Source organism: Mauremys reevesii, unplaced genomic scaffold (genome assembly GCF_016161935.1).
Source record: "Mauremys reevesii isolate NIE-2019 unplaced genomic scaffold, ASM1616193v1 Contig143, whole genome shotgun sequence".
Classification (NCBI taxonomy): domain Eukaryota; kingdom Metazoa; phylum Chordata; order Testudines; family Geoemydidae; genus Mauremys; species Mauremys reevesii.
Window position 1 is genome coordinate 77192 of NW_024100764.1, and position 55504 is coordinate 132695.

Sequence of the window (55504 nt, forward strand, 5' to 3'; positions counted from 1 at the left end):
CTGCTGCACCCAAAACTCCTCATCCATGGCCCAGCCCCACGTCCCTTCCCACACCCCAACTCTCTGTCCCAGCCCAGAGCCCAAACCCAGCACCCAAACTCCCTCCCAGAGCCCACACCCAGAAGCCAGCACCCCAAACGCCCTCCTGCTCCCCAATCACCTTCCCCAGTCCAGAGCCTACACCCAGCACCCAAACTCCCTCCCAGGCTATGGCTACACTTAGCGCTGCACAGCGCTGCTGCGGGAGCACTCCCGCGGCAGCGCTTTGAAGCGCGAGTGTGGTCAGAGTGCCAGCGCTGGGAGAGAGCTCTCCCAGCACTGTCCGTACTCCACCTCCCTATGGAGATTAACGTACAGCGCTGGGACCCGCGCTCCCAGCGCTGGGGCTCTGATCACACTGGCGCTTTGCAGCGCTGCAACTTGCAGCGCTGAAGGGGGTGTTTTTTCACACCCTGCTGCAGCACTGCAAATCTGCAAGTGTAGCCAAGACCTCAGAGCCCACACCCAGTAGCTAGCACCCCAAGCCCCCTCCTGCATCCCAATCCCCTGCCCCAGCCCAGAGCCTACACCAGCACCCCAAACCCCCGCTCAGAGCCTGCACTCAGGACCCCAATCCCCCTCCCACACCCAGCACCCCAATCCCCCTCATGCACCTTCTTTTGCACCCCAATCCCCAGCCCAGGGCCCGCACCTAGTACCCAAACTCCCTCCCAGAGCCTCCACCCCTCCCACACCCAAACTCCCTCCCAGAGCCTTAGGCAGGTGGGGTGGGGGGTGGGAAATGGACCTATTGTGGGCATCACCAAAAATTATACAACCCTGCCTGGGGGAAAGAGGAGCTCCCCACTCCATTGAGCCCTTGGTTTCTCCCCTGAGACTGATGAGAAAGGAGCCAGTCAGCACAGAAGTTGCTGGTTATGTCTGTGTGTGACGGGGAGACCTGCCTCACTATGGACCAACCCGGCCCCTGAGCAACCACATATGGACTTTCAACCACTTCCCACATAGGTGCAATTTGGCTTATTAAACCTGAGCCAACCAGCTGTGGGAGCTGCTGGGGAGGAAGCACCTTCACCAGCTCAGAATCCAAACAGACTCTTTTTTAGTGTATTTCCCCACCAGACCAGGAGCAGGGACTGGCAGAGATTGTGGATGAGGGAGAGATGTTTGTTTCTCCGTTTCTCATCTCTTCCTCCCAAGGGGTCTGATTAGAAGCAGCGGTCACAGGTGGAGAAGTTTCTCTAGGGAACACAAACAGACCAGGAGAGGGGAAGGGCTGTGGTCAGCTGGGCCCTGAACACAGAACGTGACTGCGTTCAAAGGCAGCCTGAGCATTGTAGATCAGGCCTGAGAAAATAATCTGTTTTCAATCTCACCAGGTGCTCGATTCCTGTCCACTGTGATCACCCGACTCTGCACAGGGCTGGCCCAGTGATTGTGGGAGGGTCAGTCAGAGGTTTATTAGATAAACTTTACTGATGTATTTTCCCTGCATGTATCTTTGTCTTTATCCTCCTGTGATGGGCTGTGCATAGCCCACGCTAGGCAAGAAAGAGTTAACCCAACGCTATGGATGGTGGAAGTCGCGCCCCTCAGACCATGCTGGGTATGTGCCAAGTGGTGCCTCAGTATAAAAGGGAGCAGCCCAGCTCATTCCAGGCTGACCCCCGAGGAGGGAGGACATGGTGGCAGAGGATCCTGCCCAGGAGTGGACTCGGAAGCCTAGGGAGCGACCCTCACTGAAGATCTTGGAGACCCCAATGATGTACAGACCCCGGCTTCAGGGAACACGGTAGGAAGTGGCCCAGGGAGGTGGTGTGAGTGGTATCTCCCACCCGAGGAAGGTCAGCATGCTGTGGTAGGACCCCTGCTGACTGGGGGGCGACCACACTCACCACTGACTGGGCCTTGGACCGGGACCCGGGGGAGCAGGGAGGGCTCAGGGCCCCTTATCCCGGCTGGCAGTCACCCCCCGGCCACTGGGTCATGCAGCTCTCAGCCTAGGGATAGTTGAGTAGATTGTAACAGGGGTAGTATCACAACCCTGCCCTGCCCCAAAAGGGGATGGGGTTTGCATACACCATGACACCTCCTTTCCCAGGCTCCTAATGCAGACAAAAAGTCTGGTCTGGTGGTTTAACTCTTCACTTGGAAGACCCAGATTCAATTCCCTGCTCTGTAAGAGTCTTCCTGTGTGGCTTCAGGCAGCCACTTCTCTGCTCTGCGCTGGGTGTTCTCCTCTTTAAAATGGGGTCACAGCACTTCACCACCTCGTAGCAATGTTGTGAGGCTAAACACATGGTACAGGGATGGGAGGCAGACAAGGCCCTTCAATAGTCAGAAGTGCAGCTGTTTCTTTTCCACATCAAATCACGCTGGGGCTGCCACAAACTCATGATTTCAACTCAAGTCTTTCAGTACCCGGTGTGTTTCCTAAATCCCCAGCTCCTGGAATCCTGTGATGCCATGAGAATCTCAGCTCTCATTTGAATAAAATGGGAAGCGTCTTGGGCTCATGGCGTAGTAGAAAAGGTTGAGAACGTGACCAGAGTGAAACTTCATCACTCAGAAACCAAAGAAACCGTTTGTTTTCTGGCCTGAGTTCTCCAGCTAAGATCTAAGAACCTAAATATAAAAACAAACATTTTCCTTTATCTTTTTAGATAAAGATTAAGATCTTTTCCCTGCTTCTGCAGACTCAGCATCACAGGGGGACAGGGATGCCCCAGTCAAATCCCACTGACCCGCCACACAAGCTAAAGAGCTGATTGCAGGACCAGAGCCCTAGTGGTATTTTTTTCACTAAAGCCTCCAGGGCTGAAATTCACAACGGGCTTATTCCTGCTTAACCAACAGCACGAGTCAGTTCCAGGAAGGGAAACACCCATGTGTTGCTGCAGGTGGGGCATAGTGTGAACTCAGAAAATTGAAACATACATTGTTACCCTGTTCCACTGCCCAGAGGGGGCCATGGCTGCAGAGAACCCTGTGGAAAGTCTCCAGGAGGAAGCGACATGTCCCGTCTGTCTGGAGTATTTCACAGAACCTGTCACTCTGGAGTGTGGGCACAATTTCTGCCGAGCCTGCATCAGCCAGTGCTGGGAGGGATCCGATACAGCTGCCTCCTGCCCTCAGTGCAGAGAAACTGTGCAACAGAGAAACCTCAGGCCCAACAGGCAGCTGGCAAATGTTGTAGAAATCACCAAACGGCTGAGTTTACAGGCAGAAAAGGGGGCCAGAGGGGAAGGGGTGTGTGAAAGACACCAGGAGACACTGAAACTGTTCTGTGAAGAGGATCAAACCCCCATCTGTATGGTGTGCGACAGATCCCGGGCTCACCGCGCTCACACGGTGGTTCCCATAGAGGAAGCTGCCCAGGAGTACAAGGTACCGAGTTGCTGTCCAGTCTAATGGGTAATAATTACTCTTTTAATTACAGGTTACTGGCATCACAAGTTGCCCGAGACAGGTGCAACTGTGTCATTCAGTTGTGTGTAGCTTTCATTGCATGAAAGAGGCTGTACAAATTAATGATACTCCAGCCTGGCAAGAAAGGCAACAGAGCGATTTAAAAATTGTCTGATGTGGGAAAGTTTTCTCCGAGCAGCTGAATCTTTTCAAACCCAGCTCCCACCAGTGAACTCTGGGAGCCTCCTACAGAGTGGAAGTTGTTAAATGACCAGTGAGGTTTGACTCACAAGAGCTGCAGGCCAGTCTATGTGGGAGTGCTGCCTTCAGGCTGGAGAAGGGGGAGTTACAAGCTGTGGCTGTTATTACTGATTGGATCACAGTGTTTATTATTGTTATTGGCATCCCAGCAGCCCCTACAGACCCCAGCTGAGATCTGACCTCGATTGTGGGGGGCCCTGCACAAAACCCAGTGAGGGACAATCCCTGCCCTGAGCCATTCACAGTCTCATTGGACAAGAGAGACAAAGGATGGGAGGAGAAACCAAGGCAGAGTGAGGGAAGTGACTAGTCCAAAGTCACTTAGTGGGTCAATGGCAGAGCTGGGTATAAATCCTGCTTTTCCAAAGCCTCGTCCAGCGTCCTAACCACTAGGCTACGCTGCCCCCCTCAGCAGCACTGAGCAGTGATGAAGTGCGGACAGTAGGAGGAAAAGACTCCTTGATAAAGGTCCCAGGCTCAGCAGGGAGACGAGGTTTCCCACTGGATTCTGAACTCCTGTGTTGCTCCATGAGGGGTTAAACTCAGATGCTGCCGGCCTGCACTAGAGGAGATCACTGGGCTAAACGCCGTGTGGACCCCGAGCACCTTGAGCCCGCACACAAAAGGGCTCCAGACAGCTCAGGTCCATGCCAAGTACCACTGGGATTACACTGGATTGTAGCAAAACCAACCCCAGGCTGGAGCTGACCGGTGCCAGTCTGACCTGCTCTGTTGTGTACGTGGGCAAGGACCAGCCAGAGTGGTTCCACTCGTCCCACCAGGCAGCCTGTTGAAATCTCCCAGAATGCACTGCTTCCGGTACCTTTGCTGGGGACGGTGGGGGAGCTACCCTGAGGCCATTGCCCCGGAAAGGGGCTAGGACAGCACTAGGGCAAACCCCAGCTGTTCCTAACACAAACCAACACATCTAATGGGGTTTGCCCTAGGCCTTAGATCAGTGCTGTCCAACCCGTCCCATCCCCAGGGCGTACAGGGCTGAAAGTCAATGGAGTTGGATTCCTTTGAGCATCCTGGCCTATATGGCTGCCCCAGAGGCTTCTGGGATTGATATCACTGTTTCTGAAATCTGCTCAAAACCAGCTTTATAAATTCTCCACCATGTGACACCAGTTTCCTGCCCGTTTAAATCAATGGAGAAAGCGGACGTAATAACTCAACTCTGAATATAAAACGCTCCTAGTTTCCATAAATAAGGTTTCATTTCCTTGGTGTCTCTGATGTTCTACATCTAGAAGAACCCACTGTTGCACACAATGTTGTTGTAACTGCGTTGGTCCCGGGATATTAGAAAGACAAGGTAGGTGAAGTAATATCTGCTCATGGCCAACTTCTGTGGGTGAACGACAAGCTTTCAAGCTTACACGGAGCTCAGGTCTAGGAAAGAGTATGTTCCCCAGAGCTAAGCTCTGCGTAAGCTGGAAGGCTTGTCTCTGTCACCAACAGGAGTTGGGTCAGTAGAAGATGTTACCTTCCCCCACCTAGTCTATCTAGGAAGACTGACATATCTTGCATTTTAGGTGGAAAACCACCCCCTACAAACAGTCTCAAAATAAATCCATTAAATCATTTCTGCTTGTCAGGAAAAAATCCAGGCCCATTTGCAGACCCTGAGGGAAGAGAGAGAAAAGCTGCTGGGATTTAAAGAGGCTGTAACGAAGAGAAGCCAGGAGCATCTGGTAGGTGCCTGTTGTTCTTCACCTGGGGAAGGTGAAGGGATGGAAGGGTTGTTTGCTGGTAGATTTCTCTGTGGCCTTGGTGAATGTGGGCTTGTGTGTGTTTCTCCATGATCATGGGATACTCTCTGTGTGTGTGTGTGTGTGTGTGTGTGTGTGTGTGTGTGTGTACACAGATGTGTGTATCACAAATGTTCTCCCCCCTGGAGAAAGACAACAGCATCTTCCGCAGCATCTAAGATGTGTTTTAATTAATGAGTTAATTACTATGCCTTGTGGCGTTCACAAAACTCCTCCCAAACGGCACTGATTATATCCCAGTCGCTCCAGCCAGAGGCCCAATGGCTAAACAGCTGTTGTTGGTGCAGTAGCATGAGCTGCAAGAGCCTGAGTGTTGGAGGCTCGCTGCTGTGTGATGTACCTTCTGAGGCCACCAGACGCAGTGTCCGAACCATGTCAGACATGGAGACGTCCCTTTAAGAGACATTGGGGCCAAATGGGAAGCTGTAAGAAAACCCTCTCTCACGCGGTGAGAACGTAGAGTCCAGTGCTACGATGTGAAAGATCGCAGATTTTGAACCCCAGTCCATGGGTCCCAGAGGGTCACTACAACCCAGCAGCTCTCCACAGCCAGCAGGGGAGGGGCTAGTGGAACTCTGGCCCACCAGAGGATCTGCCTACAAAGCTCCTGATTGGAGCAGACGTTCGGATGCACGAGTTACACCAGCAGGAGTCACGGGAAGTTGTGAAAACAACTGAGTGAACTCCTGGTCTGCTGCTGGACTGGTCCCTGACTCTGGCTTGGCCTGGCCTTTGTTCCTGGCTCAGGTTTGACCTGCAGTACTGCTATCTTGACCCTTCATGTGGCTGACTGACTCCGACTCCAGTCCTGACCCCTAATGTGACTCCTGACACTGATTCTAACTCAGCCTTTGGCATGACTCCTGATCTTGACTCCATCCTCAGCCCTGGGTGAGATCCTAACTTTGACTCCAGCTCTGACTTTGGCGGTAGTTCCTGGCTTCCAACTGCAGCTCTGAGCACTAGGCCTGACGGCTCATGTCCTGGTCCCTACACCGATGTCTTCAGGATTGTAAATAAACTCTCTCTTGTAGGACTGTATGAAAGGCCTTCAGGCTTCATCCATGTTCCTGACCAGCCCTGTCCTTATTTATTCTAGAAACAGACAGAAACAAAGAGGCAGAAGATTGTGTCTGAATTTCAGCGACTGCGGCAGTTCCTGGAGGAACAAGAGCGACTCCTGCTGACCCAGCTGGACAAGCTGGATGAGGAGATTGTGAAGATACAGAATGAAAATGTCAGTAAACTCTCTGAGCAGATTTCCCATCTCAGTGAGCGGATCAGTGACATGGAGAGGAAGTGCCAGAAGCCAGCAAGTGAATTCCTGCAGGTGAGACTGAGTGAGAAACATCCCAGATCCCCACACAGGGAAGGGAGGGCTCCTGAATCACAAACACTGGGGTCCAGCAGTCGGAGATCTCAGTGTAACTCGGCGTGTGCATTGCTGACATGTGAGCGACTATTGTTCTTTGCAGAGTTACAGAGAACAGAGATATTAGAGATGGAAAAGGCCCATTAGCTCAGCGAATTCATGGCCCTGGGTCAGGGCAGGGGCTCTTTTGCTCGTACTTGCTAAATCCCTTCCCTAGGATCCCGTGTGTGTGTCAGATGGGACTGAGATTCTTTTCTCTCTCTCCTCTAGGATGTCAGAAGCACCTTGAGCAGGTATGTGACTCTCTCTCACTCCCCCTCACACTTCACAACCCTGGGAAAGAGCTTGGAGCTGGTTAGAGGTGCATGTCCGCAGGGCTATACAGCCAAATGTGTGGGGAAAGGTCATATTTCCTAGAAATGTCACATCCCTGGGGGACTGGCTGCCTCAGAATTGTGGGGATGGACTATGGGCCTGTCACTGCTAGAGCACTGGTCACCATTCAGCCCAGGGCTGCAGTGGTCAAGAAACTTTCCCTCCTGATATCTGTATGGAATGAGCTGGGGAGAGGGGAGTTGGTGTCTCACTCTAGTTCCTAGTGGACAGATTTCTACAGCACTTTGCATGGGAACCTCATGTCCCTCAGAGCATGGAGGCCAAAGAGTGAATTCACCCTGGAGACTCAATTCCCCTCTTATCTCCAGAGCTGGTCTCTCCAGGCGAGAGTTGAAGAATATTAATGGGACCTTAAGTGGGAATGTTTCAAAGCCATGGGCTGTGGTGCACCTGCTCTGAGGCTGGGAGATGTAGATGAATTGTAACTCCAGGCCCATTACAGCTGCAACTCAATAGTCAGAACTTATGAGTCACTGCATGAAATAAAACCATGTGACATTGTTTCTGTCTAGGTGTGAGAAGGGGACGTTCCAGCAGGCAGTGGAGATTTCTCCTGAACTGGAAGTGAGACTCGGTGGTTTCTCCCAGAAGACTATTGCTGTAATGGAGACTCTGAGGAATTTCAAAGGTACCAAGAAGGGATCTAGGAGGGGAAATTGGGATGAGCCTCTGAGACTCGGGGAGGAGAATGGGTCTGGCCAATTGGTTCATAATTAGATGATGGGTCTATTTAATTGTTGGGTGAGAATGCCACACAGTTGGGGTGCAAGACACTCAGGTTGATTAATTCAAACCTTTATTTCTATCAAAAGCATGCCTAGCAATTACAATTACTGTTAAAGTAAGAAATTACTCATAGACTTTAAGGCTAGAAGGGACCATCATGATCATCTAGTCTGACCTTCTGTTCATTGCAAGCCTCAGAACTTCGCCCACCCACTCCTGCAATTGACCCCTAACCTTTGGCTGAGTTACTGAAGTCCTCAGATCATGGTTTAACAACTTCAAGATACAGAGAATGCACCATTTATTCTAGGTTAATATCTGCTAACGAACCATGCTTCATACTGCAGAGGAAAGTGAAAAACTCATAGGTTCACTGCCAATCTGAGGTGGGGAAAAATTCCTTCCCAGCCCCAAATGTGCTGGTCAGTTGGACACTGAGCATTTTGGCAAGACCCAACAGCCAGACACCTGGCAAAGAATTCTCTATAACTCAGAGCCCTCCCCGTCTACTGCCCCATCACCAGCCATTGGGATATTTGCTGTTTGCCATCGCATATAGAAAGAAGTGTTGTCCAGTTCCCTTTACCTGGGGCATAGGCAGGTCGCAGGGGATTTCTCCTATGAAGCTCTGACTATCCCTTACAATGTCTAACATATTATACACATCCAAATTACATATTTATCAGTTCTTTTCCAATCACCTTTGAGTGTTATTTAATATTTATATCTTATATAACTCATACAATTCACATGCATGAACTTTTTTATTGGCAGGACTTTGTGCTCCAAGATATTTTCATGTTATTCTCTTTTCTCATCGATTTATTACCAGTAATTATGCGCAGCTCACTTTCACTCTTTCCTCCACACAGGGATTTTAGGACTTTGCTTTCCACTCCTGGGCAGTACGTTTTGGGTATCTGTTCTCCTTAAGCATATTCTGTGGTCAAAATACCTTTGTGTCCCATGTAGCAACTTAGGAACACATTACTTGATATGACAGTCATAACATTTCCCTTATGTCAAGCAAACTGCTCACCAGGCCAAAGCCAAGTCAGTCAGATGGTATGATGGGATAGCCTAATTTTGGCAATTAATTCATCTTTGATTATTAGCAGGTAAATATGCCCAATGGTCTGTGATGGGGTATTAGGTGGGGTGGGATCTGAGTTACTACAGAGAATTCTTTCCTGGGTGCTGGCTGGTGAGTCTTGCCCACATGCTCAGGGTTTAACTGATCGCCGTATTTGGGGTCAGGAAGGAATTTTCCTCCAGGGCAGATTGGCAGAGGCCCTGGGTTTTTTTTGCCTTCCTCTGCAGCATGGGGCACGGGTCACTTGCTGGAGGATTCTCTGCACCTTGAGGTCTTTAAACCATGATTTGAGGACTTTATTACAGGAGTGGGTGGGTGAGATTCTGTGGCCTGCATTGTGCAGGAGGTCAGACTAGATGATCATAATGGTCCCTTCTGACCTTAAAGTCTATGAATCTATGAGTCCGTATAAATGTACTGGGGTGAATCTGGCCCATGGAGCCAACCTTCCCCCTGCCTCAATGTCCACATGGATAAACTGATTTTATTATTATTCCTATTTCTGCCTATGGAGGACGAGGGCCAGTCGTGCTGCTCTCTGTAGAGACGCTGAATAAATAGACCCAACAGCTCACAATTAGAGCCAGGATTTTGCAAACTCTCAACATCCAATTAGTGGCAAAGGGACCAAAGTGGGCAAAGTTACTTTGATGTCAAAGTCTTTGTATGGTCTGGATCTAGGTTACGACAAAAGGCAGCGAGTGAATGAGACAAACCAGCTGGAATCTGAAAGGTGGGAGGGGTTGATGAGGAGAAAGTAAATCTGTTTTGTGGATTATGGTGTCCTGGGCAGGTTGTGAGGCAGCAAGGATGCTGGTTCCATTGCTGAGAGATACCTGAATGAGAGAGGCAGGAGAAGGTTTCAGATTAGTTTATATTAAATATGTGAGTGTGTTTCTGGGACTCTGTCTGTTTCTCTGTCATGATGAAGACTGTCTATGAGTTCAGAGTGGGGACGCTGTTATAAATATGAAAGTCTGAAATCTCGTCTCTTTTCTTCTTTCCATCGGCAGACACTCTGCCGTCTGCACTGGAGACACCAAGAGGGGAACCCATCGGAGCACACAGACAGGGTGAGGTTGGAGGTGGAGATTGTCTTTAAATCATGAGAAAATTCCGGTGAAAACATTTTCATGAGATTGTAGCTAAAGTTACCGACCAAACCAACACCGACCACGACACACACAGCCCCATAAATAAACACATTAAACAGGGAGGAGCTCCCAGGCTGAAGTCACACAAACACTCCTGACACCAACTTTGGTGCTGCGTTCATGCCCAAACAAATGAATTGAAACAGTGGCACTGAGCATTACCCGAACAGAGCTCTCTGCCCTGAGGGCTGACACATCCCTCTGCTCTACCCCGGTGCAAGAGGTCTCCATAGCTCTTCTCCAACATCCTGCCTTTCCTCTGGGCAGGGCTAGGCTCTCCTATTGGAGCTGCTCCCTGCTTCCTGGATTGGGGAGATACTTTCCCTGTGAGGCTGTCAGCTCCTCCCTTCTCTCTGGGATGGGGATGGGGCTCCCCCACCCAATGCCACCTCCTACTCTCTGCTCTTAAGCAGCTCTTCTCCAGTGCTGCATCTTCCTCTCTGTTCCCCAGCCTGGGAGTGGAGGCTGCATTAGGGGAGGGAGTTTCCTTATGCTGTGGGGCTTATAGCTGGTACCTGCCTCCTCTGCTCCTTTCTCACTAAAACCTTCCTGACACCTTCCTGGCTGTGTCTCTGATGCTGGGAATGGAGCAGCCTCAGCAAGGGGAGCTGAAGCCCCTGCAAGGAAATGAGAAACCAATAAAGTGGCTCCTATCAAACAGGCTGAAGAACTGCAGGAACATCTCTGCTCATACTCAGGTGCCCAGGGCAGAGGCAGCTCCCTGGGATCCAGGCCTGTCCCAGCCAAAACGGTGCTGCTGGGGAGTGTGAGAAATGGTCCCAGCCTACCCCAGGGCTGAGCTCTGCCCCTAATGCTCTGATTCTCTCTCCCCAGTGAATGTGACTCTGGATCCAGACACGGCTCATGCCCTCCTCATCCTGTCTGAGGATTGGAAAAGTGTGAGATGGGGAGACACGCGGCAGCGACTACAAGACAACCCTGAGAGATTTGACTCTGATCCCTGTGTGCTGGGCTGTGAGGGATTCACCTCGGGGAGACATTGCTGGGAGGTGGAGGTGGGGGATGGGCTATTCTGGGCAGTGGGGGTGGCCAGAGAGTCTGTGAGGAGGAAGGGAGAGATGAACTGTAGCCCTAAGGGGGGGATCTGGGCTGTGCGGCGGTGGTGGGGTCAGTTCCGGGCTCTCACATCCCCTGTGACCCCCCTGCCCCTGAGCCGGGCCCCCAGCAGGATCCGGGTTTGTCTGGACTGTGACCGGGGGCAGGTGACATTTAGCGATGCTGGTGACGGGGCCCCGATCTTCACTTTCCCGCCAGCCGCATTCAATAGGGAGAGAATCCGACCCTGGCTACAGGTCTGGGGTCCAGACACCCGGCTCAGACTGTGTCCCTGAGCTGGGGTGGGTGGGAAAGATAGTACTGTAAACCCTGAGATCAGCCTGTCTGCTCTCAGACAGCGCAGTCTCTGTGACCCTGGAGATTGCTTTGGGTCTCAGCCTTTGCAGTGTCAATCCATACAGAGCATTTATTGAGCGAGGTGGAGAAGCCAATCTCATCACTGCCCCAGGGACTATGCAGCCTGTTTGCCACTGTCCTCTAGAGCCAGGAGGACTCTGGGGATCCTGGGTCAGACAGTGTCACTGAGACATGGGGAAACAGCCCACTGGGAATAGAAAAACAGGCTTCTCTAGCCACAGTCCTCCTAGCCCCTATGACCTGGAGCACTCCCATCTACCCAGCGTTCTGGCTTATCTTTATAACCTGAGAAGACTCCTGTCTACCCAATCTTTGAGCTCTATGACCTCTGCAGGCCCCTCCCCCTCCCCTCTTGCAGCCCCAGAGATGAGAGGAGGGGTGTGAGCTGGAGCTGCAGGAGGAGCAGATTTCAGAAGGGCAGCCATGTTAGTCTGTATCAGCAAAAACAATGAGGAGTCCTTGTGGCACCGTGGAGACTAACAAATTTATATGAGGATAAGCTTTTGTGGGTTATGACCCACTTCATCAGATGCATGGAGTGAAAAATACAGTAGGCAGGTATAAATATTACAGCACATGAAAAGAGGGGAGTTGCCTTACCAAGTGGGGGGGGTCAGTGCTAACCAGGCCAATTCAATCAGGGAGGAGCGATGGGGACCTGAGGGGCAGGTGTGGGGGACTCCACCTTCTCCCCAAACACTAATTAATTTATTGTGTGTTCCTGCCATCCCACATCTGTCCCCCAGTGCAGCTGTTAATTTGTAACCAGAACATATGGTAAAAACATCCACACATTAGTGTTTCTATAACAAAGGCTGGTATTTCCTACCAGGACTGACAAAGGGTAACGCTGGCTAACTCTGATTTCAATCTTTGCTCTTTCACACTCACCGCACCAGCTGCAGCACAAAGGGGGCATTCACCCGCTGATTAAAGTCATTAGAGGTAAAATCACTGAGCACAGATGGACCTGGACACTCAGTTGAGACAATTTACAGCTCAGGATAAAAGTTGAAAAACAAGGTAACTTCTGGACCGACTTTATCTCCTAGGGCGCCTATAACTACTGAGGAGTTTCTAGCACATGCAGGCAGTACAGTACCTAACGAGTTCTCCCATCTCCCCTGCCCTTGGGCTTGTAAGCAGAGTCTGTGCTCTGTTCAGGAGGAATTGTGCTGTATCGACTTGAGCACAGGACGAAGGATCCCCTGGGTGCTAGTTTCTGCTCTGACCCCCTGGCTGAAACCCACCCACACCCTGGAGAGCCAGTGCATCCCCTACTCTGAGTTAACCTTGAACCTGGGGGGAAGCGGCCTCAGTGCACCATGGATGCAGGAACCCAGCACTGCCAACTAGTGCAAATGGGCTGCATTCAGCTTTCTAATGTTGCAGTCCTCTGGGAGTGTGTTTCATCTTCCTAACCCCCTGTGCTTTATCTGCAGAGAACCCAGTTGCTCGAGTGAAGTCAATTTCACTCTGGGTGACTGACCAAGTCACTTAGGGGTTGATCCAAAACCCTGTGAAGTGATTGGGAATCTTTCCATTTATTTCACAGGGGAACCAAATCAATTCATTAAGAACTATGCTTAGCTTCTGGCAAACAGAGGCTAGGGACTCCATCCCAGCCCATCCTGGCTAATAGCCATTGATGGACCTATTCTCCACATACTTATCTCGTTCTTTTCTGAACCCTATTATAGCCTTGACCTTCACAGCATCCTCTGGCAAAGAGTTCCACACGTGGACTGTGTGCTGTGTGAAGAAATACTTCCTTTTGTTTGTTTTAAACCTGCTGCCTAGTAATTTCATTGGGTGACCCCTAGTTCTTTTGTTACCAGAAGGAATAAATAACACTTCCTTATTTACTTTCACCACACCAGTCATGATTTTATAGACCTTTATCATATCCCCCCCCTTAGCTGTCTCTTTTCCAAGCTGAAAAGTCCCAGTCTTATTAATCGCTCCACATATGGAAGACATTCCATACCCCTAATCATTTTTTTTTTGCCCAATTTTTGTTGCTCTTTTCTGTACTTTTTCCAATTCAGATAAATATTTTTTGCTAAGGGATGACCAGATCTGCATGCAGTGTAGTTCCTGGAAAGAATTCCATGGCTGTCTCACTGACGAAGTAGCTAGAGATGTGGGCAAGGGACTTCAGGCACAGGTCTTTAGATGTTGCTGTCTATATGGCTAGTGTGCTGGATATGTCTAGTAACATGTAGAAGGAATTGGTGCTTTGCATTGGAGTGGGTCAGGAACCAGAATGTCCTTTTTGTGAGAAATTCCATTTTTATTTTTTGTACTGAATCAGAATGAAAAATCCCCGCAGCCTACAACGCTAAATGAAAATTTATAATTTGGGGTGAATTGAAATGTTTCATTTCAATAAAATTGTAGAGTTCTATTCTGATTTTGACTTTTTCATTATATATTATGATCGATAATGTCATGTACACTTTGAGATAAAGTTGTTTCAAACTGAAAAACCAAAGGGAACATTTTAACTTTGTAACCTAAGGTGCCTGGGGCAGCCCACGGTGAATATGCCACAGTCAGGGCAGGTTGAAAAGGAGAACAGATTATCGCATAACTGGTGGATAACACTGAAGTTAAACTCACCAACCAGTCACAAACTGTGCTCCTGATCCTCCACACTGATTAGCAAGAAGCTGGAAAAAAAGAAATCACACAGCCCCCTTTATTGCACTCCAGTTCTCTGGCTCCCAATCTGCACCTAGAGCCAGTACAATGAGAAGTTATTTGAAACTCTGCTCTCTATAGAAAATGTTCTTCTGACCCCAAAGGGTCAGCCACATTGCCAGGTCAGTACTAGTTTGGATCTTACCCAAAATACCAGGCTGCCAGCCAATCCCTTAGTGTGTAAAACTAAAGGTTTATTAGAAAAGGAAAAAAACAAGAAGAGAGTTGTTAAATGGTAAAGCAATCAGGTGCATACATAAGAATTTAAAGTCCATATATCAGGTTCTTAGCAGTATTGGTGAGTTTGCTGTCTCGAGAGTCCCTCTGAAACACATCCACAGCTTGGATGGGTCTTTCAGTCCTTTGTTCAGAGCTTCAGTTTGTAGAGAAATTGCTCCAGAGGTAGGAAGCAGGATTATTGAAGACAAAATGGAGACGATGCAGCTGCTTTTTATATTCTTTTTGCCATGTGGCTTGTACTTTCCGTGTCCCAAACACAAACTTCAAAGCACATGGAAAAGCCATAGAGCTCTCTTCCATAGCCATGCCCCTCCATGTCTTGCTGACTCATACAGTGTAGCTCCTGGCTTCTTTCAATGGATCCATTGTACCGCTGATGGCCCTTGCTGGGTCATGGAACAGGGTAGGCAGTGCTGATACCAATCTCTCGGGGGGTGTCACCCAGATACACAGCACAATTTGAAATACAGATACACCACACATATTCCTAACTCTCGATACAAAGACGACACAAACATATAAACGTGATCTTATTTAGCAAATTGTAACTTTCCCACTGATACCTTACACAGTATATCTGGTAAGATTCATTGCACTTTTATTATATAGGTATCAACAGTGGTGAGCTCCAGCCGGTTCGCACCGGTTCACACGAACCAGTTGTTAAATTTAGAAGCCTTTTTAGAACCGGTTGTTCCAGGACAACCGGTTCTAAAAAGTTTTTAAATTTAACAAAGGCTCGGGCAGCTGTCCACCCGGCCCCCGGCCCCAGCTCACCTCCCCCTCTCCCCTGAACGCTCCACCCTCCTTCTCCTCCCCCTCCCCTGCTTCCCGTGAATCAGACGTTCGCGGGAAGCCTGAAACAAGGAGCAGGCAGGTAAGCCGGGTGGGGGGGATGGCGCGTGTGGCCCAGTCCAGCTCCACTTGAGCGGCTCCCCCTGGCCCCGGCCAAGCACCCCCGGCTCGGGCTGGTCCCGGCTGAGCGGCTCTGACCCGGCCCAGCTCGGGACCCACGGCACTGGCTCCGGTGCCGGCAGAGCAGCTCCAGCCCGACCCGGCCTGGGGAGTTGGGTCCTGCGGCTCCAGCCGAACGGCTCCAGCCCGGTGCCGACCTGGGAGTCGGGCCCTGCGGTTCCGGCCGAGCGGCTCGGCCCCGGCAACGGCCCGGGGAGTCGGGCCCCACGCTTCTGTCCGAGTGGTGCCTGCTCTGGCCCGGCCCGGCTCAGGGAGTTGGGCCCCGCGGCGCCGGTTGTGGTCCCGGTGGAGTGGACCCGGTCCCGGCCCCAGGCTGTGTGGTAGGGGGGCAGGGAGGGGGGTTTCGGTGGTTTGTGGGGGAGTGGTTAGGGGTCAGGGCGGTCAGAGGGCAGAGAACAGGGGGATTGAATGGGGGCAAGGGTCCCGGGGAGCAGTCAGGAAAGAGCAGAGTTGGATGAGGTGGTGGGGGCACTCAGGGACAGAGAGAAGGGGTGGTTAGATGGGGTAGGGGTCCTGGGGGGGCATCGAGAATGAGAGGAGGGGTTGGGTGGGGCGGCAAGGGGCAGTCAGGGGACAGGGAAGGGGGGGGATGGGTCAGGGATCCCAGGGGGGGTGTCAAGGAACATGAGGGGTTGGATGGGGCACGACCACCCCCGGGGGGGGGCACGACCCCATCATGAGGCGAGGAGGAGGGAACCTGTTGTTAATATTTTGGCAGCTCATCACTGGGTATCAATATCATCAGAAAGTGTCCCACGTATTCCATACAGCATCATAAACCTTATTGAAATGCTTACTGGAAAAAAAATCATCCACGTGGAAACATTCCCACGAAAAGTTTCAGTGTCAACAAAATGACATTTTCTGACAGAAAAATTGTTCTTTTAGACTTTTTTTTGACCAGCTCTCATTTTTACAACTGTGTGACTAAAGAACAGGGCACGCTGCATGGCAGTGGGGTATCTGCAATATTTTGGAGGAGTTAATGCCAGTTTGGACTCATCACTAGGTCCCTACCACATTCTGGGTCCATTTTGGTCAATTTCATGGTCATAGGATTTTTAAAATAGTCCCGACCCAAAAGAGGGTCTCGTGTGTGTGGAGGGGGGGATCACAAGGCTATTGTAGGGGAGTTGTGGGATCGCCACCCTTACTTCTGAGCTGCTGCTGGCAGGGGCTCCGTCTTGAGAGCTGGATGGCCGGAGAACAGCGGCTGCTGGCCAGGCACCCAGTTCTAAAGCCAGAGCCAGCAACACCACCAGCAGCAGAAGTCAGGGTGGCAGGGTGTTGGTGGTGGTGGTGGTGGTGGTGTGTGTGTGTTCCTGGCAGCTTTCTACCCCGGTTGGGGACTGACAGCTGTGGCCACAGCCTCTCTGCCCTGGTCAGGGGCTGACAGCCACCCTCATTTGTGCTCTGCCTTCAGAGCTGGGCTCCCAGCCAGCAGCCCCAGGGCTTCCTGCAGCCGGGAGAGGTTCCCAGAGGTGGATCTGAGCCGGCTTCAGGAGCGGCTCCTGCAGGGGAATATAAAGACCCATCTCTCCCCAGACTGGTCTGGGACTAGCAGCTGGCACCCAGCGCATGGTAGGAACCCCCAGCTGGGGTGCCTCCAGCCCTACCTCTCCCCAACAATAGATGGATTTTAAGGGGGAGATCAGATTTCACATTCCATGTGGCGTTTTTCAGAGTGGAGAATTTGGTAGGGCCCTGCTCATTACACTTCATTCAAAGGTTCTTTACAGGCCACAAAAAACAAACAACAGGAGTCTGCACCCAGAAAGGAAATGCCTGATGACTAGGCAATATTCAGTCAGCCCATTTTGAGCAGAAGGAAGTGAAAGTAAATTCCTCTCTGGTCTCTTTCCTGCACTAGAAGCCATGGCTGCTGCGAATCCAGCAAAAACACTCCAGGATGAAATCACCTGTACCCTCTGTCTGGAGTATTTTAAAGATCCGGTGTCTCTAGACTGTGGGCACAATTTCTGCCAAGCCTGCATCACCCAGTGCTGGGAGGGATTTGATACAGATGTCTCCTGCCCGGAATGTGGAAAGCTCTTTCCCCAGAGGAACCTCAGGCTGAACAGGCAGCTCAGGAGTATTGTGGAAGCAGCCAGAGAACTCAGGTTGCCGTCAGGGAGGGAACCAGAAACAAAGAGACTGTGTGAGAAACACAAGGAGCCTCTAAAACTGTTCTGCAAAGAGGACGAAATCCCCATCTGCCTGGTGTGTGACAGATCCAAGGAGCACAGAGATCACACCGTCATTCCTGCAGAGGAAGCTGCCGAAGAATTCAAGGTAGGAAATGACCAAATGTTATTTTTACAGACAGATAAGGCCTTGGAAAGTCACCTTCCCCCAGCATGAGGGTTTCCCTGAGCCCCAGACAGTGAGCCTGCACTGGAGAGGAACAAGAGACTTCAGGCCTAAGTAGGTTTCCAGGCAACTGGGAATCCTCCAAAGGCTTGTGCAGGTGGAGAAGTGTGACCCTAAATAAAATATGCAAAGGATAATATGCTGGAGTGTGGGGGGAGTGAGTAACCCGCACCCCACTCCTCCTGCTCCCCATATGTGGAGTCCTGGGCAGTGACCCCCCTTCTCTGCCCTTCCCCACTGCCACCATCTCCCAAAGCTATTAACCCCATGCTGCTCCTGCCCTTGGGGCTGAGGGAGCAGAAGGATGTAGCCGGGGCTGTCCTCATGGCCCACATCCCCTTTATCATTTTCCTGCAGAGCTCCTCACCCAGGCCGGAACCGAGGGAGTTGTGCTGCACCCTCATGAGACGTAGGAGGGGACTGGAATGGAGCTCCCATCCTGCACAGCCTAGCAAATCTGTCGATGCAGGAAGCAGGGACTGGGTTGGAGGGGGCAGCAGAGCAATGTGGCATGTAACAGGGTCACTGCCTCCAGAGTGCTCCCTCCTGGCCTGGGGCTCTGCCTCAGTTTCCCTCTGAGGTTCCCAGGAAAAATCCACAGTGCCTTTCTGTGGCCAGTAACACCCCTGCTCTCTCAGTAGTGACTCGCAGGACTTCTAGTCTGGAGATCAGCCTTATCCCCCGTGGACGCTCCAAGGCCTCTTTTGCCTTCTCCACAGGCCTCCTCCCTCTGGCTCTCCATAGGCCTCTGTTTTGCAAACCCCAGGCCTGATTGAATCGCATGACCCCCCCGGCCACCACTCCTCCATTTTCCCCACCTGGGGAGGAGAACTGGCAATGTCACAGATGGGGCAGAGACCCCTCTCCCTTTATAGGGCCAGCCATCCTGTGACCGGCGTCATCCCTCTTCCACGTTTCCTGAGGCCACGGGGAGAGAGTCCCAGTCCTGAAAATTTCAGTTTGGAAATTTTGGCTGTAGATTTCAGTGCCCATAAAGTTTCCATGTTGACATTAATAACAATTCATAATCAATAGAACGTACTGATTTCTGTTACAGTAGCATCTCTGAGCCCCAGTGAGGGATTAGGGCCCCATTGTGCGAGGCACCGTACAGCAAGTCAGGCAAAGAGAGTTCACAGTCAGAGTCTAACGAAGACGATCTGCAGCAGGTAGATAAAGAAACGACCAGGGCTTGGAGTGGGGGACAAGTAAAGAGCATTGTGTTTGCATACACTGGCAATCACGATAGTTAGGTCATCATGGGTGGTCACCATTCCAGATTTCAAAACTATCCATTTTTTCTGGTGCAGACTTAGGTGCCTGCACTTTTCTATGGGGAATGCTTTAGGTGCTTGCGTGGCAGCAGGCACTAGGAGGAGTCTACAGCCCAGTCTCCCCTAGCCTATTATACCCACTGACTATGGGAGGCTAAGCCTAAGCCTCCCCTGGTGCAGTCACCACTAACCCGCGGTTGGACACCTTGGCCGTGGTGGTACCGCTTGTGCTCCACGTCTGCCCATCCCTGCTTTGCCCCTTCCCTGAGGCCCCCTTCACCCACCGCTGCCTCGAGAGTCGCTCCTCTCCTCCACTCCACGTCCCCTCTCTGGAGGTCCCCACCGCGTCCCTCCTCTCCTCCACCTCCTCCCTCGTGAGGTCCCCCCGCCCACCATGTTCCTTCTTTCCTCCATCTCCCTCCCCCGCGAACTCCCCGTGACAGATCTTAGTTACCAATTTGCTTGAGGCATCAGGTGATTAGGCTGAGACTGCAGGATTGTTTGGGAGGAGATGACAGAACACACCAAGTGTCTATGTTATAAAGCTTTATTAATAAAATAACAGTGGAGAGTGATGGGTGCTCCCCACACTCCGTAGAGGAAGGAATAAACTGTTAGTGCTCCAAGTCCTAACCCACTTTTATACTCACACACTTACTACCCGAGGCTGGCCAGGCCTGGGTGTAACATATGAAGAAGAGGGGGAAGGGTGGACAGGAGTTCTGTCCTGTGTGCACAGGTCGTCCAGGGTCCACTGTGATCTCCGAATTGCTCCAACTCTTAGGAGGATTTTAAGTCCTGGGTTCCCTTGCGGGTATTCCATTTTGTGGCCTCTGTTCCTGGTGCTCTTTGTGCCAGTCCAAACCGGCTTTCTGTGGTCTTCTTCGCTTTCCCAAATAACAACGGCTCCAGGGACGCGAAGCTCTGCTCCCCACCTTGTTGTTTCGCATGTGTTTTTTATTTTTGCAGCCCTGGTTCAGTGTACTTTTTCTTTTTTCTTTTCTTTTTGGCTGTGGCTGGGTGAGAGAGAAACTTCTCATCTAGCACTGTGACCTTGGACTGGGGCCAACATCTTATTGTCAGACCAAGCTTGCTAGCTGCAGTGTTGAGTTAACCCGTTCTCTGCTCTCTTTTTCCTTCCCCCTTTGACAGGACCGGCTCTACAGTTTTCGCCGCCCCAAGCAGCGCACCGAATTGCCGCCCTGAGCGGGCAGCGGGGGCAGTCTGTGTGCCCTTAGGGCGGCAGGCGTGTTTCTGCGGTGGCGGCAATTCAGTGGCAGCTTCTGTGTTTAGCTGAAGCCGCCCCGGACAGCTAAACATAGAAGCTCCTGCTTCCGAATTGCCACCACCGCGGAAACGCGCCTGCCACCCTAAGGGCACACAGACTGCCCCCCACCGCCCGCGGCGGCAATTCGGCGTGCTGCTTGGGGGCAAAACAATAGGGACTGCCGCCCCTTGCAGAATGCCGCCCCAAGCACCAGCTTGGAATGCTGGTGCCTGAAGCCGGCCCTGCCGTTTGGCCTCTCGCAGCCTGCAAAGGAATCTTCCACTCTACACTCACACCTTTGACTCTCCCCAAAATGCTTCGCGATGCTTGCAACAGCATTAGCAACATGCACTGCTGATCTGCCTTCCCCAGGGGAACCTTTAAGGTTGTGACAAACCCCGCCCCCACCACCACCACTCGCCAGGTCCAAGTATGTGATGCCAGTTTCCTGTTGGTGTAAATTAATGGAGTAACAAGGTCAAACAACATCAAAGAGTCTGAAAATAAAACACTCCCAGTGTCCATTAATATGACTCCACTTCCTTAATATCTCTGATGATATAAACCTACTGGATTCTCCAGTGATCTCTGGAGTGTTTGTGCTGGAAAAGCCTCCCCCTCCCCCCCACTCCTAAAACTAAAAATAACACCACTCAAATCATTTTCTATTTCTTCAGGAAAAGATTCAGGCCCACTTGAAGACTCTGAGGGAAGAGAGAGAAAAGCTGCTGGGATGTAAAGTGAGCGGAGAGAAGAGAAGACAGGAGTATCTAGTAGGTGCCCGTCTTTATTAACCTGCTGTTGTAAGGAGCCAGATGCAACCTGAATCAGAGCAATAAGGAGAGGCCGGGGCAATCTAGAGGCCAAATTATGTTTTATCTCAATCAATTGGGGGTAAAGCAGAAATCAGTTGGGGGTAAAGCAGAAATAATCACACGTAAATCAAAATTACGTTTTTTTCACAGGAATTACTACTTAGGCTTACACCATAAATGAGTGGTTATCAACCTTTTTGCATTTGCAAATTTCAAATGGAGGTGTGGACTCCTGTGAAAATCGATTGTGTGTATAGTTGATTTCTGTTCAGTCAGTTTTCAGTCTGTGTTTTGCGAACCTCTTAGCCATTGGCTGGGTCTGCGGATCACAGGTTGAAAACCACTGCCATAAACTACGGTAAACCATGATTCTTATCTGCTGCATATTAACTATTGTTACCTTAATTAAACTCACTGTATAGGTAGCAATTAACATGAATGAAATAACAGAATTTTCAATTAGAAAATCTAACCCATTAGAACAGCCCCCCACTGTTACATGTGCACTCCTCATTTCACAGTTCTCTGCCTCTGTCAGCCCACAGTTTGGAGGATGTTTAGTTTTGTCTTGAGGAATCCTCTTGTGTGAGTTTTGTTTACTGTTCTGAGCTCCACCTTAAATAAAGCCACGCATTCCTGAGTGTGATGTGTTGGGTTCTATCCCTCCACTCCCTTCTGGCTTACACAGTCTCTTTGTGCTCTGACAATTTCTCCATTCCTGTCATTCCCCTTGTATGCCTGAGGGTGCTGTCCAGAGATGTTGATTTTCTTGTTTTCACTACAGCTCACATCCTCCTTATTTCTTAAGTCAGTTTCTCTTTAGTTACAGTTTTTCTTTCATTCCGGATTATTTCCCTCACATGTCACTCTTCTGAATGATTGCTTTGTGGCCTTTGGGAATATGAACTTTTGTCTGCTGCTTCATGATCCTGAGATACTGTGTGTGTGTGTGTGTGGGTGTGTGTGTGTGTGTGTGTGTGTGTGTGTGTGTGTGTGTGTGTGTGTGTGTGTGTGTGTGTGTGTGTGGGTGTGTGTCCAGGCACCAGCGTAACAAGCAGGTGCCTCAGTGAAGAGGAGGGCAGCACGTCCTGCCATTCTAGGACCTGCTGCCAAATTGTCCCCGATCGCCTTTTGTGCTTGGGGCAGCAAAAACACTAGAGCCGGCTGTATGTATGTGTGTGTGTGTGTGCATGTGCACTGTGCACACATCCATACAGAGGGCCTGAAAAATCCTCTCCCTAGAAAAGGCAACATGATGCTCTTTGGATTCTAAGTTTTCATTTCTATTAATGAATTAATTTCCAGCTTTTGTAGCTGTAATAATTTTTTTCCCAGTGTGAACTGAATGTATCCAATGCAGAGCTCTCTGCCTGAGTCTGCAGATTTTTGTGTTATAGTTTCATTTGTTTTTTTTCTTCCCACATGTCTCTGTTAACGTGGTTCTGAGTAGAGCTCAGCACATACCAGATCTTTTTCATTGGCTGGGTATTAAAAAAAAAAAAAGGTTGAATCAAAGATGTTTTGTTTCAGTTTAGAGCATTATAAAATCCTGGGGAAAAAAGAACAAGAAAATGTTTTGATTTTTCATTTATTTCTTTTTGTAACAAAACAACTGGTGACAGTGACAGGAATTCATAAAACGTTTCAATGTCGACAAATCTGTATTTTCCCTGGAAAAGAATGTTAGTACAGAAAATGCCACCCAGCTCTAGTGCTGAGTCCTGCTTCCGCTGCTTTGGATCTGCGTCTCCAAGGCTCTCGATAATGCACTATCCATGTCAGACATGCAAACGTTGAAAGATGTGAGAAACCCCTCTCTCTAGTAACCACGGGATATTGTTCAGTGTCAGATGATTTAGAATTTACAAAGGGCATGCATCCGACAAAGTGGGTATTCACCCACGAAAGCTCATGCTCCAAAATGTCTGTTAGTCTATAAGGTGCCACAGGACTCTTTGCTGCTTTTATAGAATTTACAAAGAAATTCTCCCTCCAGCACACTCAGCAACAGGGCTGGATTAAGACCTTTAGAGGCCCTAAGCATTGAAAAGATTATGGTGCCCCCCCATATGTAATTCAAAATAAAAACAATACTATACCATAAAATATTTTTTTTAAATGACACAAAACTTACATGTATGTCGAAATTAAAATAGCTTCTTTCTAGATTTTCTGATTGCAAAATTCTGGATAAGTTCATCAAAGTTGACTTGACGAAGCATGTCCGCTTCCATACACAATAGGGAAAGTGAATCAAGTCTGTCCTGACACATTGTTATTCTCTGTGGGTTTTTTATTCTTTTCGGCTGAGAAAAAGAGCATTCTGCAGAGCAGATAGTAATCATCAATCTTAGAAAAATAGGTAGCGTGATCTCTACATTTGGAAATACACATTGTATTCCGTCTTCCAATATTATGTCATGGAGATCAATGTGACTGAATTTCATTTTTCCTGTTTCATTAAACTTTGCATTCATAACAATGGAACTGCCGTACTTCTCCACAGAGATTCATGTTCAAGTCAACAGGGTATGAGTCAACTAGCTTTTGGGAACCCTGTGAATATTGTTTGGCAGATAAGCCCATATCATTTAGAAAAGAAAATCTCACCTCTCCTCTTCATATGAGCTTCAAGTGTATCAATTATAGCGTAGTAAGTAGATATGCGAAATTTGTCTCTAGGATTCAATACTGTTTCTGTTGCACTGCTATCATTTGCTTGTTTTTTTCCTGGTTCGCTTGTGGGACTGGGCTTCTTTGTAGTTAGTATCAGGCAAGATATCTTTTGATATGTCTTCAAATCTTTTAAAATCATTCTTCAAAGCGTGTAAGTGGTCTGCTAATGATTGGCAGAGGTCTGCACATGTTTTCAAATCCAATTCTTTTTCTTGGAGAGCTTGACTTGTGTGGTAAAAGTGTTGTAAAACTTCATCACACATGGTCAACATGAATACAAACTCTAGTTCTTGCATCTTGTTTGCAATGTTTTCTGTCTCTCAAAGTTTCTCCCTTTTGTGATTGGTCTTCAGCTATACTTTCTAATGCAGCCACAATCTTTGAGTAGGACTCCAGAATTGCACTTGTTGCCACTGCATGTGCCTCCCAGCGAGTATTAGAAAGAGATTTCAACGCATGATCGTTGCCCAAATATGTTTTAAGAACTTCCCATCAGTGTGTTGAGGCAGAGAAAAATTGTATAAAGTAACTGGATCGTTGAGAAAAACCTTACTGCCACCGGACAACAATCAGCACTGTGGCCAACAAGATTGAGAGAGTGTGCAGCACATGGTATGAATATGGCATATTTGTTCTGTTCTAAAAGCTTCTTCTGTATTCCTTGATAATGCTCTGAGATGTTGGCAGCATTGTCATAAGACTGACCTCTGCACTTTGAGAAATCTATTTTGCAAACTTAGCACAGATAATGCAGTATTAGATTTGCTGTTTCTTCACCAGTGTAGCTTTTCAAATTGAGGAATGTTATAAATCGTTCAACTGGTTTTCCATCTGTGGGAGACACATATCTTAGTACAATACTCAATTGATCAATATCTGAAAGATCAGGTGTAGAGTCGACAGATAAACTGAAGTACCCAGCAGTACTTAATTCATCCACAATAGCTGAACAAACTTTATCACTCATTAGACCAATGAGTTCATCACATATTGTCTTGGATAAGTATGATGGGTTCCCTTTGCCAGCATTCCCATATTTTGAGATATGGCCTGCTAAAAATGGGTCAAACTGAGCCACAAGCTCCAACAATCCCAAGAAATTTCCAATCTGCAATGATCTAAATGTGTCATTTGATCCCCGGAAAGGCAGACCACGTTCAGCTAATGTTTGAATAACAGCTATAACACGCTGCAAGCCATGTTGCCAGTATTCGTGCTCCCCTTTAATTTGTCCTTACAGTTTGTGTGTCAATCCAAAGCCCTGTCTTCTATTTAAATATGTCAACATTGAATCTCTGTGAGTTGTTCAATTAAAAACAGTATTCCACCAGTCACTAAATCCATCTGCAGCAATCCGAGATGTTGAAGGTTTATATGCAAAAAGTTTGCAATCAAAACAGTACACAGACCCTGTTGATGGTGAATACAGTAGCCATTCTCGAGTGTATTTCTCACCATTTGCTTTCATGCCAAAAAAAATTTTTTTGTGGACAATATCTTGTTTGTTTGCCATTGGTAAAAGTCCGACCTGATTTCTCAAATGGCCCAGTGTGGTGCTGACAATCATTTGGTCCACGATCTATCCAGTAAGCTACATCATCGGTACTGAAATCAACCCACATACCAGGATCTTTTCTCCTATTATTTACAGCATGAGCAGGTTCAGTCTCTGACACATCCACACCTTCTAGAACAATGTCTGTTTTACCACCAGGAGTAGGATGATCAGTTACAGTCTCTGACACATCCACATGTTCTGGAATGGTGTTTGTTTCACCAATAGAAGAGAGGTCAGTATCTGAAACACATACAGGTTTTGGAACAATGTCTGTGCTACTGAGAGAATATGTTGCTTCTGATGGATTCGCTTTGAAAAATGATGTCAGTTTTGGAAGATTTTGGAAAATTTCACTAGTTTTTTGTTTTTTTTCTTCCACCAGTTTATGTATCTGTGCTCCACTCAGTTGGTTACATTTCATCCTGCCCCTTATCTCAGTTATCTGAACTTAAAAAAAACAACAAATTACAAAACGTACACTATTTTTATGTATATATAAGGAAAAAACAAATCAAGTACGTATAATTCAGAAGAATATATCAATAATAAAACATACATTTATTGCAATACATGAAAGGATCTGATTTCCTCGCATTAGTTCGATCTACGTTAGTAGGACACCCCCCTGGTTTAGGTGGGAATAAGTAATAAAAAGAGAACAGAAAAACGGGGGAAGAGTGTGTAGTGGAGTGTAAGGAAGTCTAACAAAGTTCTGATTTTTCCCACAATGACTACTTTGATGCTTTTTTGGAAATATCAAATATCAAATTTTTTCAAAAAAAAAATCTCTTTTTTGGGTGCCCCCTGCTTTGCTCAGTACTCTGTAAAGGGACCCCAGGCTCCAGCCATGTTCTGACCAGCTCTTTCCCTATTTTTGTTTATAGAGAAAGACACAAACTGAGAGGCAGAAGATTGTGTCTGAATTTCAGCGACTGCGGCAGTTCCTGGAGGAACAAGAGAGGCTCCTGCTGGCCCAGCTGGAAAAGCTGGACAAGGAAATTGAGGAAATACAGAATGAAAATGCCACTAAACTCTCCAAGCAGATTTCCCATCTCAGTGATCTGATCAGTGAGATGGAGGGGAAGTGTCAGAAGCCAGTGAGTGAATTCCTGCAGGTGAGACTCAAGTGAGAAACATCCAGGATCTCCACACAGGAACAGAACAGCTCCTAAATTATAAGTACTGTGTTTCAGGAGTCAGAGATCCCAGTGTAACTCAGCATGTGCATTCTTGACATGTGAATAACTATTGTTCACTGCAGAGTGACAGACACATTGATATTAGAGATGGAAAACCCCCATTAGCTCAGTGAATACATGGCCCTGGAGCCAGGGCAGAGCCTCTTTTCCCCATACTTGCAAAATTCCTTCTTTGGAATGTTAAGTATGTGTCAGCTGGGACTGAAATTCTCTCTCTCTCCCTCCTCTAGGATATCAGAAGCACGCTGAGCAGGTATGTGTCTCTCTCACACTCCCCCTCACAATTCACAATGCTGGGAAAGAGCTTGGGAGATGATATTAGCACTGCATCTCACAGGGGCTCTACAGCAAAATGTGTGGGGAAGGTCACATTTTGGATACAAATCTCTCTGATCAACTTCATCCTGAGGTTTTCACCCTTCTTCAGAAGACTCTGGAATTTCCCATACAGTGGGGAAGACTGACGTCAAGTATTGTCCACAGATGTCACATCCCTGGGGGCTGACTTCCTCAGGATTGTGGGGATGGAATATGGGCCTGTCACTGCTAGGACCCTGGTTATCAGAAATTCTAACTCCCAGCCCATTAGAGAAGCCACTGACTAGCAAGAACTTATAATGTGTCACTAAATGAACTATAACCATGTGACATTGTTTCTGTCCAGGTGTGAGAAAGGGAAGTTCCAGCAGCCAGTGGAGATTTCTCCTAAACAGGACAAGAGACTCAGTGATTTCTCCCAGAAAACTGTTGCTCTACTGGAGACTCTGAGGAAGTTCAAAGGTACCTAGAAGGGATCTAGAATGGGAAATTGGGATGAGCTTCTGAGACTGTTGGAGGAGAATGACTCTGGCCTATTCGTTCATAATTAGATTATGTTTCTATTTCATTGTTGGATGAGAATGCCACACATGTGGGGTCCAAGTCACTCAGGTTCATTAACTGAAACCGTTGTTTGTACCAAAAGGATGCCTTGCAATTACTATGAAAGTAAGAAATGACAGACATACTGAAAGACGTATTGGCCCGTTGCCTTCTTCCAGGACATAGGTGCGTCACAGTGGATTTCTCCTATGAAGCTCTCATTACCTTACAATGGCTGACATATTATACACATCCAACTAATATACTCATTAGTTCTTTTCCAATCCTCTTTGAGTGTTTTGACTATTAAGTATCTTATATAGCTCATACAATAGACATGCATGAACTTTTTAATTTTCAGGGCTTTTGCTGTCTCAGACAGGTCCATGTTATTATTCTCTTTTCTGATTGGTTTATTACCACCGATTATGCATAGGTCACTTTGACCCTTGTCTGTGTATGGGGTTTTTTGGACTTTGCTAACTGGTCCTTGGCACTACATTTTGGGTGTCTGTTGTCTTTAAGCACATTGTGTGGTCACAATATGTCTTTGTCCCACATAGCAACTTATGGACACATAACTTAATAACAAGGTCACTTACAGCAACATTTCCCTTATGTCAAACAAACTGCTAACCAGGCCAAAGCCCAGTCAGTCAGTATAAATGCACAATCTCTCTCTGTCCAAACTTATGCATGACCCTTGTACCAATTCACAATACTGAACATAACAACTAGCGGAAAGCAGACAAATGGAGCAGATGTAGCAGAGCCTAGACATCAGGTTTCAGGAGTAATCGTAAACTGTTTTAAAACTATTTTCTTGAATTTACCATAATTGGAAGTGTCACCCATTGGCATCTTATTGAATATATCCAGCGCTCTCCCAGACAACTTTGCAACCAAAGTGGTCATGTTTTGATCATCAGGAATCTCATGCAACACACACAGCCTCTCAAAGGTGATGAAATATTCAGCAATGTCCCCAGTTGCACTGTAGGCAGGACACAATGGCTCCCATTTGTGGATTTTTGAAGAGGTGGGGCCCCCTGGTGTGGGGTTCTGGTTCTGCCTCTCAATTAAGGCCAGTTTATGCTGTCTCACTTTTTCCTTCTCCTCCATGGCTTGCTTCTGGACCTTCATTCTTTGACACTCAGTTCCAGGGCAGCTTTTTGCCTGGTGCTTCTGCCTCCATCTGCAGAAACTGTAATTCCATACGTTTTTTGTGCTCTTTTTCATTTTCTGCTGCCTGCAGAGCTCCCATTTTGCAACTGTTGCACTGTCACTCATTTTCCTGCTTTTCTGCCCCTACTTCCCTTGCCTCAAATAAGCAATTAAAAAATAATAAACTGGTCTTTTCTCCAGCCAACACACTTAACTCATTTAAACTCACCACCAGTGTCTCAGAGCAATAAGCTGTGCCCATGACCCTGTTCCCTGCGCCACTGTGATAGGTTACCCCCCCCACTCTGGGGTGCCACCTGAAGTACTGGGGTCCCACTGAGCCTGCCCATTCCATCAGCCTGGGCTCCCTCACCCTGTCCTGCAGTGCCAGGCCCTCAAGCCTCCTCCAGCACACACACAGGTAGGGACACAACCAGCTGCAGAAAGACACAGACACTAAGATCAGCAGGGCATGGGAAGACTCAGCTAGGGACTTGCCCAGTGCTGAAATGCACCCCTCTTCTGGGGTGGAAAACCAAAATTGCATTGTCTTTCGCTCCACAGAAAACTGTGCAGCGTAAGCTCATGAAATTTGCTCCCTCCCTAAGTGTAGAGGAAAACAACGAGAAGTCCGGTGGCATCTGAAAGTCTAACAGATTAATTTGGGCATAAGCTTTCATGGGTAAAAAACCCACTTCTTCAGAAGTATGAAGTGAAAATTGCAGTTACAGGCATAAATATATATTGGCACATGAAGAGAAGGGAGTTACCTCACAAGTGGAGAACCAGTGTTGAAGGCCAATTCAGTCAGGATGGATGTGGTCCACTCCCAATAATTGATAAGGAGGTGTCAATACCAAGAGAGGGAAAATTGCTTTTGTAGTGAGTCAGCCACTCCCAATCCCTATTCAAGGCCAAATTAATGGTGTTGAGTTTGCAAATGATTTGTAGCTCTGCAGTTTCTCTTTGAAGTCTGTTTTTGAAGTTTTTGTTGTTGAAGGATGGCTACTTTTAAACCTGTTATTGAATGTCCAGGGAAATTGAAGTGTTCTTCTTCGAGTGATTGCTCCTATGCATTCCATTTAGGTGTGCGCGCCGCGCGTGCACGGTTCTTCGGAACATTTTTACCCTAGCAACACCGGCGGGCCGGCTGGGCGCCCCCTGGAGTGGCGCCGCTATGGCGCTGTATATATACCCCAGCCGGCCCGTCCGCTCCTCAGTTCCTTCTTTCCGCCCGTGAGCAGCAGTCTCGGGATGACGCAGCCTTCGGCTATGCGGTATTACACTCCGCCACGTCTCATTCCGACCCCACCGCCTAGGTAAGGCTTGGGAATCACCTAAATGGAATGCATAGGAGCAATCACTCGAAGAAGAAAAGACGGTTACTCACCTGTAGTAACTGGTGTTCTTCGAGATGTGTTGCTCCTATCCATTCCAGACCCGCCCTCCTTCCCCACTGTCGGAATAGCCGGCAACAAGGAACTGAGGGGCGGACGGGCCGGCTGGGGTATATATACAGCGCCATAGCGCGCCACTCCAGGCGGCCCGCCGGTGTTGCTAGGGTAAAAATGTTCCGAAGAACCGTGCACGCGCGGCGCGCACACCTAAATGGAATGGATAGGAGCAACACATCTCGAAGAACAACAGTTACTACAGGTGAGTAACCGTCTTTTCTCCAATTTTTGTCCCCAATTATGAATTCCACAAACTGGGTTTTAGAATAAACAAAACAAGTTTATTAACTACAAAAGGTAGATTTTAAGTGATTATAAGGGTTAGCAAACAGATCAAAGCAGATTACCTCAGTAAATAAACAAAACCCGCAAACTTTGCTTAACACACTAGATAGGTAGGTTATAAATGAGCAAATCCTCACCCTGGGTGATAAACAGGCTGGCAGATTCCTAAGGCACAAGTTGCCTTGGCTTTCCCAGGTTTTCATACACAGGCTAGTTGCTTCTAGTGTTGGACCGTCGCTTACAACAGTTCAGTCCTTGCCTCTCAGATATTTCCAGGTGTGTGGTTGCAGGGAGAGTGAGGTACGCTCATGATATCATTGTCCCCCTTTTATATCTTCTCCCCACTTGCTGGAAAGTTCTTTTGCTGTCACCTCGGGTCAAACAGTTCCATTGTGTAGTGCTATCTCTGAGGGGTTTCTAGTGTACACAGTTCCTGGGGTAATCCTTGTGCTTGTGTGCATTTCCTCAATAAGCCATTAATATTGCTTGCCCTTTTTACTGTTATACCTGAAAGGCTGCTGGTGGGTGTTTTCAACCTCACAACATGTTTCCATAACACATAAATAACCAAACTTTATAACTTCACACACGACGATAGCACAGACAGGGGCGGCTCTAGCCATTTCGCCGCCCCAAGTACGGCGGCACGCCACGGGGGGTGTTCTGCTGGTCGCCGGTCCTGTGGCTCTGGTGGACCTCCCGCAGACTCTGAACATCCCATTAGTGTCAAAAGGACCAAACTGGGTAAAGTTACTTTCATGTCAAAGTCTTTGCATGATCTGGGTCTTGGTTATGACAAAAGGCAGTAAGTGAATGAGACAAACCACCTGGAGTCTGAAGGGTGGGAGGGGATGAGGAGGAGAAAAGTAAATCTCACTTACAGATTGTGTGTCCTGGGACGGATGTGAGGCTACAAGGATATTGGGTCCATTGCTAAGAGATGCCCAAATGAGAGAGGAAATAGATGGTTTCGGATTAGTTTATATTAAATACCTGAGTGTGTCTCTGGGCGTCTCTGTCTGTTTCTCTCTCATAATTAAAACACAGCTCTAGGAGTTCAGAGTGGTGATGCTGTTATAAATATGAAAGCCTGAAATCTCATCTTTTTTATCCTTTCCCCCTCCAGATACTCTGCCGTCTGCACTGAAGACAAAAAGAGGGGAATCTCTAGGAACATTCAGACAGGGTGAGTTTGCAGGTGGAGATTGTCTTTGAATTGTGAGAAAATTCCAGTGAAAACATCTTCATGAGAGTGTAGCTAAAATTACCAACCACACCAACAGCAGCCATGACACACAGCCCTACAAATAAACCCACTGAACAGTGAGGAGATCCCAAGCTGAAGTCACACAAACACTCCTGACAGTTATCTTAGTGCTCAGTTCATGCCCATGCTGATGAACTCTCCCTGAGCAGCATCTGAACAGAGCTCTCTGCCCTGAGGGCTGACACATCCCTCTGCTTCACCCTGGTGCAGGGGGTCTCCCTGTCGCTCTTCTCCAACATCCTGCCTTTCCTTTGGGCTGGGTTGGACTCTCCTATTGGAGCTGCTCACTACTTCCTGGATTGGGAGATGCTCTCCCTCTGATGCTGGCAGCTCCTCCCTTCTCTCCAGGCTTGGGATGGGGTTACCTCACCTAATGCCACCTCCTACTCTCTGGTCTTAAGCAGCTCTTCCACAATGCTGCACCTTCCTCTCTGTTCCCTAGCCTGTTAGTGGAGGCTGAATTGGGGAGGGAGGTTGCTTCAGGGGTTAAAAGCTGTTGCCTGTTTCCTATGCTCCTGCCTCACTAAGAGATTTTGACACCTTCCTTGCTGTCTCTCTAGTGCTGGGAATGGAGCTGGGAGCTGAAGCCTTTGCATTAAAGGAGAAACTAATGAAGTGGGTCCCATTAAATGGACTGAGGAACTGCAGTAACATCTCTGCTTGGTCTCAGGTGCCCAGGCCAGAGGCAGCTCCTTGAGATCCAGGAGTGTCCCAGCCAGGATGGGGATGCTGGGGAGTGTGAGAAATGGTCCCAGCCTCCCCCAGGGCAGAGCTCTGCCCCTAATGCTCTGATTCTTCCTCTCCCCAGCAAATATGACTCTGGATCCAGACACGGCTCATCCAGAGCTCGTCCTGTCTGAGGACTGGAAAAGTGTGAGACGCGGAAACACACAACAAGATTTGCCCAAGAACCTTGAGAGATTTGACACTGAGCCCTGTGTGCTGGGCTGGGAGGGATTCACCTTGGGGAGACATTGCTGGGAGGTGGAGGTGGTGGCTGGGCAATGTTGGGCTATGGGGGTGGCCAGAGAATCTGTGAGGAGGAAGGGACTGATCAGTCGTAGCCCTGAGGGGGGGATCTGGGCTGTGGAGCGGTGGTGGGGTCAGTTCCGGGCTCTCACCTCCCCTGCGACCCCCCTGCCCCTGAGCCGGGCTCCCAGCAGGATCCGGGTTTGTCTGGACTGTGACCAGGGGCAGGTGACATTTATCAATGCTGGTGATGAGGCCCCAATCTTCACTTTCCCGCCGGGCTCCATCCCTGGGGGGAGAATCCAACCCTGGCTCTGGGTGCTGGGACCAGGATCTGGGCTCAGATTGTGTGCCTGAGACAGGGTGGGGGCATTGAAATAAACCTAGGTGTCCTGAAATCAGCCCCTCAAACTTCAGAAACCATATTCTCTATGACCCTGGAAGGCCTGTGACTTCCAGCAGACTTTCTACTGTACAGTCTCTACGACCCTGTGCGCTCAGTGGGGGTGGTTTGGGGGTGGTCTCTGGGGACTGTCAAACCATAGAGAGCAGGAAGTGATTGAAATGGAGAAGCCAATCTCACTACTCCAGGGATTGCGCAGCCTGTTAGTCACTGTCCTCTATGGTCCAGGAGGACTCTGGGGATGCTGGGTCAGACTGTCACTGAGACAATGGGGAGGGGAGAAACAGCCATGAAAATATGGGCTTTTCTAGCCACAGTCCTCGTAATCTCTATGATGCTGGAGGACTCCCATCTACCCAGCCTCTGGCCCAGTCTCAGTGTTACCAGGAAGCTCCTCCCCCATCTCTCCCTTTAGCAGCAGGGATGAGAGAGGGTGCGGGGAGGAACCCCTGGAGCTGCAGGAGGAGCAGAGGGGCCCTGAGGGGCAGATATGGGGCTGCAGAATCAGAACTGAAGGAGGGGCTGGGGACAGAAGTGATGTGGGGTTTGGAGGTAGAATAAACAGCTGGGCTGGGGACAGGCAGAGGTGTGGGCTGGGCAGGGGGTACAACTAACAGCTGGTCTGGGGACAGGCAGATTTGGGGGTGGCAGGGACACAGAATTAATTAATTCAAATTTGAGGTCTTGGGTAGAAGCTGGAGGCTCAGCACCAGCCAGGAGCCTGGGAGAGGGAGACCCAGGCCCTGGAGAGTATGACCTACAGGCCACTAGGGAAGGGATGCTGTGGAGGGAAGGAGTTGTGGGTGAGGAGATGTCACCTGGATGAAGAGCTGGCTGTGGGGAGTGGAGAGTCAGGCACAAGGCAGGTTTAACCAGAAGGGAGAGAAATGAAATGTGAAGAGGTGAACATAAAGTAAAACAGGAGTAAAGAGAGGAGATTGGGGAAAATGGGGGTGGGGGAGACTGAAATGAGACAAGTGAAAGGAAAACAATCTGAGAAGGGAAAATCTCAGTGAGCCACGGAAAGAGGAGGTGATAAATTCAGCAGAGAGAATTGGGCACCTGAATTGAAATTATCAGTGACAGGAATTAGAGAAGAGTTAGGGAGACTCAGAGAAATAAACAGATGGGAAATGAGTGTTAGAGAAAACGCTGTGTAAAACTGGATGAAATGAAAGAAAAGTGAAAAAGAAAGAGAACATGAGAAGGAGATGGAGATCTATAAAATGTTTCTGAAAGTGAGACTGTAACATTCATTCCACCCCATAGTTCATGGACAGTATTTCCACTTAGGTACCTTTCAGGGAAAAACACTTTGTGGATGTTTTTACCATGTGTTCTGGTTATGAAAGTTCCCTCTCTGCTCCTTTTAAGCCTGACATTTACTTAAGGTAAATGAAACACAAAACATTCTTCTTGTCTATTTCCCTTTAATTTCCCAGCTGTGACTTTTGAAGGTAAACATGGGATTTCTTTCCCCTACATTGTTTGTGTCAACCCAGCCCCAGTGAGGATATCTGTATTTGTGACTATGATAGTCTGGACCTTACTGTGATACATTGCTTTCCAGCCCGCATTCTGGGCCATGTGCTTTATATAAACATATACGTCAGAAATCGTTCAGCTGTGCTCTGAACATAGCTGATTGGGTCACTTCTCAGCTTCCAAACCTACCCATTCGTGACACCAGCAATCAAAATGCGTGACAGATGTTTGCAATCTGGAATACCTGGATTTTATGGCACATTACCGCAATAGTTAAAACCATTATGATCTGTTGATTGTCAGGCAATTACTGTAAATAAACTATTAAAAACACTAAAATATCTATTAAATAGAACCACACAATCCCCACTCCCACAGCAGCAGGGTTTGTTGTATGGCCTCCGGTCCCCAGCACACGTCCCCACCGCTTGAACTTCAGGAGAAAGTGCCATTATTTCTGAGGCCAATCACCAGAGGGAGACTTGACAAATACTATGCCAGCAGATAACAAATGCTTATTATATTAGAATATTAGCAATCAGAGCTCCACAGTTCTCTTCCTGGCTCCACTGTGCAGTAGTGGGTAGTGACAGATAACCAGATCATATCTATTGTATGCATTCATCCCAAAAGGCAGTAGGAATGCATGGCTCCTGCTTGGACTTTCTATATTGGAGACCTGGGTTCTCTTCCCAGTTCCAGCTGAAGTGACCTTGTGCAACCACTCAATTAACTTGTAATCTGGAGAAGAAAGTGTCTAATACTTCTCTAGTTACTTGGGTTGGTGTTGTGATATTTGAACTCATGGGTTTATAGCTCCTACTTTGTCACTGGTACTGGATATTTGCTGGCAGAAGAGTCTGTCTCACATGTATCTATGAAAGGCTGCCTGCTTTTGAAGCATGACAGAAAAAAAACCCAGCTGAAATTAGTGCAAATAGTGAACTTCCCACTAATTCACTGACTTGGGAGCTCTGCTGGACACATGGTGCTGATCTTCCTGCTTTCCAGTTGGGAACTTGTATTTAAAGGGAACTAAAGTACGTGAAGTCAGTAATTGCTGGAGTAGCCACAGGGGGGTTAATGGGAGGGGAGCTGCTCCAAGGGTCAATCTCTCTAAGATGGAGTCCAAACTGTGAATATATTTGACCCCCTCCCTGCGCTGTAAGGGGTGAGGATTTATTTTCTCTCTGCTCACTTTAAAAGCTAGGACCCTGCATCTGGCTACCAGGGATCATCAAGGCCTGGGGTAGCTAAATTACAGCTCAGTGGCCAGTTCACCGTACATAGCTGCAACAAGGTAGCCAGTGTGATGCAATAGCAGTAACACTGAACCCGTTTCTCAGCTGGTGCAATGAGTGTGGGTCCATTGACTTCAGTGGATCGCAGCCAACTGCTAAGTCCTGGAGATGTGGCCAGTTACAGAGCAGCCTGTGTAACTACCTGCATCCCCAAGAGCACCTCTAGTCAGTGCTTCCTTCCCACAATCGGCAACTTCCCTTTCTGGTTCCAGGAAGCTGCTCCCCAGGCCCCCAATCCCCCTCCTGCAGCTGAAATGGACAAATGGCCAGAGAGCCTGTCAGACGGGAGTTCTCTGTTTATCCTGGACCTTGTATGGGTGTAGGAGCCCTGGTGCTGGCTGCCCCCTGCAGAGTGCCAGGACTTTGCTAGAAGTAGTGATGCTGGCAAGGGAACAGGAGTAGTAGCCAGGCCACAAACAGGCACCAGAGTGAGCCAGGGTCTAAAGGGAGCGGAGGCCAGGTGGAGAAGAGGCAGTTGCAGTCAGCAGGTGCAATTCCCACCCTCTTCCCAATGCTCCTCCTCCATTTTGCCCCTTTTCATTTTCTTTGATGGAGTTTCCAGCTCAGTATCTGCCCCAAATTTGTTTTTCCTTTTTTCTGTGCATCGGGTGCAGAGACCTCTCCCCTCCAAGGCTGCTGCTGTTCAGCGCATTCGGGGAATCATGACATTGGCACCAAGAGCTGCAAATGGCCCAGACTGAGGACTTCATCTCCCCAGTCTCCTCCCCACCGCTCCTGGATGTCACTTCTGTTGGCTTAAAATAATGGATGTGGGGAAGAGGAAATACAGGCATGAAGAAAAGCAGCAGAAACTCTCTGGGAAGGACAGCATAATAAAATAACTCTTGGGTCTGTTCCCCCTAAACTGGGGGTGAGGCTGATCCTCCTGGCAATGAGACCCCAGATAGAATATCACTCTGTTTATATAACAGAGGCTGATATTTACCCTTCATACCAGGACCATCATACGATAACTCTGAATACAATCTTTGCTCTTTCACACTCACTGCACCAGCTGCAGCACAAAAGGGGCCATTCACCTGCTGATTAAAGTCATTAGAGGTAAAATCACTGAGCACAGATGGACCCAGACACTCAGATGAGACAATTTATTGCTTAGGATACAAGTTGAAAGACTTGACTAAAAAGGCAACTTCTGGACTGACTTTAACTGCCAGGGAGCCTATAACTACTGAGGAGTTTCTAGCACATTCAGGCAGTACAGTACCTAATGAGCTCTCCTATCTCCCTTGGGCCTGTGGTTAAGCAGAGTCTGTGCTCTGTTCAGGAGGAATTGTGCTGTATCGACCTGAGCACAGGATGAAGGATCCCCTGGGTGCTAGTTCCTGCTCTGCCCCTCTGGGTGAAACCCCCTCACAGCCTGGGGAGCCAGTGCAACCCTCATCCTAACTTAACCCCGAACCTGGAAGCAGCCCGTGCCCCATGGAAGGGGAATCCAGCACCACCAAGTGATACAGAGGGGCTGTATTCAGCCTTCTAATGCTGGAGTCCTATGTCCTGGTCTCAGGATGGGGGTGGATTTCACTTTCCTACCCCCCCCCCCCCTTTGCTTTATCTGTAGAGAGTCAATTTCACTCTGGGTGACTGACCAAGTCACTTAGGGATTGATCCAAACCCCTTTGAAGTGATTGGGAATCTTTCCACTGATTTCAAAGGGGAACAGATCAGTTCATTAACTATGTCCTTTATTAAATCTCCAGAGACCCACCAATCACTGTCTCCCTTCCAATGAGCCATAAATATCTCAAGGACTCAGCTGCAGCCCGAGTACTGGGGACATCTGTTTTCCATTGCCCATGATAACACTCTTAAAACAAGATGGGTGAAAAGTATGACACTTCCAGATATAAGGCACCTCCCCACTACCTGCCTCTAGCATGAAATGGGCTGCAGTGCAGCCCCCCAAAATCCACAGCCTCTGGCAACCCAAGCCCAGTCATCTGGGTTCCCACAAACAAAGATTTTTTTTTAAAGAACTCCAAAAACAAGAAAGAAAAACAAAATAAATGCAAACCACACTGAACTACAAAGTTCCCCTCCATAGTTCTGCTACAGGATTTGAATCATGTCTGTGCACATCCCCCCTGAATGCTCCCCACTTCAGCTATGGGAATAGCTGTGTGTGGACCAGCTGCCACTTTGCCAGTGGGTTAGACAAGTATTTGCTAGTCAGCAGTAGAACATTTGTCATCAGGACTCCCAGCTCCAGTATAGTCTAGCAGCTAGCGACAGGAGAACCAAAACACACATATCTGATGCTTTCAGACTAAAGACAGTGGAGCTGACTAGCTAAGACCTGGGGCTTCCCTGTTGGAGACCATGATCCTACTCCCCATTTTGATTTCAAAGCAGCAGCCGATGAAGTGGGTATTCACCCACGAAAGCTCATGCTCCCAAACGTCTGTTAGTCTATAAGGTGCCACAGGATTCTTTGCTGCTTTTACAGTTCCAGACTAACACGGCTACCCCTCTGATAGTTTGATTTCAGTGATCTTACACAACTTCTTTTTAACTTATTTGTAAAACGGGCAGCAAAGACATACATGCAATATTTGATTGCCTTCTAGGGCTGGGAACACACTGGCTTGGTCAGCAAAAAGGGCTGGGACGTGCCTGCAAATACAAACAGCACTTAGTAAAGGTGAGCTTTATAGTCATGGCCTCTTGGCTTTAGCTTGTTTCCCTTTACCCCAACCCACGGATTTTTTGCTTCGCTGACAGAGGGGGCTTGTGGGAGCCATGGCCACCCCCAAAATTTGCCTTATTGGCCTCCCCCATAGCCACCCCTCCAAACCTGCCACCCCACCGCTCTGACGCTGCTGGCCTGGGGCAGATCCCGACCATCATCCCAGGCTGATACGGGAAGGATCCAAGACGCCCCCACTCACGTGACCCAGGCCTAGCCTAACAAAGGAAGGGGGGGGTAACCTGGTCTGACCTCCAATCACAGCCCCCTTTGCTCTTCGCGTTGGGCCAATCATCGATCAGGGGCGAACGCACCTTTAAACATCCTCCTCGGGCGGAAGCCCCCTCCCCCCCGGCCTGGGCTGGCTGAAGTGTAATAAAGAGAAGGCGGGGCGTTCCCTGGAATACCAATCAGAGAGCAGGGAAGTGTGATAGGCAGGTGAGAGCGCCAATCAGACAGCGGAGAGAGGCTCAGTGTATTTCTTTGGATGAGCTGGCCCCACGGAGTCTCCGGAATGGGTGGCTCAGGGATTCCCCGCCTCCTGCCAGGCCTGCTCCGGCCCGGGCTTTGGGGTGAGTCGCGGCCGCTGGGTCCTGGCGAGATCCCCGAGCCCCGGGGGGCGGCTGGTGCTGGGAGCCCGGAGCCCTGGCTGCAGCCGGGAGCGGGGAATCTCCAGCAGGGCCCTTCCCGCTGCTCCCCCCCCAGGAGCCTCTCCCAGGGCAGAGCCCCCAGCCCGGCCCGGCCCCTGCCCCGGGGGCCCTGCTCGGAGGGAAGGTGAGAGAGACCCGCCCCCGGCCCCCGGGCTGCAGGGAGGTTTGGCCCCAGGCTGCTCCCGCGGAGCTGGCTGCGAGTCCCTGTGTTGTGTATCTAGGGGAAGATGGCCCCCAAGTCCCATTGTGAGCAGGGCGGGGGGGAGCGACACGTGGGGTGTGGGGGGGAACAGGGAGGCGGGGGCAGGATGTGGGCAGGGGCGGTGGTTGCGCTGAAGGGAGGATGGGGGCGATTCGGGGGCGGAGCGGAACGAGGCTGGAATGGAGGAAGATGTGAGGGGGTCACTGCGAGGGGAAGGGGGATGTGGGGAAGCTGGAGGGAGACTCAGAGCAAGAGGAGGCTGGGGGACACAAGGCAGCTCCTGCCCCATGGGGTAGGAGAGATTGACAGGCTGCTCCGCCCAGCAGCCTGTGCGCCCCGTGGTCAAACAAACCGAGGGGTTAGTGGGCAGGAGACTTCCTAGAAGGGCTGAAAATTTACAAGGTAAATATCCACATCAAGTTCTTTCTCCACTCCACAGTCTGTTTCCAGTTTAAAGACAATCTCATTGTTGGGGGGGGGGGGTCTGAATCCTGAGTTGACAGGACTGAACAGGTGCTGGTCTGATTTCTGCCCCGGATTCAGGATCAAACCCGCGTCACTGCAAACCACAAGGGGTGTAATTGGGGTTTGGTTCACTGGCAGTCGGTGTGTTCAGTTCCTGCTTCAATACACCCCAAAATGGTTTCGTTACTAGGCAGTGCCCCAGAAGGGGGGCCCCGGCAGCTTGCTTCAGTGGAGAACTGAATTTGGGGCCTGGGTAGCGTGACCAGATGTCCCAATTTTATAGGACAGTTGTGATTTTTGGGTCTTTTCTTATATAGGCTCCTATTACCCCCCCACCCCCACCCCCTGTCCTGATTTTTCACACTTGCTGTCTGGTCACCCTAGGCCTGGGGCCTGTGTCAGGTGGGGCAATTGGAGGAAGGAGCTGCACCAGGGGGTGAGAGAAGTCCTGTCTACGAGGGACAAGAGTTGAACAGCCTTTCTCCTGGGGCCTGAAGAGTTATTGTTAACTTCTGGGACCAGGGAGCCCCCACTTCTGTCATCTCCCTCCCTGCTCCTGTTGGCTCCCCCTTCTCTTCTTCTACTGAGGCGTGCCATTCTGGTAGCGATCACATGCCAGTGTGTTGGTTTGTTTTATAATGAAAGAAAGATCAGCGTAGCTTTTCTTTCATTTTGTCAATTATTGAGCTGAAAAATTGCTGAAACTTTATTTTAACTGGCATCCCCTACTTCGTTCTATTCAAAATTAACTGAGTAAGAGGAAAAAAGGGTTTTAGTCTGGTTTCAGTTAAAAATATCAGTTCAAACTGGTTCTGTTCTGGTGTGAGTCCAGGTGGGCAAATGACATCTGCAGCTGCTGAACTGTCCATTGGGGTTGCCAAGACAACCCCAAGTCAGGAGGCTCAGTCATAAGGGGGTGGAGGGGGAAAGCTGGTTATTGCCAAGGGCTTGTCTACACTGGCACTTAGCTGCAGGGCTGTATTCTCGCCATGGTGTGAAAAACACCATCCCAAGCGCTGCAGGTTTTAGCGCTGTGACGTGCCAGTACAGACTGTGCACCAGTGCTGGGAGCTACGCCCCTTCTGGATAGTCTATTCCGCGACTAGCCAAGCCACGTTAAAGCACTGCCGCAGCAGCTCTTGAACGCTGCCAGTGAAGACGCACTGCTAAGGCGGAGGAAGCTGGTGTCTGTGTCTTTGACTATGTCTACACTGCTGCTTTCAGTGCTAAAACTTTTCATTCAGGGGTGTGAACCCCCCCCCCACGACAAAGTTTTAGCGCTGAAAAGCGCCAGCATAGATAGTGCTTTATTGCCGAGCCTCGCTCCTGGCGATAAAGCTACCACCGCCGTTACGGATGGGGTTTTTTTATCGCTGGGACAGCTCTCCCTGGTGATAAAGCCAGTCTATACTGCCCACATCACAGCGCTGCTGCACTGTAACAGGGTAGTGTAGACATACCCTTTCTCTGCTCATGATATTAGAGCCCTAGAATTAGTTAAGCTTCCTGGATCAGATGCTTCCAGGATTTCCCTACACTTCCTCCCGTGGCCCCCAACTCTCCCATCACCCACTTCAGTGGTCAAACCAACCAAGATGACGAACCTACCAAGAATATATCAACATGTCACCTGAAGGTTCAAGTGGTGTTTCCACATCCAAACAGCCTGAAGCACAAATACAGCTACCTACTGAAGAACTGTCTCCACAACCTAAATCCCCATGTTTGTGGTCACCACAAAGCCAGTTAAGGAATGCTGAGACACAACATGGTTCATGCGAACAAACATGGCTGCAACTCCATACTTCCTATTTAAGCAAGAGATAACACACACTACAAGCCGGAGGCCAGTGTTAAGTGCGTTGAAAGGTGTTAGCCCTGAAATTGTATACTGGTTACAAACAAGATTGTCAGATGCTTGCTGTCTTTCTGCTAGAAACTCAGCTGACTGGTTAGAAGCATGCAGTGCAACAGTGAAAGACTCTCTCAGCATTTGGAAAAAATGAAGAACTCTTTCATCACCTTAAAACATTTGCATACATGGCTGATGAATGCACCCGTGCAAATGGGCATTAAGTCATTGTTTACATTATCAGGTTAGTGGTAGCCCAATAGATACATCTCTAAATGTTCAGGTTATAGAAGACACATTGGCTGCATCTGTGACAACTACATCTTAGAAGAGTTAAATGCTTGTCAATTGGATCCCAAACTGATGCCTGCTTGTACATTTGATGGAGCTGCAAATTTCCCTGGAAGACATGGTGGAGTACGAGCTTTGCTCAGAGAAAAGTGTATCCCTAAGCTTTCCTATACACACTGCAGAGGCCATCTTATCTTCAGTACCCAGAAAGATAATGGAGCAAATAATTAAGGAATCAATTTGAAAACAACTAGGAGATAATAAATAAGTAACAACATGGATTTTTCAAGAACAAAGCATGTCAAACCAACCTAATAGCTTTTTTTAACAGGATAACAAGCCCTGTGGATAGGGAAAGTGGTAGTTGGTATATCTTGACTTTAGTAAGGCTTTTGTTATGACCTTCTCACAAAACTAGGGAAATATAACTTAGATGGAACTTCTATAGGTGGGTGCATAACTGGTTGGATAATTGTTCCCAGAGAGAAGAATCAGTGGTTCAGACGGCAAGCTGGAAGGGTATATCGAGCAGGGTTCCACAGGGATTGCTCCTGGGTCTGGTTTTGTTCTAACATCATATCACTGATGATGATAAGGGCATAGAGAGTGCACTTATAAAGTTTGCAGACCATACCAAGCTGGGTGCAGTTTACCAGCAAGTGCTTTGGAGGCTAGGATTAAAAAGGAATTCTAAATCATCTGGAAAATTTTGGAGAAATGGTCTGAAGTAAATAGGATGAAATTCAATAAGGATCAATGCAAAGTACTCCATTTGGGAAGGAATAATCAATTGCACACATACAAAATGGGAAATGACTGCTTAGGAAGGAGTACTGTGGAAAGTGATCTGGGGTTCATAGGGATCACAAGCTAAGTATGAGTCAACAGTGTAACACTGTTGCAAAAAAAGCAAATATTCTGGGATGTATAAACACAAGTATTGTAAGCAAGACAGAAGACATTCTTCTGCTCTATTTTGTACTGATATACCTCAGCTGGAGTATTGTGTCCAGTTCTGGGCTGCGATTTCAGGAAAAATGTGGACAAATTGGAGAAAGTTCAGAGAGAGAGGCAAAAACTGCAGTTAAAAGAGGTCTGAAAACATGACCTATGAAGGAAGATTGAAAAACCTAGGGTTTGTTTAGTCTGGAAAAGAAGACTGAGAGGGGACATAACAGTTTTCAAGTACATAAAAGGTTGTTACAAGGAGGAGGGAAAAATGTTGTTATTAACCTCTGAGGATAATATAAAAACAATGGGCTGAAATTGCAGCAAGGGAAGTTTTAGGTTGCACATCCGGAAAAACTTCCCTAACTGCTGGGGTAGTTGAGCACTGGGAGGAGGGATAGCTTCCAGTGGTTTTGAGCATTGGCCTCACTAAACCCAGGGTTATGAGTTCAATCCTTGAGGGGGCCACTTAGGGATCTGGGGCAAAGAATTGGTCCTAACACTAGTGTTGAAGGCAGTGGGCTGGACTCAATGACCTTTCAAGGTCCCCTTCCAGTTCTAGGAGATAGGTATATCTCCAAGTATTAATACCTTTAAATTGCCTAGAGAGGTTGTGGTGAATCACCTTCACTGGAGGTTTTGAAGAGAAAGGTTAGACAAACAACTGTCAGGAATAGAATCTAGATAATACTCTAGTCCTGCACCTTGAATGCAGGGGACCGGACTAGATGACCTCTTGAGGTTCCTTCCAGACCAGTGATTCTACGATCTACTCAAGCGCTAGCACTAGTCACGAGCTGCAGAATCTTCAAAAGACATTTTAAAAGGCATAAATTTAATGTCTTTGTTATACTCTTTTCAACAAGAGTCCAAAAATACTGAAGCGATCTTGAAATAACTAGAAGATGCTCGGGACTGAAGCTCAGATTAGTCAACCTGGGAAATCCCACTGGTTTTCTCATGAGTGATCCTTGGCTGTTGTCTTAAAATTACTTCAATCCATTATTACTGGCTTTGGGAAAGCATCTACCCACACATAGGATGGATCTGGTAGTAGTGAGGGCGGGTGGACTACTTTTTGCTACTAGGCCGTTCCAGAAGACAATCACCGTTCTCTCTCTTGTAAGTCTACTGTTAAAACCACTTGGGTCATTAAAACAATGTCATCTGCACTCTGCTACAACAGCAGTAGATCTTTGTCTAGCAATAGAAGCTATACTTGGATCAGTCAGAGAGATCCATTGAAAATGTACTAGAAAGAAACAAAGACTTCAGTCCAAGTTGACTAATGAAGAGCACTTATGTTGAATCCTTAAGTGATGAGGAGTAGTAGTATTTGTTAAGCCAGCTGAAAAAGTGCACCCAGACTTGATTCTTCGCAAATCTACAACAGAGACTTCTGGATTCCACTTTCAGCCTTTTACAGATGCCTATCTTATAAAACACTGACAGTTGAGTGGGTGAGGCACTACCAGAAATGGGGCTGAGATGCGATCAGTGACAGAATAGAGAATTTGAACACAGAATGGAATGTCATATGGACGAATGAATGAAGATTTCCACTTCAACTTCTTTTTATCATCACTAGTGGCTTGGCCTGATCTTTGTGTTATGTTTCCTGGGATAGAAAAGAAAGTATTAATCTTTGCTACTCCCTGTCACAACAGCTACAGATGAGGTTCTTTTTCATCATAGAGAATAGAATTTTATGTTCTGAAGCAGTCGCCTTCTGCCTGTTCATGTGAATAAACTAATGAGCATATCACTTGAAGGCCTGGAAGATCCAAATCCACACAAGAAGCCATACAAAGATGAACGCATATTTCATTCAAGAAGTTATTTAACAGACTTGTGCAAAATTATAGTAAAGAAACGTAAGAAGGATGTAGATGTCGTGCTTCATAGAAAGGCTTGAGTAGCCAATTTTTTTATTTGTTTGATTTTTACAACATGAGTTAAATCTAATAAAATGAAAAAATGTTTCAACGATCAGTCCACCTTTTGCCCTCACGGTCTCACCCTTGGCCTTCATCCTTCCTGTAAACTTGAACACCCCAAATTTCCAATTCCTGGGGAAAATACTTAGATGCTGCTGCCTCCTTCCTTGTGATCTGGGAGCCCTAGACTGAGCAGCTGCTCCCCCAACCAGCAGGGTCTGTGTCAGGAGGAGGCGACTGTCATTATAGCTCCTCTGTGCCCAACCCAGGTGGGGACTTTCCATAGCGCCTGGAACTAGCACCCTGGGGCAGTCCTGGGCTCTGCCAACATCGGCTCCTGAGCAGGTGAGTGAGAGAGAGGTGGGGAAAGGGCTGTGGGCGGGCAGGACAGTGACTCTGCTGGTGAGTTTGTACTGGAAGGGAAGAGGCTCCCTATATGTCTGTGGCTCCCAGGCTGTCGCCCTCAGACCCATGCCCACTCTCAGATAGGAGGCCAGTACTTGCCCATGGGAGCAGGACAGCCCCAGTTCTCCCAGGCAGAGGGAAGAGGAGACTGGAAGGTGAATGGTGAGACCAAAAGGAGCAGCAGGAGCAAGAAGTGGGGAGGAGGTTCCCAGCCCTGCCTGGATCCATTCCTGCACCCCTGGGCAGACTGACTCTCCTGCTGGGCACAAGGAGAAGAGCTGACAGAGGAGAAGCCAGGTTTTGCCCGAGCCAGAGTCTCCCACGCGGTGCTGGGGAGTGCAGCTGCACTGCCTTTGAGGCCAATGTTGGGGGGTGAACCTCCCAAAGTGGCTCCCTTTGATTCTGCTCTTTTCTAGCATGTTTGTCTTAGAGACTCTGTCCATGGTGGAGAGGACAGGGGGTTAAAAGTCTCCTGAGTGGGTTCAGTGCTGGTGGAGGGCCGGGTCTGTGTTGTAATAAAGTGACAGAGGGAATTTTTAGGCTAAGTGTTTTTCCCAGCATGGCAGAATCCAGGCGTCTGTCTTCCTGTGGAAAGAGCCTGGGAGAATCAGGGTGTGAAATGGACTCAAACCTCTTCTGCAACCCCACCTCCCCTCTGCGCCTCCTGACAGGCTGAGGAATCACGTCCACGTTTCGCTTCTAATCGTCCCATCCTCCTGAGAAACAGGGAAGGGAAGTGGCTGTGGTGGTTTGTGCTCAGGTAGGGGATTTTCTAGGGAAGCTGGGAGTTGTTGTGGGATGGGAGGGCAGGAAATACACACAGGGGGAGGCAGGGAGGGGACACGGTGTGATAAAGTGCTGGGACATAGTTCAGCCTGGGCCTGATTTTCAGAACAGGCCCATTGGCAGGAGGAGACATTCCCCCATTTCTGAAAGAGGAAACACTGTGGTTACTATATTTCCAAGTTCCCCTCAACAGAGGGTGGATAAGTTCTGTTTTTACTGTACAGTTTCTTTTTCCACTTTGAATATCTAACATTTATAAATAAGTCAAGCGAATGGCCTCCACAAAAAATAAATGTAAATCAAATTTAAATGTACCTCTTTGCATGCAGTCAGTCCTTTCCTACTGCGTGTCCTTCCTGTTAGTACCCATGCATGTGTCTCTGTAGAGTGTACCTTTCTCAGCAGTGGTTGATTGCTCAGCAAGTAGCAAGTGAATGTCTTTGCCAGGATGTGTGCCTGGAAGTTGAGCTGCACAAGCAGGATCCCTTTCAACAACTCAGTAGTCAATATCACTGAAACACCCTTATTTTTGGACTGCTGCTGGTGGAGCACTGCTTTCAGAGGCTGGAGTGCGCTCCTGCCAGCCTTCGCTGCTGTCCATGGCTAATGAAGGCAGCGCCACTGCCAGCAGCAGCACAGAAGTAAGGATGTGAGAAAACCAGTGAACACACGTACACGCTGTTAGCGCACGCCAGATCACGCCCAGATTCAGTGCTGGAAAAGGATGGAGTAAGGAAAAATCCATCGGATATTTGTTCATATTTCAAAAAATATGCCCGGATGGAGATCAGAGGTCCAAAAGAGGTCATGGTCTGGGAAAATCCCAGAGCGTAGTGGCCAACCCTAGGAAACACCCCCCATGGACAGGGCTGGTTGAAAACTGACCAGATTCTCAGTGCTGAAGCCTGAACAACCCACTAGTCAGAGGCTACCATGAAATATGAAGGTCTTGGGATTCCTGTCCTTGTCCCCTGCTTGGGACAGGATTAGTTGGCAGGCACTGAGTGGGGAAGCTGATGTTGTTCGAGGGTTCAGTGACTCCTCAAGGAGGCATGTGTAATTCAGCAGGCAGAGGCTCTGCTGAGTCTGGGCAGAGAGCCCTTTACAGGGACATCATGCAGGAGAATTATGAAACGGTGATCTTAAGGGGGTGATTCCTGTACCTCAGCTATTAGGAAGCCGTGGGGTCTGGGCGCGGTCTGAATCTGGTCAGGTTCTTCCTGCTCAGTTGATTTAGAGAATGGGTCGTATAGTCCACAGCTCCAGTGTGAGAGACACTTTCATCTCCATCTCCTCTTTAGAAGGGAAACAGGAGTCAAACTCCCAATGGACAAAGCACTAATCTCCATCTCCCCAGCTAAGGCCAGAAGCAGGTATTGTCCTGCCTGTATTATTTCCTCTCACACATTCATTCACCTTCCTTCCTGGACTAGCTCCATCCATGGGAAGGGCTCTCGGCTGCTGCAGGCTTGGAAGAGTAGAAGTTAACATCTTAGGCTGTGTGTGGCCAGTGCAAGTCCCCAGAGTTGCACCCAGCCTGAGAATCCTGTGGTGAGGGTGTGAGCAACACCTCCTGCCCCCCAGATATCTGCTGACTCCCAAGGGGCCGGAGTTACCACAGTCCTGCTGGGAATAGTTAATCCCAGGGAGTGTTCCTTGTGACACACACTCTACCAAGACTCCACTGCGCCTGATCTTGGCCTGATTTTATCCCCTGCACAGGATTCCCCATTCCCAAACCTGACCTGATCACTGCTGGAAACGCAGGGAAGAACCGTGGATCTCCAGGCCTGGGCCGAGAGGCAGGGAGATCCTGAGAGGCACCAAACAGGTGAGGAGTACATGCAACTGACAGGAAACCATTCAGAGTGGCTGAAAAGCCCGACTCCCCAGAAATGCTGGGAGCAAGAGTCGCCAGTTCTGCCCTGTCCCACGAGGTCAGCCGGCTGCACAGCAGGCTCTGTGTGCAATCAGGGCAACATCAGTCATGGCTTCCCCACCCATCCCGTTAGGCCGTCAGGAGTTTCCTGACTTTACTTCCTATGAGTGTCAGATGGAATGGAGGTAGAACCTAGTTTCTGAGGCTCATGATGCATGGTGCTAGGGTCGATATAAGCTGCTCTAACAATGAGAGATGTCTGGCAATACAGTGTTCTTCCCACTGCTTTTAACTCACCCACTATGCCAGCTTTCCAATAAATCCACCCCTACCAAGAGGCATATAGCAATTTAGGTGACAGTGAGTAATGTGTGTAAAATAATTTAATTGCTTATGTACACCCCAGTGGCCTCCAGGAGGTGTCCCACGCTCCCACAGTGACTTCAGTCACTGATTTGAACTCCGCTGCTTGCAGCCAGGTACATACCCTCCCTTAAAGCCTGGGAATTTTGGAAATTGCTCTCCTGTTTGCTCAGCGTGAGAGCTCACCCCAGCAACTTCCCAGTTCAGCGCCGGTCTGGGCAAGGCAGAAGGGCTCCTGCCTGGAGCACTCGGAGGTGGTGGATTCCACACCTGTGGGGACAGGGGACGTGGCAGGCACAGTCTGGCTCAGCCGCTGGCTGAACTGACGCCTGCAGCCAGACTGTTCGGGCACATAGGCATGGGCTACGACAGGGATCACAGCAGTGCCGTGGAAAATCAAGAGCTGTGCAGGCGACAGAAGGCAAAGGAGGTAAATAGCCGCTCCGGTGCGGACGCAGACGTGCCGCTCACAAGAGCTGCATGCCATCCTCGACAGCCGACTCCACCTCCACCGCCAAGCATCCTGTAGATACTGGGACCTGAGTCACAGGCCACAGGCAGGAGCCCTGGATCAGGTGCAGATGATCAAGGGAAGAGGAGGACGAGGGTGAGGAGTATGGGGGACAGGCGACAGGGGGATCTGTGGCACGAGCCAGACTTCTTTTGGACTTCTGGAGTAGCGCCAGTCCCAGCAGGCCCAGCCTGTGGAGTGCCTGATGCAGGAGGGAACCTCTGTAAGTACTCAGTTTGTTTCAATACCGGCAGAGACACATCTGCTCAGGCATGTTTTTTAGTTAGGTTAGGGGAAGAGGAAGTGAAACAACCCATATGCACAGCTACATCTGCTTCTCATTCTTCTGGTACAACTAGTAAGAGGGAGCCCCAGAATAGGGGTTTGTCTGCTGCCAGGTGTTCCGTGAATCCTCCATAGATCTCAGGAAACTTTCCTGGGAGGTACTCTGCAATCCTCTGCCGAAGGCTCTTTTGGGAGGGCTGCCTTGTTTCTTTCCTCTGCGGGAGGACGCGATACACCACTCAGAATTACTCTACCATTGCAGGTGCAGCCAGCAGGCATCACCCGGTCAGGCCAGGAGCTGTCTCAGGAGGAGAGATCAGCCACAGCCTCCACCGCTCTGTGGAAATGGGGCCAGTCTGGCTGTGACACAGCCTTCATCCGGTACTGGATGCCCCAGTGCTACTCCCCTCCTTATTGTCCCAACTCCCACCTCACCCCGGCCCTTACTCGCCATGGGTGGGCTGCCACCAAAGTGGCTCTGAGTCATGTTGTGCAGTATGTAACTTGTTTCGATCAAGGGAGTAAAATCACTGGCAATGGTACCTCTGTCCATTGTTTTCTTTAGCAGCCGCATACATCACGGCCTTGAGGGCCTCTCCGCCCACTCCCAGAGGAGCGGCTGGAGCTCAGGAGGGAGGAGATCAAAGAACTTTAGGATTCAGGAAGACATGTTTCAGGAGGAATCCTGCGAGCCTCCCGCGCTCGGACAGCGAGCAGCCGGGCTTGGGAGGATAATGATCAATGACCAAAATGCAGCGGGATAGCGAGGACAGGAGGAAGCGGGCAGCAGAGATGATCACGTTGCTCCGAGGAGCAGACAGACATGCTGCGGTCTCTGATCGAACTTCCAGGCCAGTAACACATCCGTGCTCGCCTCCCCTGCAGCCCATAGAGAACTGCATCTCCAGGACCTCCCCTATACTGGCCTCCACATATCTTCTGGGCCTGCAGCAGTACCCCAGGCACTCCACCCACGGAAGATTACACACAATGACAGTTGCACGTATACCCAGCTGTGAGAGCCTCTTGGGTGTATGTGCTTTATCAGGAATCCCTCTTCCCTTACCCTTCAAGATACTTTCCCCTGTATGTATGAGGATTTTACTTTAGCATTACCTAGGTATGTTTGCATAGGTGTGGAATAAACATGTAAATTCAGTTTTCTTATAAGTATCTTTATTAGTCTCCAGGCAGAGGGTGCCTGAACAGGGTGGGAGCCATGGATTTGGCAAATAGCTATAGGTGTATAAAGGCCTATTATTAAGGGTCAAAGAAGTTGGACTGTGGATGGATTCTTATTCCACCCATTTAATTCAAAGGGGGAACACATCAGTATCAAGAGGCAGAAAGTGCTTTGTTACTAGAGATACTGCTTTAAAAAGTACTTGACTCCTGTGTACCCAGTCCACATGACGGTCAAATGACATGAAAAACATTTAGGACTCAGGCTGAATAAACATGAAGGGCCCTTTTACCACAGCTTTGGCTGTATAAAGTGAGCCCTTACAATGAAGCATAACCATCAATTCCTGCGCAAATCAAGGCCCCTTTATGCCGATTGAGTTGGCGAAAAAGGCCTTCCCGTTTGGGAATGAGACTAAGGCTCCGTATTTTAAAAAAAAATAAACTTGTTTTTATAGAAGAGTACAGAACTTGTAGATTCATTTATCTCTCTGGTTTTGCATTTACAAACCTCTAAAAGCAGAGAAAGTTTTTAAAACAACAAACAAACAAAAAACCCTGTACTCAAAAAAAAAAAAAAATATAATTTAATTTGGGCTCAGGTTCTTCAGTCCCAGAATGGAGCCTGGAGCAAATATCTGTGCCTAAAAGGTAAGATCCTAATGGCTTGTAGATGTATAAAATAGAACTGGTACAGAGCGCCGTTAACTACCTGCTTAGCACTGGTCTGCAATGGAGCTGAAACAGTACATATATCCATAAACTCACCCTTTCCAAAATACGCAAGTGAGATATATAAAAATAGCTATTGCACTAGTTTTAAGTATGAATTTAATTGTTACAGAGGTTGGAATTCTTGCAGCCTAAACATGTTGTGTATATAAAACATACTAAAAACTTTCAAGCTTGTTTGTAGCTTATTTTTAGTATAAGAGTGTAAGTGAAAACGAAGTGCTTTAGTACCCATGAGCTCTCCCATCTTAACAGTTATAATTTGTCTTTCCGATAACAGATATACACCCCCACACACGTATTAAGAAAAAAATCAGGAATAATTACTGTGAAATACCTGTTAAAACTGGGTATCACTACTGAAAATGTCATGGTTTTATACAGCAATACAAATTTAAAATAAAATCACGGGTGAATAATTATAGTACTCTACCATCAGTGGCAGGTCCTCTGCTGGACTAGGGACTTAGAGTGGAGTACAGTCAGCAGTTAGAAGGTCCTGATTGTCCCCACCCAGCTCACTTCCCTCCCTAAACCTCCTAATCACCCTCCCACCCAGCTCCCTCCCCAGCCCCTTGGTGTCATCTCATCTCCCACGGCCTGGTCCTCCCTGGCCCCTCGATCACCCCTCATCTCCCCTTCTCTGGTTCGCCCCCAATAACCCCCACCAGGTCCCTTCTTCTAGCCCCCTGCCCAGCCCAGAGAGGCTCCCCGTCTCACTCACTGGAGTCGGATACCAGCATCTAGTATTTCACCCTCATGGCCCCTCCTCCATCCTTGTTCTCCTGCTGGAGCTGAGTGGGAAGCTGGCCCAGCGGGCTAAAGCAGCCCCCAGACACACTGCACCCGGAACCTGGCCCAGCTAGGAGTGGCCACTGTGCTGAGGGTGCCACTTCAGCTCCAGCCCCAGCTCATCTTCAGCCCATGTTCACCCTTTGCACTGGGAGGGGGTAGCTGGGAGGAGGAAGCTAAAGGAGGAGACTTTACAGGTGGCTACCTGGCCCCCCAGTTAGCTGCTACTGATCACCAAAATTTATCATTAATAAGAGCCACATACCCCGCACCCCAGCCTAGAAATCAAAGAAGTATCAGACACTTTCTTCCCCAGTTTACAAGGTAATCGGGAAGCTGTGCCAAGAATCACTTCAGGTGGAACTGGGAGAGAGAACCCAGGTCTCCAATGTATGACCAGGCACTAGCCACTCATTTCTACTGCCTTTTTGAGATGAGAAGTATGAAATATGCCACAATCTAGGTTACATGCCACACCCAGCTGCTGCACAGGCTGGAGCCAGGAAGAGAGCTGCTAGAGTTGTGATCCTCTAATCTAATCTGTCTAAGTAAGCATTTGTGGACTTGCTTTGGCACAGTGTGTGTCAAGTCCACTCTGAGTGTTTGGCCTCGAAACAATGGCTGAATTCATCACCTGAAGTTTCAAGTGGTGGGGACGTGTGCAGGGACTGGAGGCGGGCTACAAACCACTGCCGCTGTGGGGTGTGAGAGAGTTGAGTGGTTCTAACTTGATTTATATTTTTAGTTTTCTTCTTTAATAGTTCAATTCCACATGAGTAGTTAAAACTTATTATAAAATCTCTGGCTTGATTGTGAGGCGTGTGCCATAAAATCCTGCTGTTCCAAACTGCGAGATATACCCTTGCCGCGCTTTGGACAGGTTTGAGAATTGAGAAGTAAAGTGACCTTAACCAGCTCCTCTCCCTCTTAGAACCAGATTCCCTGATGTGCATGTTTCTATAAAGCACGCGGCCCAGAGTGTAGGCTGAAATCGATAGCCTAGATCTTACACCGTAATATGTTGCTATCATAATGACATACACAGAGGAGTCCTCATTGGTATTGGGCAAGTTTCTCCCCCCAAATTGCTTATGTCAACCCCATGTCTGCCTTCAAAAATCACAGACTGGAAAATTAAAGAGAGATGGAAACATATAAAGCGTGTCTTGTTTATTTACAGCTTAAGTAAATGCTCCAGGTTAAAAGGAGCTGAGAGGAACTTTCATAGTAGAACACGCCATGGTAAAAATATCCACGAATTTGAAGAAGTATTTATTTCTGGAAAGGTACCAGAGAAGTGGAAGTACTGGCCCCCTGAACTGTAGAGTTGAATTAATGTTACAGTCTCTCCTTTCCAGAGAATATTTTATAGATCTTGATCTCATGTTTCTCTCATACTCCCTTTTCTTTAATTTCACCTAGTTTTACACATTTTTTCTCTAGCACTCCTTTTTCCATCTGTTTATTTCTCTGTGTCTCTAGCCTTCGTCTATTCCCTACTCACAGATCCCATTTCCACCCAGGTTCCCAGTTCTCATCCCTTGAGTTTATCCCTTCCTCTCTTGCTGCCTGCCCAGAGCATTTCCCTTCTCAGGACGATTTTGGCTTTCACTCTTCAGTTTGAGTTTCACCCTGCCATTTTCTCCAGGCTTCTGTCTACTACACTGGTTTTATTCATTTTTCTCTTTTATTCTTTCATTTCTTTCCCTGTTCACCAGATTAAGCCTGCCCCTGTACTGACTCTCCACACCTTCATCAGTCAGCCCCTGACATCCCACCACACCCTCCTAACCGCTTCCCACTATAGCATCCCCTTCCGCATGGCTTTGTTTATAGGTCAGACTCTCAAGATTTCTGGGTCTCCATCTGCCAGGCTCCCTGCTCTGGGAACCTCCAGCTTCCCAAAACCCCAAATCCTAATTAATTAATTCCTGTGTCTCTGCCACCCCCATCTGCCTGTCCCTAATGCCCAGTGTTAATTCTACTCCTCAACACATCACTTCTGTCACCCCAGCCTCTCCCTCAGCTCTGCCCCTGCAGCCCCACATCCCTGCCCCTCTCGAAGCCCCTCTGCTCCCTCCTGCAGCACCAGGGATGGGGAGAGGAGAGAGGAAGAACCCCTGGGGCCTGGGGAGGAGAGAGGGGAGAGGGGAGCTTTCAGGGGCCATAGAGAGTGAGCTATCGGGGTTGGGTGGTGCACAGGAAGACCTCCAGGTCATAGAGACTAGGATGACTGTAGCTAGGAAGCCCATTTTCCATTCCCAGAGGGCTCTTCCCCCCGTCAGTGACACTGACCAAGGATTCCCAGAGTCCTCCTGTCGTAGAGGACAGCAGCACACAGGCCATTTTGCACAATCCCTGGGAGCAGTAGTGAAATTGGCTTCTCTACCTCACCCCTAATGCTCCTCTATGGTTTGACACCAGAGACTGCACAGAGTTGAGACAAGATTGCAACTTCCTGGGTTGCAGAGACTTCTACATGATAGAAAGTCCACAGGAGCAAATCCACTTAGAGACTACATAAGAGCTAGAAGGGCTGATTCCAGGCTCCCCAGTGTGATATTCCTCTCCCTCTCTCTCCCCCCACCCCTGGGTCTCAGGGACACAGGCGGAGCTGGGATCCTACCCCCGGCACCCAGAGCCAGGGTCGGATTCTCTCCCCAGGGGCCAGGCCTGGGCGGAGAGGGAAGTGAAGATCGGGGCCTTGTCACCAACATCGATAAATGTCACCTGCCCCAGTCACGGTCCAGACCGACCCGGATCCTGCTGGGACCCGGCTCCAGGGGCAGGGAGTTACAGGGTGGGTGAGAGCCCAGGGCCCAGTCCCAACATCTCCCACAGCTGGTCCATCCTCCAGAGTTTGATCTGTCCCTTCCTCTCACAGACTCTCTGGCCACCCCCACAAACCCAGCCTCCCCCCACCACCACCTCTACACTCCCAGCAATGCTCTCCTAGGAGTGCAGTCCACTCACATGCCTTTGGGGCTCACTGTCAAATCTTTCAGGACTATCAGGCAGATCCGTCACTCTTCCGTCTCACACTTTTCCAATCCCATAGACAGGATGAGTTGCAGGGATGAACTGTGTGGGTCCAGTCACATTCACTGGGAGAGAATCCCAGAGCATTGGAGGCAGAGCTCAGCCCCAGGAGACTAGGACCATTTCCTCACATTCCCAGCAGCTCTGGCTGGGACCCAGTGCTGGCCTGGATCCCCAGGGAGGCTACTTCACTGTCCTGTGCACCTGGGACCCCAGGCAGGATGTCACTGCAGTTCCTCACTGCACTGTTTTAGCCGGGAATAATTCACTGATTTCTCATTTTGTTTGCAGAGCTGATTCCTCCTGCTGGGGCTGCTCCATTCTCAGTGACAGAGACACAGCCAGGAAGGTGTCAGAAGCTTTCGGTGAGGAGGGATTAGAAGAGGCAGATACCAGCTTTAAACCCCAGAGGGAAGCTCCCTCCTCTAATGCAGCCTCCACTCCAGGGCCAAGGAACAGAGAGGAAGGGGCAGCATTGTGGAAGTGCCAATTAAGACCAGAGAGTAGGAGGTGGCATTGGGTGGAGTAGCCCATCCCCATCTCAGAAGGGAGAGGGGCCAGCATCAGAGCGAGCATCTCCCAATCCATGAAAG

The 55504-nt window shown here is 48.9% G+C and overlaps 2 protein-coding genes across 2 annotated transcripts; both read left to right on the plus strand.

Annotated features, from left to right (window-relative positions):
* Positions 1 to 947: 947 nt before the first annotated feature.
* On the plus strand, positions 948 to 11952 carry LOC120393079 (zinc finger protein RFP-like). The gene is made up of 8 exons (XM_039517690.1): positions 948 to 1792; positions 2857 to 3387; positions 5271 to 5366; positions 6544 to 6774; positions 7087 to 7109; positions 7725 to 7840; positions 10045 to 10104; positions 11020 to 11952. The coding sequence occupies exons 2-8, from the start codon at positions 2971 to 2973 to the stop codon at positions 11535 to 11537; spliced, it is 1461 nt and encodes a 486-aa protein (XP_039373624.1). The 5' UTR covers positions 948 to 1792; positions 2857 to 2970; the 3' UTR covers positions 11538 to 11952.
* Positions 11953 to 17364: 5412 nt separating this feature from the next.
* Positions 17365 to 33341, plus strand: LOC120393080 (zinc finger protein RFP-like). Its single transcript, XM_039517691.1, has 7 exons — positions 17365 to 17829; positions 21126 to 21221; positions 26382 to 26612; positions 26927 to 26949; positions 27361 to 27476; positions 31587 to 31646; positions 32536 to 33341. The coding sequence occupies exons 1-7, from the start codon at positions 17413 to 17415 to the stop codon at positions 33051 to 33053; spliced, it is 1461 nt and encodes a 486-aa protein (XP_039373625.1). The 5' UTR covers positions 17365 to 17412; the 3' UTR covers positions 33054 to 33341.
* The last annotated feature ends 22163 nt before the right edge of the window (positions 33342 to 55504 follow it).

Bases quoted from the DNA above. Each gene is read 5' to 3' on its own strand.
- LOC120393079 (XM_039517690.1), top strand. From the start codon at position 2,971: ATGGCTGCAGAGAACCCTGTGGAAAGTCTCCAGGAGGAAGCGACATGT. The intron at 3,388-5,270 runs GTACCGAGTTGC...TCTGCTTGTCAG, and splicing joins AAGCTGCCCAGGAGTACAAG to GAAAAAATCCAGGCCCATTT. The intron at 7,110-7,724 runs GTATGTGACTCT...GTTTCTGTCTAG, and splicing joins GTCAGAAGCACCTTGAGCAG to GTGTGAGAAGGGGACGTTCC.
- LOC120393080 (XM_039517691.1), top strand. From the start codon at position 17,413: ATGGCTGCTGCGAATCCAGCAAAAACACTCCAGGATGAAATCACCTGT. The intron at 26,613-26,926 runs GTGAGACTCAAG...TCCCTCCTCTAG, and splicing joins CAGTGAGTGAATTCCTGCAG to GATATCAGAAGCACGCTGAG. The intron at 31,647-32,535 runs GTGAGTTTGCAG...TCCTCTCCCCAG, and splicing joins TCTAGGAACATTCAGACAGG to CAAATATGACTCTGGATCCA.